General features: G+C 38.2%; 3 protein-coding genes across 6 annotated transcripts; all 3 read left to right on the top strand.

Annotated features, from left to right (window-relative positions):
* Positions 1-10,448: 10,448 nt before the first annotated feature.
* On the top strand, positions 10,449-14,198 carry LOC110904151 (pentatricopeptide repeat-containing protein At3g26782, mitochondrial). Of its 2 annotated transcripts, none has more exons than XM_022149980.2 (4): positions 10,449-10,653; positions 10,743-10,837; positions 11,377-12,418; positions 12,911-14,198. In XM_022149980.2, the coding sequence occupies exons 3-4, from the start codon at positions 11,480-11,482 to the stop codon at positions 13,952-13,954; spliced, it is 1,983 nt and encodes a 660-aa protein (XP_022005672.1). In that variant the 5' UTR covers positions 10,449-10,653; positions 10,743-10,837; positions 11,377-11,479; the 3' UTR covers positions 13,955-14,198. The 2 variants fall into 2 exon arrangements, with proteins under 2 accessions (XP_022005672.1, XP_022005671.1); XM_022149979.2 differs by having other exon boundaries at positions 11,360-12,418.
* A 25,618-nt stretch (positions 14,199-39,816) lies between these two features.
* On the top strand, positions 39,817-49,021 carry LOC110904150 (histone-lysine N-methyltransferase SUVR4). Of its 3 annotated transcripts, none has more exons than XM_022149977.2 (8): positions 39,817-40,047; positions 41,439-41,710; positions 42,438-43,082; positions 44,531-44,793; positions 46,204-46,270; positions 47,483-47,533; positions 47,658-47,751; positions 48,771-49,021. In XM_022149977.2, the coding sequence occupies exons 2-8, from the start codon at positions 41,474-41,476 to the stop codon at positions 48,857-48,859; spliced, it is 1,446 nt and encodes a 481-aa protein (XP_022005669.1). In that variant the 5' UTR covers positions 39,817-40,047; positions 41,439-41,473; the 3' UTR covers positions 48,860-49,021. The 3 variants fall into 3 exon arrangements, with proteins under 3 accessions (XP_022005669.1, XP_022005667.1, XP_022005668.1); XM_022149975.2 differs by having other exon boundaries at positions 39,818-40,047; positions 48,768-49,021; XM_022149976.2 differs by lacking the exon at positions 39,817-40,047 and adding an exon at positions 40,199-40,309 and having other exon boundaries at positions 48,768-49,021.
* An 870-nt stretch (positions 49,022-49,891) lies between these two features.
* LOC110907522 (U-box domain-containing protein 4) lies at positions 49,892-50,887 on the top strand. The gene has a single exon (XM_022152492.2). The coding sequence runs from the start codon at positions 49,895-49,897 to the stop codon at positions 50,885-50,887; it is 993 nt and encodes a 330-aa protein (XP_022008184.2). The 5' UTR covers positions 49,892-49,894.
* Positions 50,888-72,089: the final 21,202 nt, after the last annotated feature.

Below are 72,089 nucleotides of genomic sequence, written 5' to 3'. Positions count from 1 at the left end.
AGTAGTTGACAGGGTATGAGTCGGGTTAGTTACTAGCAGTGGCGGACCCAGAAACTTTTTTCATGCGGAGCGAAAAATTTTAGTTATCATTTTTCTATCGCTATATGACAATTTTTTTTCAGTCAAGTTTGAGTCGGACCGGGTCGGGTCGGTTCATATATATAATATAACCAAACTAAATTTTATTTAATCAACAAAGTACATCAAACATAATTATAAATGCATAATGAAAACAATATTATATATTTAAAGTTGTTCGCTATGGATTCCCATTAATTAATTATTAATATTAATATTAATATTAATTGTCCTATATATTAAAAATACAAAGTTTTGAACAGTAAAAAAATTGTCCTATATATTAAAAATATAAAGTTTTGAACAGTAAAAAAAATAACAGTTCCAGACTAGAAAGAGTTAAAATAATATATATATATATGCTTTTTTTAGACTATGGAGTATAGGACGGGGGTTGAGACGTGGGTTGGAGAGAAATGCTCAAGTCACCATCCTGAGTGGGCTTGGGTTTGGGCGTGGCCCCTTGGGCGGGAGTTTAAGGCCGGGCGTGGGGCATGCTAGCGATCCTATGTTCGCCGGCTCTTATTGGTTTGTTTGCTAGGGCATAGCGGGCCATGTTTAACTTTTAAAATAGCCACGCCCCAAACCCCCGCCCCACCATACCGTCTTCAATGTGGGTCAGCCCAGCGAAGCCCACCCAAGCCACGTGTCAACCCATGCGCCAAACCACCGCCCCACCATACCCCACGGTCTTAATAGTTTTATTATCTTCTTTACTTTTTAAGTTAGATAAGCTTTTGTCAACCGGTACTGAGATTTCATAATTTTTCTTTAGCTTTTCAAGATTTATTCCTACATCATCTTTTCTTTTATATTAAAAGATGCATCTAGATTTTTATTTATTTTATGGGTTTATAGAAAACAGATCCCTTAAAAAAATCAAAATGGGTTCTTGCTTTTTGCTTTCTCCACACAACCATGACTTCTTAATTTCTCATTTTAACTTCTATTAAATTGTTTTTCACACCGTCATCCCACCATATATATAGAAGGGTGGAAATGAATAGTGAGTTTAGAACGTGTCTGGGCCTTAGAGGTTTCTAAGGGCGGTGTTTGACTTCCTTGGCATTTTGCTACGTGTTATCTCCCTCATAGCTCCACCCTATCTTTCTTCTTAAAACAGCACCGCGTGGTGAAGCCATCACCTCTGATCCTGATACTGAACACTTGCTTCCTTCTTCACTTTTCCTAACCTAAATCGATCTGTCAACTAAAGCAGGTGCCCTAATCGACCTCTCAGGAAAACCATGGAGCCCTGTATGACATAGCTTGGACCAATCCCGTCGTTGATCAAGACGCTAGATTCCGGTGATTTGGATTCTCAATTCGCCGGACTCTACTCGCTTCTTAATATTGGAATCGGCAACGACTGCGTAATCGATACATCAGTAAGAGTAAAATTTCCAACTATGAAACAAATCTTCTTTATAATGTTATCAGTTTGGCATATGTTTTATTGTTGTTCTTTGTAACTGTTCACGTATCACATTAAGCTGAATTTCTTCAAAACTTCCCCTAAACTGAAACTTCAAGTATCCACTTTGAGTTGTGCTGTGTAAAGTTGTTATCTTGATATGAAAATTAACTGTTTAGGCATGGATGTCTCTGCAGCATAATGACGAACACATGGTGTGCTTCAATATGTAACGTCAAAAACATTTATCAAAGCCACTTTTGAATCAAATCGTTTATAACTTGTAGTTCATTTATGTAATTATGGTTGTGAGATGGCCAGATGGGTTATCATAAATATATTTTGGTTTATCGAAATGGTTGTGAGATGGGTTATCAAAAATATATTTTGCTTGATCGAAAACTGTTTCAAGTTATGGAATCAATGCCAGTATTGAGCTAACAGAATATACTTTTGTTACTTGTAACCAGTTTGAGATTCAGAGTTTCATTTTGTTCTTATTGGATCAATGTTACAAATGAGGGATTTTTCTAAAAGAACAAGCTGATTGTTGTCAAAAACACTCATTCTCACAGATTATAGTGTCCTTTCAGCATTTTTGTTTGAACGTTGATTGGTTTTATTACGAAAATATGCCTTTTAGATTTGGATCATTGGTTAGTTAAGGGGTTCCATTTGAAGTGTTTATATACTTGGGATTGATTTGAAATGTTTGTACTTTATAAGGTTCAGATTGAGTTTATAAACTTTCATATTGATTTTTTTTTTGAATTACGTAAAAGACTCCAAATTCAATAGGCATGTTTCATTATTGTTGAAGCTTCTGAGATTTAGCTTCCTAAATTGTGTTCATATTTATGTTTTACAGGGGCAATTGATGGTGGCTGGGTATTTTGGAGATTTCACATGCTCAGCCTTTTGGTCGGTCGGATACGGTTTCTGATATAAGCTGATAAGGCTGGAGTTTAATAATCTGAGTAAAATACCGGATGAAGATGTCGCTTTGGCGTGGCGAGGTTAGAGGATGGTGGGTGTTGACCTGCAACCTCCCTTGCAGCCATTGTGGCGTTATCGTTTCACCATCTCTGAGCCTCAATGAAACTTTTGTACTTTTAAATACTGAAGTGGCAATGAAGAATAAACTTCTTGGGTAATAGAGTAATATTATCTAATAATAGACAAAGGGAATGAATTGCAACTTGAGGACGTGTCTGGGCTTTAGTGATTGCTAGGGGTGGTGTTTGGGCTTCCTAGGCGGTGAAGTCTTTTAGGAAATTGAGTAGACACAGTTGGGATTCGGGGATTCTTCCAAGTAAGTCTTTTGTTACTGTTAAATTGGTAAGGTCACGATGAACACACAAACTCACAAATACACACACTCAGAAAATAAAAGATTGCACACTTGTTTTTACTGCTCAATATTTCTGAATGAATAGAACTGAAACTTCAACTTACATAAATAGGGAAATAAACTTAAACGTGCATATGCACTACTTGCAGAAAAATAGCTAACAAACCATAAAACTAGCAAGAATAAGCCTACGTGACTGACTCATTCTATTGACTTATTAGAGTGAAAAACCAACGGTAAATAAGTTGCCAACTAGACTGCCAAGTGAATGTTGACATTGACTTTCAACACCCCCTCTCAATGTCATATTCCACAATTCCCATACTTGCACTGTGCTGCTTCAGCTTCACTTCAGACAAGCTCTTTGTCAAAGAATCTGCAACTTGTTCTTCTGTACCAACAATTTCCAGGCTGATGTCACCACTTAACACTTTCTCTCTAATAAAGTGATAGTGAACTTCAATGTGTTTCGTCCTAGCATGAAACACTGGATTTTGAGCCAATTTAATGGCAGAAATATTATCACACCATAGCTGCACCGGATACTCCACCTTCTGGTTTAAATTCTTTAACAGTTCGACAAGCCACACACACTCTTGGGCTGCCATAGCAGCAGCCCGATACTCAGCTTCCGTCGAAGATAATGAAACAGTTGGTTGACGCTTACTACACCATGAAACAGGACTTGACCCGAACAGAAAAACATATCCAGTTGTTGATCTTCGTTTATTCACATCACCTGCATAATCGGCATCACAAAAACCAGACAGCTTAGGTTCAACTTCTTTTCTGAATTGTATACCCTTTCCTGCAGTAGCCTTAATATACTTCAGAACTTCTTTCAAAGCTACCATATGTGGTTTCCTCGGATCTTGCATAAAACGACTAAGGACCCCAACTGCAAATGCAATGTCGGGGCGAGTCAACGTGAGATAAATCAAGCTACCGACCATCTTTCTATACCTTGTTGGATCATCCAATTTTTTTCCTTCAGTGGCATACAATTTAATATTCCTGTCCATAGGAATTTTTGCTGGCTTACATGAAGCTACTTGGAACTTGTGCAACAGATCACTGGTATACTTTCTCTGATGTAAAACCATTCCATCTGTAGTGTAGTCTAATTCTAGGCCCAGAAAATGTTTGAGCCTCCCAAGATCTTTCATCTTGAACCGAGTGGACAGATTAGACTTTAATAGCTCAATTTCTTCTTCAACATCCCCTGAAATGATTAGATCATCTACGTATACAAGAATAAACACAACTTTCTCACCAAGTTTCTTGACAAACAGACTAGAGTCGGCTGAAGTAAGTTGGTATCCATTTTGTTCTAAAAATTCTGCAATCTTACCATACCACGCCCTTGGTGATTGCTTCAATCCATAAATTGCCTTTTTCAACTTGCATACATATTCCGGATGCTCTAGACTTTCAAATCCCATTGGCTGAACCATATGAATAACGTGATCGAGTTCACCGTACAAGAATGCGTTATTAACGTCCATTTGCCAAAGTTTCCAGCCCTTGCAGGCTGCTAAGGCAAGAAGAACACGTACTGTTGTGATCTTGGCCACCGGACTAAACGTATCTTCGTAATCTAACCCGTATTCTTGAGAGAATCCACGAGCCACCAAACGAGCCTTAAATCTGTCAACCGTTCCATCTGTTTTCTGCTTTACCTTGTAAACCCACTTACACGAAACCAAATTGACATTGTGAGGTTTCGGGACCAATTCCCATGTTTGGTTTGAAACAAGAGCATCCATTTCTGTTTTCATTGCGTCTAGCCATTCTTGTTTCTGACTAGCTTCTTGAAAGCTTTCTGGTTCACAAAGTATGTCTTCAACTGTAGCAACATGGGAATACATGAACGCATACTTAGAGTTCGGTCTCTTTTCCCTTTGTGAACGTCTCAACCCAGCTTCTGATTCTGATGTTTGTGACTGAACAGGTTGCTGAATAGGCTGATCAGATGGACTTTCTTCAATGGTTTCATGATTCTCAGTGTCTTCTTCCACCATTGACCATTTTACTAGAGAAGACTCCAAGTCTTCAACCAGCTGTTTTGTGTCTCCTACTACCTGATTATCAGCCCCCCACCAAGAGGATGTTTCATCGAATACGACATTTCGAGAAACATGTATGTTTCCGGTGTTTGGATCACAACACCTCCAACCTTTCCTCTCCGGGTCGTAACCTACAAAAACACAGCGAACTGCCTTTTTCTCCATTTTATGACGGAGATGATTAGGCACAAACACATAACACACAGAACCAAACACTCGAAAATAATGAACTGTAGGTTTGGTTTTGAATAACCTTTCAAACGGTGAAGCATATTTCAAGGTTTGAGATGGAGTTCGATTGATTACATAATTGGCTGTTCGCATCGCCTCAGCCCAGAATCGACTTGGAAGATTCTTGTCATGAACCAAACATCGTGTTACTTCACCAAGATGCCGATTCTTTCGCTCGGACACACCGTTTTGTTGGGGTGTGTTCGGGCATGTGAGTTGTCTCCTTATTCTCCTCTGCTTTAAATAGTTATCGAATTCATAAGAGAGGTATTCTCCACCATTATCCGATCGCAAGCAACCCACCTTATGGCCTGTTTCTCGTTCAGCCTCTGCTTCAAACAACTTGAATTTTTCGAACACTTCTGCTTTGGTTTTCATGAAATACACCCAACAGTATCTTGAATAATCATCTATAAATGAGACCATATACCGCATACCTTTAATTGAAGTGTGCTTGGAAGGACCAAAGACATCAGAATGCACCAGGGCCAGAGGCGACTCGGCTCGAGAATCAGATGACGAAAACGGCTGCTGTTGCGCTTTACCATATTGACATCCAGCACACACAAGACTTTTATTGACTTCGACTTTTGGTAACCCAGCAACCAAACTCTGCTCCATCATCAGTTTCAGTTTGTCGTATCCAACGTGTCCTAACCGATGGTGCCACAAGTCAGCATTTTGTGTACCCTTTGTCTTCTCGACATATGCATGTTCAGCAGACAATACATACACTGTCTCATTTTTATGGCCTTTTAGAATTGGAATTGAGGGAGTCTCAAATTCCTTAAAAACCTGCACATCTTTTGGACCAAATAACACATAATTACCTTCTGAAGTTAATTGAGGAACTGACAGAAGGTTCTTCTTAACCCCGGGTACATGATACACGTCTGACAATTTCAATTCCCGCTTACGATCTTCCGAGGGAAAATTGACATTACCAATGTGGGCAATGGAATGTCTAGAATTATCTGCTATGACTACAACCCTGCTGCCACCATACTTCACTGGGTTGCTTAATTTGGCTTTGTCACCGGTGAGGTGATTCGAACATCCCGAATCAACGATCCACTCATCAAGTCGGTTAGGGCGTTGGTCTATAGTTGTTGCTATGTGTGCAGTGACTCCTTCTTCTACATGAGCGGCTAGGGCATGAACATCCCATGCTTCTTCGTTTTCAACTGTTGCTGTATTCCCTTGTTCAGTTGGTGCCGATCGACAATCCTTGGCCATATGGCCCTTACGACCACACGAATTGCACCGGTATGGAAATCTCCGGCGTTGATTATTGGATTTACGGTATCCATGACTACCAGAGGTGTCGTTCTTTTCCTTTTCAGATCCCTTCTCTATCCCCCTCTTGGACTGGGCCTCTTCATTGTTGTTATTGGGCCTATTATGTTTGTAAGATGAGCCCTTATACCGATCTCTACCTCTAGGCCTGTTATTTGCATACAAGGCTTCTGCATCTGGTTTCACTGTTGTATTAATAGACAGATCTGCAAATTGCTTACCTAGGTTTTCCTGGGATGCCAATAAATTCTCGAACTCTGCTAGAGTTGGCTGTGTAGGCCACCCTTGAACCGCCGCTACGAAGCTTCGGAACTCTTGTTTTAGACCGTGTATTATGATACGCTTCATTCGTGCCTCACCGATCTTGGATTCTGGATCAAGCTCTCCTATTTCTCTGCACAAAGTCTTGATCTTATGAAAATATTGGGGGATTGTTAAATCCCGTTGGGACACCGACAACAGCTCGTTCTCTAGAAGTTGCAACTTTGAATCATTCTTCTTAGAGTACAAGGTAACAAGTATATCCCAAGCCTCCTTTGGGGTCTTGGAGTCTCGAATATGCTCCAATATTTCATCTTCGACTGTGGTCTTCAAAACAAATAGGGCTTTACCGGCTTTCACTCTCCATTTCCTCAACACGCCATTCTGATCTTCACGTAATGGTGCTACAGTCTCCGAACCGTTCACTACCTCCCATAAATCTTGGCCTTGCAAGTATGACATCAAACATGTAGACCAAGAATTATAGTTGCTGTTGCTCAATTTCTTCACACCACCAACGAGTTGGATCTCTGACATGACGTAAGCTAGAACCGATTGGCTCTGATACCAATTGTTAAATTGGTAAGGTCACGATGAACACACAAACTCACAAATACACACACTCAGAAAATAAAAGATTGCACACTTGTTTTTACTGCTCAATATTTCTGAATGAATAGAACTGAAACTTCAACTTACATAAATAGGGAAATAAACTTAAACGTGCATATGCACTACTTGCAGAAAAATAGCTAACAAACCATAAAACTAGCAAGAATAAGCCTACGTGACTGACTCATTCTATTGACTTATTAGAGTGAAAAACCAACGGTAAATAAGTTGCCAACTAGACTGCCAAGTGAATGTTGACATTGACTTTCAACAGTTACGACTTTGATTTCTTATAGTGCGACTCTTTCAAGTGCATCTTATATATTAAATGGGAGTTTTTCTTATGGTCCAAAATAATATTTATGTTTGGTACAGATTACTAAATGGTACAATATTCTTTAGATATTCTGACAGGAAGTATGCAATAACATCAATGGTTCTAAGATAGAATTAGTTTTCTTTTATGTGAGCCTAATCTTTTTTCTTTATATGCTTATGTATAATGTAATTAGTTATTAATTTGTAGAGATAGTTGATTCATTTTGTTCTCTTTGCTATTTCTTGCTCACATGGATATGCTATCAAAAATGAATCCTTCCCGTTGTTTTCAGCTGTTAGCTGCTAACAAAAACGTTATTTGATGTTTCGATTCTTTTATATAGAAGATCTGACGAGATACCCGTGTAATGTTTCGATAGTTTTACATAAATGATTTTACTCGCAGTTTAATATTTTGTGTTCTGATGTTCGACATCTTATTTAAAATAGGGCAACTCACATGTGCTAATTTTATGGAATTGCATAGAAGTCTTCAATGGAACCATCGATTTTTAAGGCTGAAGACTTCAATTTAACTCGAGGTTACCATTTAACAATGAAAAGCATCATCATCTTGGTGTCACTTTTGTTATTTACTATTGTTTTTAAACAAGTTCAGATCTTTTTGTTAATATTGTAAAGAGTTAATTACTGTTTTCGTCCCTGAGGTTTGTCAAAAATAACGGTTTCAGTCCATTAGTTTAAAAATTGCGATTTCAGTCCATTAGTTTCATTTTCGTAACTATTTCAGTCCACTAACTTAACTCCATCCATTTATTTTGTTAACTTTGAGTTAACTAACTAATTCAGGGACGGTTTGCGTCAGTTTTAGAAACTCAGGGACTTAAGTGTAAACTCTAAAACATTAAAACAAAAAAATAGTAAATTCCAAAAAATCAAAAAAATTCCAAAAAACCAAACAAATTCCAAAAAATTCTAAAAAATAATAAAAATTCTAAAAAATTCTAAAAAATCCAAAAAATCCGTTTCGGCGCAAACTGTTTCGAACCCGAACCGTTTCGAGCTGAACCGTCCGTACTGTTTCGACCCGAACCGTTTCGAGCTGAACCGTTTCGACGCGAACCGTTTCGACCCGTACCGTTTCGAGCCGAACCGTTTCGATCCGTACTGTTTCGAAGCCGAACCGTTTCGAGCTGAACCGTTTCGAACCGAACCGTTTCGAACCGAACCGTTTCGACCCGTACCGTTTCGACCCGTACCGTTTCGAAGCCGAACCGTTTCAAGCCGTACCGTTTCGAACCGAACCGTTTCGAGCTGAACCGTTTCGAACCGAACCGTGCCGTATCGAACCGAACCGTTTCGAGCTGAACCGTATCGAACCGTACCGTTTCGACCCGAACCGTTTCGAAGCCGTACCGTTTCGAAGCCGAACCGTTTCGGTTCGATACGGCACGGTTCGATACGGAACGGTTCGCGTCGAAACGGTACAACTTGAAACGGTTCGGTTCGATACGGCACGGTTCGGTTCGAAACGGTTCAGCTCGAAACGGTTCGGTTCGAAACGGTACGGCTTGAAACGGTTCGGCTTCGAAACGGTACGGGTCGAAACGGTTCGGTTCGAAACGGTTCAGCTCGAAACGGTTCGGCTTCGAAACGGTACGGGTCGAAACGGTTCGGCTCGAAACGGTACGGGTCGAAACGGTTCGCGTCGAAACGGTTCAGCTCGAAACGGTTCCGGTCGAAACGGTACGGACGGTTCAGCTCGAAACGGTTCGCGTCGAAACGGTTAAGCTCGAAACGGTTCGGGTTCGAAACAGTTCGCGCCAAAACGGATTTTTTGGATTTTTTAGAATTTTTTAGAATTTTTATGATTTTTTAGAATTTTTATAATTTTTTAGAATTTTTTGGAATTTGTTTGGTTTTTTTGGAATTTTTTTGATTTTTTGGAATTTACTATTTTTTTTGTTTTAATGTTTTAGAGTTTACACTTAAGTCCCTGTGTTTTTAAAACTGACGCAAACCGTCCCTGAATTAGTTAGTTAACTCAAAGTTAACAAAATAAATGGATGGAGTTAAGTTAGTGGACTGAAATGGTTACGAAAATGAAACTAATGGACTGAAATCGCAATTTTTAAACTAATGGACTGAAACCGTTATTTTTGACAAACCTCAGGGACGAAAACAGTAATTAACTCTATTGTAAAATTACTTCACTATATGCCCTTTTGGCAGCTTATTCCTTTTTGCTGCAAAGAGGTTTAGGCGCACTACATGCAAAAATCATATAATTCCCCTAAACCCTGATGATATATCAAAAGGGAATGAAATCATGGCTTGCAACAACTCTATGAAGGTAAAAAGAGCAAGGGACGACATCTAATGGCATCTATACATTTATTGTCTACTACAAATCACATTGGACGCCGCAAAAGACCACTGAAAATCAACATCTTGCACACCCCCATACGTAAAGGCGTATTGTAATCGCACAACGTGCGTTGATGAACAACACTAGTTTAATTAAAATCTAGCCATAAAATGGTTGTACAACCGGACCGGACATTAAACAGTAAAACTTATTAAACAATAAATCAAATAAAAGAAATTTGATAAAAAAGTTAAAATATTTTATATCAAGTTAAATAAACTAATAGGTAAATAAATAGTAAACACAACACATTATTTTTTTACCATCTCTAACGCTGTCATTTTTTGTTTTTACTTTTGACATATAAAACTCATAGAGAAAGAAAGTTATGTTTATATTGAATATTGGGCTGATGACATTTATTTAGATTAAAATTGGGCTGCTAACTATTATGAAGCCCAAACACATAAAGGTTATCATCTTCATCACTCCGCTGTTACAACTCCAGAGCAAATATAGAGCCACTGCAGAGTAACACAATTGTTTCGCCGGACCCACCCTCAGAACCCTGCTGGTTCTGCTGATCCACAAAGATCTGACGAGTTCAAGGGGGCGATTGCAAAATTTCAACGGGGGCGCTCAGGATTTTTGCGTATCTATTACACTGGGGCGCCCGCACACCCAACACAAGCTTTAGGTCCGCCCCTTACTAGACTTTCAAGTCGACGTTATTTCCTTTAAAAATTATGATTATATATCCTCCTTAATCGTTGTTTTGCTTCTCAGTTTCTGGTGTTGGTATCGTTTGTCTGCCCTCAGTCAGTCAACGACGTAGGAGTACACATTCATGCTCTCACAGTCACTGATTGATGAAGTGACTGGTAAGTCACACTTAATGTACACTATTAAATATTGTGAACTACACTACCTGTATACATCATTGTTCTTATTGGACAATCTAATTTATGTTTTAAGAGAACTGAATCGTAGCTTGTATATGTTTACGATGTTTTACTAATTAAGGTTCTGTTTTTAATAAATTTGTTATCATATCTTCATGTCTGCAACCTGGCATGATACGTGGTGGAGCTTTAATAGTTTTTTCAATTCATGCATACCAAGTGTTTGATAAAATGCTTTAATGAGAAAAATAAAATTTATCACTCATAACAATTTGGGTTCAATATCTGTTCTTCAATGATTCATCACCGTTGATTAGAATTTAGGATTTGATTGTACTTTTAAGATGTTGAATTTTTGTTATCAAGTTTTAGTTATTACTATATTTCCGAGAATTTTCAATTTCTATACATATATATCAACAAATTTGCATCATAACTAAATGGGTGATTAGTTACCGGACAATTGCGTCATATTTTATACTTTTTTCTGGGTTCTAATAGGTATGATGTGATGACAGCTTAAAGAAATCTTATAACTGTGCGTTGCAAGACATTGGGGCCAAAACTATTAATCATAGTGATAAAAACAAAACGGCGTAGGAAGATAAAAAGGGGAAATGAATGAAGATCACCAAAGTAGCTCTGGTTGCTGCTAATTCTTCTTTGCAGCTTGCTGTCAATCACTCATCACGCAATCATCCTAACCTCGTTACCTTCTTCAACAAATACGTGGACACCACTAAAGTCTGGTCATGGAATTCGGTCATTGCCGACCTTGCTCGCGGTGGGGATTCGGTCGAATCCCTTCTTGCATTCTCCGCCATGAGAAAGCTCTCTCTTACACCAAACCGCTCCACTTTCCCTTGCGCTATTAAATCCTGCTCTGCCCTCTTTGATCTTCACTCGGGGAGGCAGATCCAGTCGCAAGCTTTTGTTTTCGGATTTCACGATGATGTTTTTGTCTCGTCTGCTCTCATTAACATGTATTCCAAATGTGGTCATTTGGACGATGCTCAGAACCTTTTCGATGAAACGCCTGTTCGAAATATGGTTTCTTGGACTTCAATGATCACAGGCTATGTCCAAAACGGACGTCCCTTTGACGCTTTATCACTTTTTAAAGACTTTCTGACCGAAGAGAGCGTAGCTGAGAATGAGAACGAAGTGTGTGTCGATGCAGTTGCTATGGTTTCTGTTCTTGCAGCTTGTTCGAGTATTTCAAACAAGAATGTCACAGAGGGGGTTCATGGGGTGGTTGTTAAAAAAGGGTTTGCAGAAAATACGAGAATCGGGAATACTCTGGTGGATGCTTATGCTAAATGCGGTCAGCTACGTTTCTCTAGGAAGGCGTTTAATGAAATAATCAACAAAGACGTAACAACTTGGAATTCAATGATTGCAGTTTGTGCTCAACATGGAATGTCTACAGAAGCGTTAGATCTGTTTTATGCCATGGTGCGAGATGCCGATGTTAATCACAACGCTGTCACGTTGTCTGCAGTTTTGCTGGCGTGTGCTCATTCGGGTGCTCTACAAATTGGAAAATGTATACATGATCAGGTAACTTGAAATGAAGTTGTTAACTTACAAAAGCTTGACTTTGTATCGAGTACAATGCCATTTTAGGTTTGGCCAGTTTTGCGACTTTCGTCCAAAGGTTTGTTTTTTCGCATCTGGATCCAAAAGGTTTGAAATCTTGTCATTTTCATCCGGCTCGTTAACTCCATCCATTTTTCTTCATTAAGTCATAGGTTTTTCCGTCTTTTTTGCTAACTTAAAGGGCAATTCGGTCTTTTTCACTGTATGTAAAAAGACCGAATATCCCGGAAAAAGACCGAAGTGCCCTTTAACACCGAGAAATATGATGGAGTTAACAAGCCGGATGAAAATGGCAAGATTTCAAAACTTTTGGATCTAGATGCGAAAAAACAAACCTTTGGACGAAAGTCGCAAAACTGGCCAAACCTCAGGGATGAAAATAGCATTTTACTCCTTTGTATTTAATAAAACACACGTATGTTAAATAATATCATGTGCTTGTTCATTGCATAGGTTATAAAAATGGGTCTAGAGGATGATGTAGTTGTGGGTACATCAATTGTAGACATGTATTGCAAATGTGGAAGAGTAACGATTGCAAGAACCGCCTTTGACCGTATGAAAAACAAGAACGTGAGGTCATGGACCGCCATGGTTGCCGGTTACGGCATGCATGGTTACGCACAAGAGGCTCTAGATGTCTTCTACGAGATGGTTCGGGTTAACATACTGCCAAATTACATAACGTTCGTATCCGTTCTATCAGCATGTAGCCATGCTGGTCTAGTTGATGAAGGATGGCACTGGTTCCAAACCATGACCCGTAAATATAGTATCGAGCCAGGAGTGGAACACTATAGTTGCATGGTTGATCTTTTCGGGCGAGCCGGTTTTCTTAACCGCGCGTATGATTTGATCAAAAAAATGAAGGTACGGCCCGATTTTGTCGTGTGGGGCTCTCTTCTTGCTGCTTGTAGAATGCACAAGAATGTGGATCTTGGAGAAATCGCTGCAAAAAAACTTTTCGAACTAGACCCGCAAAATTGTGGATATTATGTTTTACTTTCGAATATGTACGCTGATGCTGGAAGGTGGAACGATGTTGAAAAGATGAGAATTTATATGAAAAGTCACGCATTAAGCAAAACACCGGGGTTTAGTTTGGTTGAATTAAAGGGTCAAGTGCATGTGTTTTTGGTTGGGGATAAAGAGCATCCGGATCATGAGAAAATATATTTATATTTGGAAGAATTATGTATGAAGGTGCAAGAAGCTGGATATGTACCGAATATGACATCGGTTTTACATGATATTGATAATGAAGAGAAGGAAATGACATTGAAGATTCATAGTGAGAAGCTGGCTGTTGCGTATGCGGTTATGAACTCGGTTCCTGGTTCAACCATTCAAGTGATTAAAAATCTGAGGATTTGTGGTGATTGTCATGAAACGATTAAATTGATAGCCAAGATCGTGAATCGGGATATTGTGGTAAGAGATTCAAAGAGGTTTCATCATTTTAGTGATGGATTATGTTCTTGTGGAGATTACTGGTAAATGCCAAGGATTTGTGTTTTTGTAGGAAGAGATATAACGTTATTTGTATTTGAAAGTTTAACATTAATAGAAACATGATGTTCACCAACTATTTGAAGATCACATACAAAGCCCTACAAAACCAACAACGTAAGGTGACGTGTCAATATGGGTTCGGGTTGATATCGCCAAAATTTGTTGTTTGGTTTGTTTTACCAAGGTGTATAAGATACCATTAAATTTGCCTAGTTTTTTTGTACTTGAATTTCATTCTTTCCACTTATGTTTAATAATTCATGAAAGTAGCAATTTCCTTCGGTAACATAATAATGGGATGTGAGAATTATTATCTACTTAGATGATTTTATACACATAATAATGGGGTCTGAGAATTATTATCTACTTTTACTTTGTATTCCTAAAGAAAAATTTTCCTTTGACGGTAACATATGTCAAGATGTGCGAGTTTGATTCGACTATGTATTCGTGTGAAAAAACTATGGACAACAGCAACAGTCAAACTCACAGTCATTTGGTCAAATTCCGGGACCTGATGGTGTCTCTCAGCTGTCCGTGGCTTCATGGCATTTAGCCTTATTGGGTAGCTGTGCATCTGCCTCATGGCATTTAGCCTTATTGGGTAGCTGTGCATCTGCCGGAGCTCATTATGTTGGTCAATATACTTCAGTGTATGGTTCAACTACACAAGACAGCGTTCTACAGGCTTCAGTTACTAGTGTTAAAGGAAGCTGGATCATCCGTTCTAGAAGTCGTAGTGGTTATGGTTCAACCATGCAAGAACGGGCAACTGCATACTCATGGCGAGATTTGCAAAATGAGTCAACTGCTTGGTTTGCTGATTCAATTGCTTTTGGTCATCAACATCAGGTTTTGGATTTACCAATATTTGTTTGTTAATCTTTCTTGCCTTATGAGCTTAGCTTTGCAGTTAGGTTTGATGGCCTTTGCATGTTATCATTTGTTTGTGTGCCTAAATGGTGCTTCTTATGTCCATGCTATATGTTTTTACTATCAACTTGTTTGGTAGCTTACTAAGAACATGATAGTACATTATGGCTTTGTGTTTGTTTTGAGTAAAGACGTGTTTACTTGTCTCATATATGTGAAAATGTCTTTGTAGCCACTCACTAGAGGCAACCTCTATATCCTCAAAGTAGAGGCAAAGCTTGCCTACATCACACCCAATGTTTTCATGACCGGACCGGAGTCGACCCGGTCTCCTTACCGGGTCAAAGGTTGGACCGATCCAACCGGATTCAAGACCCGGATTACGTCATATATTATATAGAAATATATAAAAATACGTATGATTCGAAGATGTTGTGTTATTAGGTTTTGTTGCTTAGGGCAAATTTTTAAAGAAGATGGTGGTTGTGCATACTCAGTAAAGAAGATGGAGGCAGAAGATGGAGGCTGTGTGTTTTGATTTTGAGAGTTTGAGACATTAGGTTTTGTTGTTTAGGGTGAAAATGTTAAAAAAAATAAAGAGCCGGCCCGACCTTTTGTGAAGAACCATCGGCCCGACCGCCCGGATCCCGGCCCGACCCCCGGGTCAATGTTGAAATGGCCTAACTAGCTCTAGCTGAACCGGCCCGCTGCACCTTCCGGATCCTGGCCGGACCGGTCCGGGTTTAAAAACGATGATGGAAAGGAAGACATGCATGGGTACACGCTTGGGGTGGTGGTACTCGATGCGTATGGGACCCGGTATGGGTCCAAACGGGTCGGGGGTGGTCCGGTTCTTGTTGTACGCAAAACATGAGGTGGCAAGTAGTGGAGTTGGATGTCCAAGATATTTTTATGCGTTTATAACGCAAGGATCGTACGGATTTTGATCTTTGACCATATTTTCAACAGGTTTGGGTTTCGAGCACGGAAGACGTGCAGCCACGAGGACATTGTGAAGCTACGCAACCCGTGAGTTCTAACTCCCCTTTTAAGTGTTTATTTAGGAGCTAGCATACATGCGTAATGATGGGTTTTACGTTTGTTTTTATACGAGCTTTCTTGCTAAATTAATTAACGAGTTTGAAGTAAATATGTTTAAATAAATATTTTTTTTTATGGCTAGGTAGCTTTCATGATTTATGAGTGATAGGCTTTTTGGTAGCCTTGCTTAGGCGTGTGATGAGGGTATTGGCGATACTACAGGTGTAGTATATGTGATATTATAGTTGTCGGTGATGAGGTTATTCTATAATCTAGTATAACAACGATGTTTTATACATTGTGTGCGTCGATGTGCTTTTGTGTGATATGGCATCCTAGAGGTGCTCGATGCGGGATTTCTCGTGATGGGGTCGTTACCTTCGGGGTGGCGTCGGGTCACGGGAAGCACCCTTATGGTGCTTGATGCAGGATTTCTCCGGATGGGGTCGTTACCTTCGGGGTGGCGCCGGGTCACGAGAAGCACCCTTGTGGTGCTTAGTTGATGGTCACGGTTTGTGACAATGATGTAACCTTAGTGGCAACGACGGTTTATGCGGGAGACGATGATGGCTGCAGTTTAGTAACCTGACCCAAAGAGGAGGGTTACATGCGGCAAAATGAGACGAGCTATGGTCACTTCTTAGTGAATTGACCTAATTATGTGTTAGGTTCCCACCTTATGTGTTTTATGTGTTAGTGTTAGATGAACCGGTGGGTGTGTTGTATAGTTGTGGTATGATGATTATTTTGTGTAGCTGGGATTTGTACTATGGAGTCTCCTGGTACGATTTTGATGAGATGAGTATAGAGGAGTGGTCATAGGTGGTAAACCTAGTGTTATTGTGTTAGGTGTGAGATGTTATATTTAGGGTCATGAGGTTTGGGTTGTGAGTCGATGGACCACAGTTTTGGTAATGGACGAAGTGGTACAGGTGGTAAATTGTTTTGAAGAAGATGATGATATTTTATAAATACCGTGTTTTTAACAATAAACTAAAGTGATGTAATGTGTTTTGTATTTAAACAAATCTGTTAGAACTCACTCAATGTGGCTAACTTTTGCATGTATGTTAGTTGTTCGCAGGTATGTAGTTCGGGTCAGTAGCACTCTTGAAAAACGAATGACATAACTTGTGACTTGGTAGGCGGGCATTCGTGATACTTTAATTTAGTAATGTTTTTATTATTTTCAAAGAAACTGGTACTGTTTTTAATCTAATTTCCGCTGTGACTTTTTGAAAGAATTACATATTTTTAAATAGTACCCTGTGATGTGACCCGACTGTGGGGTGCCTTACAATTCTATTTCCACATGGTAACCAGACAAGATATGGAATGGTAATGATCAATTGCATTACCTTGTCCATTTCATTCTCTCATCTATTCTATTACCCCATACCATAAGGGATTGATTAATAATAAATATCTTTAAAATTCGTCAATTACTCTACACTTGTAGGTAATTATTACTCTCTAATAATTAAATGAACTTACACTCCACTTGTAGTATCATTACACACTCTCTTCAAATTAATGCATTTTCACTGTGTTTGTTACAACTAAAAGAATTAATTTCAATACACGTATTTAGACCCGTGTACTACACGAGTTTAAGGATATAAATTTATAAATTATTTAAATTTATGTTCTCTATAAAATTTACATAAGTGAAGTTTTTACCATAGATGACGCAACAGTTGGTCATGTGTAAAAACCGATTCTTTTAGAAACAAACCAACTTTACATAAAAATTGTCCTATACTTTTATTTATCGTCATGGCAAAACATAGGACGAGAGGAAACTGTCTTCTTTTCAATTTAAACGGAATCCTTCTATTTGGCGGTATTAAACGAAATCTAGGGATAAACGTTTAAGTGCCAATATTACTTCCGGATAATATGAATGGTTTGGCAAGCCTAAAAATATAACTTCATTTAGGACATCCGGTGAGTATAAACTTGCATCAAAATTATTATCAAGATATTTTATCCTTAAACCCGTTTATTACACGGGTCTAATAACATTAAAAGTGTTTTCAAAACATGGAAGTAAACCGATTTTCAAATATCGGATTAACCTATTCTTTACCATTTTTATTATTATAATATAAAATTGTAATTTATTTAATAGATGTTTTAACATATAGTAAAAATCCTTTTAAAGAATAAGAAGATGTTGTCACATTGACATTATTTGAAATTGTTTATTATAGAGAAAAATGCCCGGATAGTCCCTGTGGTTTCACCTTTTTTCACCTATAGTCCCTATCTTTCTAAAACTACTTAAATAGTCCCCAAGGTTTCAAGTTTTGTTCTCGGATAGTCCCTGGCTCTAACTTCAGTTACTTTTCTCTGTTAAGTGGTTGTTAAGAGGGTGTGAAATGACAAAAATACCCTTTCCTTCAAAGGCGAAACCACAGGGACTATCCAGGCATTTTTCTCTTTTTATTTATAAAACCCCACCACCACACTTCATCTTCAACCTCCACCCACCATCACTCTCCTCCACCCTCCACCATCACCGCCACAGTCAAGATATCACAAGATCTCTATAAAACCCTATCCTAAAATCCACGGCCACACATCATCTCTTCTCTCCTAATTCCCTTTTTTGCAACATATCAGTATACACACACAGAACCTCACTTTCTTCTTCAACATTAGAAAACCCTTAACTCTCCAACTCTTCTCTCAATCACAACACAGCACACCCTCACCTCCTCTCTCAAGCCAGCCGACAACTCAAGTACCCCCCCTGCTCCTTTCTGCTCCAGCGAATCAAGGCAGCGCCGCCGCAGGCGGCGGTGGTAGTATGTTCCGACGACACACCCCCCTTCTTGATGACTGCTGCGGCGGTGTGAGGTTCCGACGACGAGAAATGAGAGAGAGAGAAAGACGAGGTAGAGAAGGAGACGCTGAGAGAGAAAGTAGGGCGACGGCAGTGGACGACGGTGACGGCAAGCCGCGGTGGAGGTGCTGGTTGTTGTCGTTCAGTCTTGGTTCAACTCAGTCGGGTAATCCCTGTTCCGGTTCAGATTTGGTGAATGCTCGAATCAGATTCAAGGTATGCTTGGTTAAGATTCAAGATCATCATCTCCAATCAATGGCAAGCACGATCATCTTCAGTAATAATCATCATCATCATCATCTCCGACAGATAAACGGCCGGAGCCGAGAGAGATCGAGAGGGAGGATGAGGGTGTTGTGCGACTGGTGTGTTTGTAGGTAGGGTTTTAAGTGAGGGGTGGGGGTTTGCAGGTGGGTGTGTGTGACCGGAGCCACTGTGCAGCCATTGACTGAGCTTCAAGGAGGGTGTTGTATGAAACGGTTAATGCTGATTGGATGATTTGGATTGGGGTTTTGTTAGGGTATTGGGTTAGAAGATTCGCATAGTTGTTGGTACCTGGTGGCTTTGCAAGCTTGTTGGATTAGATCGGGAGTGGGTGGTGTGTCTGTTGTTGAGGGGCGGATGGTGGTGGTGGAGGGTGGAGGAGGGTGATGGTGGGTGGAGGTTGAAGATGAAGTGTGGTGGTGGGGTTTTATAAATAAAAAGATAAAAATGCCCGGATAGTCCCTGTGGTTTCGCCTTCTAAGGAAAGGGTATTTTTGTCATTTCACACCCTCTTAACAACCATTTAACAGAGAAAAGTAACTGAAGTTAGAGCCAGGGACTATCCGAGAACAAAACTTGAAACCTTGGGGACTATTCAAGTAGTTTTAGAAAAATAGGGACTATAGGTGAAAAAAGGTGAAACCACAAGGACTATCCGGGCATTTTTCTCTTTATTATAAGTAGAGTTGTTACTAATAACTAACTATATATTTTAGATAAGTTAAAAGTAAATAATCATTATCTAAGTAAACAATAAAATATTTATTAGTATTAAGTTGTTAAGGATTTTTATTGTTTTGTATTAATTAATTAATAATAATAAAAATAATATTAGTAAACTAAATAAGTGAATGCCATGTGGCATTAAGTAGGCTCTTGTTTTATTATGAGAATGCCATGTGGCATTAATCATACTTTTTTATTAGTATTAGATTAGATAATAAACTTGCCAACAAGCTTGTGGTGGAATGGAAAAGGAAAGACCTAATATTCCAAGTGACCAGGTTTGATTCTTGCCCCCACCATTTGGTTTCTGCGGCACTTGGTGTCTTGGTGATGATGGGAGACTAGGCGAGCAGGCGATAAATACTAGTTCGATCCTTGAACTGAGTGGCTTTTACCTCACCGCACTATCATGCCTTCTGGCGATTGTTTACGGGCTTCCGCCCTAGGTGAGAGTTTGCCTGTTTAGGAATCTTCAAATTAGTAAGTGGGTCCAATGGGTTATAGTTCAAGCTTTTGCTATAGCATGCTCGCCAAAACACGTTAAAACTTGTTACAACGAATTAATTAAAGAATGTATTTAGGTCAAGATTTACGATGCTAGAAGACAGGGTACATACGCTCACTTTTCTTCCACCATCATTACTTCACTTACCAGCATTAGAACATGCGGTATGGGGGTCGGCTTCCCCCCTCCCCACCCTACGTCCCAGCTCGTCCTCGGCGTCCTGCACTGCCCCCTGCATGGCGTCGCGTCTCCTCCGTCGGCTAGGAGACGTTGGAGACGGGTGAAGGAATTCAAAAGGTGGGCCCCCCTCAATGGTAACATGCCCATTTTATTAAAAAAAAAAATTCACCCCAACCACTATATATTCAACCTTTTCACCCCAATTTTTTTTACCCAAAACCTTCACTTTTCACCTCATTTTTATAATATAATCTCTCTTAACCTTAAAAAAATATGGATCCCTACAACCCAAATAATCCCAACTCAAGTTCACTCCCGTTTTCGTCACCTGGCTATACACCCGTCATGGAAAACTCTTTTTCGGATTACCAACAAATGCCCAACGCTTTCAACCAACGAGACCAATACCATATGCAACAACCCAATATTCCATTCAACCAAATGCAAATGCAACCAAACTCACAAACATTCAACATGTCGTATCAACAAATGCAAATGCAGCAACTAATGCAAAACCCGCTAAATATGCCATATCAACCACCTCCACAAGCACGTCCAACACAGATCGAGGAAGAAGATGATGACGTAGAGGTTGTGCTAGAAACGCAACCTCAACCTTCAAAAGAGAAATATACAAAGGGAAAGGGTAAAAAAAAGACGCAGCTGTCAAACAACAACAACGGCCATGGTCAAAAATTCAGGAAGAGGCGTTGGCGAAGGCATATATTGGGTCGTCAAGGAATCCTATACTCGGTAAAAATTAGCTTTTATTTTTTCATTATATTATTATTGTTATTAACTTTTATTTGTACATTATATTATTATTGTTATTAAATATTATTTGTACATTATATTTTTCTTATAAAATATTATTATTGTTATTAACTCTTATTTGTACATTATATTTTTCTTAGAAAATATTATTATTGTTACTAACATTTATTTGTACACTATATTTTTGTAACAAAATATTATTATTGTTACTAACTTGTAGGTAACAATCAATCAACCGATGGGTTTTGGCAAGAAATCCTTGATATATTCCACACTGTCACATCCCCCGATCTCTAGTTCCCGGGAACGGGCGGCCGTGAGCCAGTTTCGGTGGTATCACGTTTATTTATCCAATTTGGCAGCGGAAATTTTCATCAGGACCGTAGTTAGGAAATATTTAATCAGAGTAAACCACCTCGTTTAATAATATTAAACATATGGGAAAAACCCAAGTTTTCAATACACACGTTTCATAGGAATAAATCCTATTTATTTATTAAAAACATCCCTTTTATTCTTAGGTAACTTTATTGCCACTTTTCCAAGCCTCCAGTGCTGTCCAGCTGGCTTCTATTTGGCTTTCACATATTGTTACCTGAAACGCGTTTTAAAAACATTTTGTCAGTGGGAAATACTGGTGAGTGAATTCCAGTTTAATCAAGTTTATATAAAAACCATTTCACAGTGAACAGTATTGAGGGCGCATCCGCAATTACATTTGTTTCCAAGTTATATCAATTACCACCACACGGTAATGTCGTTCCGACTTATGGTCATGTTACTCCTTTACCAGGTGGTTACCGACTGTAATTGTATTCTTATAAATACTCAATAACTGTTATTCGCATGGAAATTTAAGGTTTTGTAAAAACAGTTTTCAAAAAGGAGATTACTCACATTGCTGTCTTAGGTTATTCTTTAGGGTTTCCTGGTGAATATCTATAAATTACACAAATGCACGTGTGTTAGTATAATAACCCATTTTAACATTAGTAATACCCTCCCCGAGACGGCATTCCAACGACTACGTCGGGCAGAACCACGACAGCCGTTACGGAACCCTAGATCAATCGGGCAGCGTATCTAATACGTCTCCAGGGGTTATAATACTTACATCGTAGCAGAACCTCGCTATTTTAGGGGTATAATACCCGCGTATAATTACTTCCTACAGAAATTGTGATTTGAGATTGAGAATGTGAGCGACGGAAAACGAACACTGATGCGATCTATTTATAGTTGTGAAATCAGACATCCAGGCGGCCCGCGTTCAATGAGCACAGGGCCTACGCGGCCCGCGTTGACTTCCGGTCAATGCGTAGCTCGTCCGGATCACCCTCTAGCCTTGACACGGTGATGACACGTGTCATCACCGGGCTGCGCCACATTCTAGGTCACGCGCGGCCCGCTTTAACTTAAGCGATCTTGTACGCGGCCCGCATCCACTAACGGTTTAAACGGAGTCCAATTACATCCTAATGCGGCCCGCATGAGCTTGAGGTGAGGCCCTACGCGGCCCGCCTCAGCTTAATAATTATTGTTTTTAATTTATTTAATATGTTATATTGTATTTTGGGCTCGGTTTTCACAAACGGGGCACATATAAAAACATATTGGGGTATTTTAAGATATATTAAGGTGTCAGAAATATTATGAGGGTGTCGGTTTTACCGAGGGTTGTTATATCCTCCCCACCTTGTTTCAGAGCTCGTCCTCGAGATCTATTGGAACAAGTGTGGATATTTCTTTTGCATTTCTGATTCAAGCTCCCATGTGTATTCAGGTCCTCTTTTGGAGTCCCACTTCACTTTGACCAGAACTAATCTCTTATGCTTGAGAATCTTAATTTTCCTATCTTCAATCTGTAGAGGCCTCTCTACAAATTTGAGTTGTTCATTAACCTCTATATCCTTGAGAGGTACTACGAGTGATTCATTAGCTAGACACTTTTTGAGATTAGATACATGAAATACATCATGTATTCCTGCCATTTCCTCTGGCAGTTGTAGCTGATAGGCTACAGGTCCTATTCTTTTAAGAATTTTGAAAGGTCCAATATACCTGGGACTAAGCTTTCCTCTTTTAATGAATCTTACCACTCCTTTCCAAGGAGAGACTTTTAATAATACTCTATCTCCTACTTGAAATTCTAATGGTTTGCGTCTGTTATCAGCGTAGCTCTTTTATCGATCACGTGCTGCTTTCAGTCGTTCCTTGACTTGAATGATTTTGTCAGTTGTTTCTTGTACTATCTCAGTTCCAGATAATTGTTTTTCCCCAATTTCTGCCCAACAGACTAGGGTTCTGCACTTTCGTCCATAAAGTGCTTCGAATGGTGCAGCATTGATACTTGTGTGATAACTGTTATTATAAGAAAATTCTATTAAAGGTAAGTGTTCGTCCCAATTACCTCCGAAATCAATTACACAAGCTCTAAGCATGTCTTCCATTGTCTGGATTGTCCTTTCGCTTTGGCCGTCCGTTTGAGGATGATAAGCTGTGCTTAGATTTAACTTGGTTCACATTGCTTTTTGGAAACTTAACCAAAAATGAGAGGTAAATCGGCTATCTCTATCAGAAACGATTGATAAAGGAATTCCATGTAATGAAACAATTTCATTTACATATAATTTGGCTAATTGTTCCATACTAAAGGTTTCCTTCATTGGTAAGAAATGAGCTGACTTGGTTAGCCTATCTACAATCACCCAGATTGTATCATTACCTTTTCTTGTTTTGGGTAATTTGGTAACAAAATCCATTGTTATCAATTCCCATTTCCAGACTGGCATTTCTAATTGTTGTAACAAATCTGAGGGTTTCTGATGTTCAGCTTTAACTTGTGAGCAAGTTAGACATTTAGAAACATAAGCTGCTATGTCCTTTTTCATTCCTATCCACCAGAAATTTTTCCTTAAATCCTGGTACATTTTATCACTTCCTGGATGCATCGTATATTTAGACTTATGGGCTTCTTCTAATATACGGTGACGTAAATTTCCTAATTTAGGTATCTATATTCTCTTTTTATGGAACCTCCAAATTCCATCTGTTCCTTGTTTTAATTATTTAATCATTCCTTTTAATTTTTCAGTATCTTCCTTGATTACTGATTCTTGAACTTTCTTAATCTGATCATTTAAATCTACTTGAAGATTTAATTTAAGAGAACGTACCCTTTTTGGTTTTTCATGATACTTTCGACTTAAAGCATCTGCCACTACATTTGCTTTTCCTGCATGATACTGGATATCACAATCATAATCACTAAGTAATTCCATCCAGCGTCTTTGTCTCATATTCAACTCTTTTTGCCCGAAGACATATCTTAAACTTTTATGATATGTGAAAATAGTAAACTTACTACCATACAGATAATGTCTCCAAATCTTAAGGGCAAAAATTATAGCTCCTAGTTCCAAATCATGGGTTGAATAATTTTCTTCATGACTCTTAAGTTGTCTAGAGGCATAAGCTATAACCTTTTGACGTTGCATTAATACACATCCATAACCTAACTTTGAAGCGTCACAAAAGACTACAAAGTCTTCAGTTCCTTCTGGTAACGCTAGTATGGGTGTATGGGTTAATCTTTGCTTAAGGATTCTAAAGGCTTCTTCTTGTTTTGGTCCCCATTCAAATTTAACAGATTTACAAGTTAAGTTAGTTCAAGGAATGGCTATTCTAGAAAAATCTCGGATAAATCTTCTATAATAACCGGCCAATCCTAAGAAACTTCTAACCTCAGTTGGTGACTCTGGGGTTTTCCATTTGGTAATTGCCTCGATCTTTGTTGGATCGACATGAATTCCTTCATGGTTAACTAAATGTCCGAGGAATTGCACCTGTTTTAACCAAAATTCGCACTTTGAAAATTTAGCATAAAGCTTTTCTTTTCTCAATAAACTTAAAAGTAAGTGCAAGTGCTTTGCATGCTCCTCTTTACTTTTAGAGTAAATTAGAATATCATCTATGAAGACAATTATGAATTTATCCAAATATGGCTTACATATTCGGTTCATCATGTCCATAAATGCGGCTGGGGCATTGGTTAAACCAAATGGCATGACAGTAAATTCATAATGACCATACCTGGTTCTGAATGCGGTTTTAGGAATATCCTCTTCCTGTACCTTTAATTGATGATATCCTGATCTTAAATCAATTTTAGAGAAAAATCGAGCTCCTTGAAGTTGATCAAACAAATCATCGATTCTTGGTAATGGATACCGATTCTTAATCGTGACTTTGTTCAATTCACGGTAGTCAATGCACATACGCATTGATCCGTCCTTCTTTTTAACGAATAAAATCGGCGCTCCCCATGGCGATGAGCTTGGCTCTATGAATCCTTTCTCCAACAATTCGTCTAGTTGTTTCTTCAGTTCTTGCATTTCTGCGGGTGCCAAACGGTAAGGTGCTTTGGCAATCGGTGTTGTCCCTGGTAACAGGTGAATTCTGAATTCAACTTCCCTGTCGGGTGGTAGTCCTGGCAATTCTTCTGGAAAGACATCTGGAAATTAGGACACTACTGGAATATCTTTTAACTCTTTTCCTTTAGTGTTAGTGATTATAGAAATCAAATACACTATAGATCCTTTCCTTATATAACTTGCAGTTTTCATCACAGAGATGAATTTAGTGGATCTAGATGGTTTATCTCCTTTAATTGTGATCTTTTCACCTCTTGGTGATTTTACCTGAATTGACTTTTGATCACATAAGATATTGGCTTTATTGGCTATTAACCAATCCATTCCTAACACGATATCAAATCCTACTAGATTCATTGGGTAAAGGTTTGCAATAAACTTTTGATTAAAAATTTCTATTCTTGCTCCTTGCAAGATTTCAGAAATCTTAACGGTTTCTCCATTTGCTGTCTCTACTAGACATTCTTGTGGTAGTTTAGTTAATGATTGATTTAGGAGTTTGCAAAATGAAGTATTAATAAAACTTTGGTTGGCACCAGAGTCAAATAATACTTTAGCAAAAATATCATTAACTAAAAACGTACCAGCAATGACGTCCGGAATTAGTCTAGCTTCGTTTGCACTTAGAACGAATGCTCTAGCATTTTTAGTGTTATTGTTGTTTGCAGTTAGAGCTAACTTTGGACAGTTGGGCTTGATATGACCTTTTTCTCCACAATTGAAGCACATTCCATTAGTTGGTTTTCTTCTGCATGTCTCCTCCTTATGTCCTGGTGCTTTGCAGAAATTGCAGTAAGTAGAGCATCTTCTAGAATGCTTCTTTTTGCAGGCTTTGCAGTATGGTGCAGAGGTAGAACCTATATTCCTACGGTTGGAATTCCCAGAACGGAATTCTTGAGTAAGCCTTTGGGTTAGGGTTCTCCTCTGATCTTCTTCTCTAGTTCTCACTAGTTCATCAGTCAAGGTATTGGCTAGTTCTACAGTTTCTTCTATAGTTTAGGGTCTAGCTGCCTTGACTACATGTCTAATCTCTCTAATTAATCCCCAGATGTAACGGGAGATTAACACTGGTTCAGGTGATGCAAGGGTAGGTACTATGCTAGCATATTCAAAGAATGTGGTAGTGTAACCCTTACTGTCTACCCCGACCATTCTAAGATTCAGAAATTTATTTGCTATCTGTTCCTTTTCATTAAGAGGGCATAATTTCCTTTCTACCATATTTTTGAATTCCTCCCATTCCATGCTATAAATTTTATCACTTCCTCTTGACTGGAGGATAGCGTTCCACCATTCTAAGGCTGCGTTTTTAAACAGGTTTGAAGCAAACATTATCTTATCTTCTTCAGCACACTTGCTTATTTTCAGAACGGCCTCAGTTTTCTCTATCCAGCGTAGGGCTGCAATGGGTCCTTCATTTCCCGAGAATTCTATTGGTTTACAGGACCAGAATTCTTTGTAAGAACAACCATATGGCGTGGTTCTTCTTCTTTTGGGAATGGGCGCTTGAAGTACGGGTCCATTGTTCACGCTGTTTTCCAGTTCACTGGGTCGTTTACTGCTATGCTTACTTTTATTATTTGCTTCTTGAACTGTTTGAATAATAAATGACATTGCATCTATAATTCCTTGTGCCACTATGTGTTGAACGACACTATTATCCAATTGGTTTCCATTGTTATTGTTGTCCGGATTCTCATTAACCACGTTATTGTTACTCTGGTTATCGTTATTCAGATTATCTTGATTTTCCTCGTCGGCCATCTGAATTTTAAACAATTACCAAATATTAATATCACAATTAATATTTGAATATAGCCAATCACATGACACGCACTTTTAACCAAAAGCGTCGAGCATTGCGACTTTTACTCTATTTATATAGTATGCATCATTACACACAAGTACTAAAAATTACAATATCGACTGAAATGTAAAGCTACAATACTAATAGTAGGCATCCGTATTTTTTTTTCTAACACATATACACATATATTATTTTATTATTATTATTATTACTACTACCGTTCCTGTCATCATATTCACTGATATGGATTCATCCAAAAATCCATATGATGCTCATCGTATTTCCATACAAGGCGTTCTCCCACCTGTCGCATTCTATCACTGCTTTCTAAAATTTCCTCCCCAAAAGTCCTAAGTTCTTGGACATTTTCTGCACTCATTGGGGGTGCATGTTCTAGAATGGGTTTGGAAACTGGGGTACGGGTTCCTGATACGGAGGCATAGGGGCCTGGTACGGGTATGGATTCTCTAAAATTTCCCTAACATATGCATCACTAATGTTGTAGGGATCTTGAGGATCTAACCCTGGATAAGCTCCTAAGTTGGGCATTGGCACATTTTCCTGTATTGGGTTTTGTTGCACGTAGTCCCTAACATCGTCCCACCAGGGGTCGTAGTTGTTTGGGTCTAGGGGATCTGGTGCAGGTACCTTAGGTATCTCTTCCGGGTTGTAATCAGGCATTTCTTTCTGGTTTTCTACTTCCATGGGTTGGTCAGGATTTTGTGGTTGGGGTGCTAGCATTTGTTCCAGGTTTGGGTCAGCAGCAGTGGTTGCTAAAATATGGATATTAGCGATACCCCTATTGAGCATATCCTGATTATAAGCATCAGTCTCTCTTTTTGCTGCGGCTAACACTCGCTGCTCCTGCAACTTTTTCATTCTTTTCCTACGCTCGTGCGCTCCCCTACTGAACCATCCCCTCTTTTTCTGAGGAAATGGCTCTTCAGACTGAGCCTTAAACACAAAGATTCCTTCTTCTGTGTCAGCAGAATACCCCGAGAGGGCAGGCTGAGAAGAGGAGGTGCCTTCGCTCCTACGTGAACCAGACAGTTGACGATAGGCGTCAGAAGGTCCTTGGTCGCTCATACTGTAAACTAACAAATAGTCAGATAACACATAGCAAGAAATACAATTATACACGTATTTCCATAATTTATTTCCTAACACTTTGAATTTTGATGTCAGCAGAACACTTCTGTGGCTGAATCAGTGGCATAGCTCTGATACCACCTTCTGTCACATCCCCCGATCCCTAGTTCCCGGGAACGGGCGGCCGTGAGCCAGTTTCGGTGGTATCACGTTTATTTATCCAATTTGGCAGCGGAAATTTTCATCAGGACCGTAGTTAGGAAATATTTAATCAGAGTAAACCACCTCGTTTAATAATATTAAACATATGGGAAAAACCCAAGTTTTCAATACACACGTTTCATAAGAATAAATCCTATTTATTTATTAAAAACATCTCTTTTATTCTTATGTAACTTTATTGCCACTTTTCCAAGCCTTTAGTGCTGTCCAGCTGGCTTCTATTTGGCTTTCACATATTGTTACCTGAAACGCGTTTTAAAAACATTTTGTCAGTGGGAAATACTGGTGAGTGAATTCCAGTTTAATCAAGTTTATATAAAAACCATTTCACAGTGAACAGTATTGAGGGCGCATCCGCAATTACATTTGTTTCCAAGTTATATCAATTACCACCACACGGTAATGTCGTTCCGACTTATGGTCATGTTACTCCTTTACCAGGTGGTAACAATTTTTGTATACAAAACCCCAAATTTACCGACTGTAATTGTATTCATACAAATACTCAATAACTGTTATTCGCATGGAAATTTAAGGTTTTGTAAAAACAGTTTTCAAAAAGGAGATTACTCACATTGCTGTCTTAGGTTATTCTTTAGGGTTTCCTGGTGAATATCTATAAATTACACAAATGCACGTGTGTTAATATAATAACCCATTTTAACATTAGTAATACCCTCCCCGAGACGGCATTCCAACGACTACGTCGGGCAGAACCACGACAGCCGTTACGGAACCCTAGATCAATCGGGCAGCGTATCTAATACGTCTCAAGGGGTTATAATACTTACATCGTAGCAGAACCTCGCTATTTTAGGGGTATAATACCCGCGTATAATTACTTCCTACAGAAATTGTGATTTGAGATTGAGAATGTGAGCGACGGAAAACGAAGACTGATGCGATCTATTTATAGTTGTGAAATCAGACATCCAGGCGGCCCGCGTTCAATGAGCACAGGGCCTACGCGGCCCGCGTTGACTTCCGGTCAATGCGTAGCTCGTCCGGATCACCCTCTAGCCTTGACACGGTGATGACACGTGTCATCACCGGGCTGCGCCACATTCTAGGTCACGCGCGGCCCGCTTTAACTTAAGCGATCTTGTACGCGGCCCGCATCCACTAACGGTTTAAACGGAGTCCAATTACATCCTAATGCGGCCCGCATGAGCTTGAGGTGAGGCCCTACGCGGCCCGCCTCAGCTTAATAATTATTGTTTTTAATTTATTTAATATGTTATATTGTATTTTGGGCTCGGTTTTCACAAACGGGGCACATATAAAAACATATTGGGGTATTTTAAGATATATTAAGGTGTCAGAAATATTATGAGGGTGTCGGTTTTACCGAGGGTTGTTATATCCTCCCCACCTTGTTTCAGAGCTCGTCCTCGAGATCTATTGGAACAAGTGTGGATATTTCTTTTGCATTTCTGATTCAAGCTCCCATGTGTATTCAGGTCCTCTTTTGGAGTCCCACTTCACTTTGACCAGAACTAATCTCTTATGCTTGAGATTCTTAATTTTCCTATCTTCAATCTGTAGAGGCCTCTCTACAAATTTGAGTTGTTCATTAACCTCTATATCCTTGAGAGGTACTACGAGTGATTCATTAGCTAGACACTTTTTGAGATTAGATACATGAAATACATCATGTATTCCTGCCATTTCCTCTGGCAGTTGTAGCTGATAGGCTACAGGTCCTATTCTTTTAAGAATTTTGAAAGGTCCAATATACCTGGGACTAAGCTTTCCTCTTTTAATGAATCTTACCACTCCTTTCCAAGGAGAGACTTTTAATAATACTCTATCTCCTACTTGAAATTCTAATGGTTTGCGTCTGTTATCAGCGTAGCTCTTTTATCGATCACGTGCTGCTTTCAGTCGTTCCTTGACTTGAATGATTTTGTCAGTTGTTTCTTGTACTATCTCAGTTCCAGATAATTGTTTTTCCCCAATTTCTGCCCAACAGACTAGGGTTCTGCACTTTCGTCCATAAAGTGCTTCGAATGGTGCAGCATTGATACTTGTGTGATAACTGTTATTATAAGAAAATTCTATTAAAGGTAAGTGTTCGTCCCAATTACCTCCGAAATCAATTACACAAGCTCTAAGCATGTCTTCCATTGTCTGGATTGTCCTTTCGCTTTGGCCGTCCGTTTGAGGATGATAAGCTGTGCTTAGATTTAACTTGGTTCACATTGCTTTTTGGAAACTTAACCAAAAATGAGAGGTAAATCGGCTATCTCTATCAGAAACGATTGATAAAGGAATTCCATGTAATGAAACAATTTCATTTACATATAATTTGGCTAATTGTTCCATACTAAAGGTTTCCTTCATTGGTAAGAAATGAGCTGACTTGGTTAGCCTATCTACAATCACCCAGATTGTATCATTACCTTTTCTTGTTTTGGGTAATTTGGTAACAAAATCCATTGTTATCAATTCCCATTTCCAGACTGGCATTTCTAATTGTTGTAACAAACCTGAGGGTTTCTGATGTTCAGCTTTAACTTGTGAGCAAGTTAGACATTTAGAAACATAAGCTGCTATGTCCTTTTTCATTCCTATCCACCAGAAATTTTTCCTTAAATCCTGGTACATTTTATCACTTCCTGGATGCATCGTATATTTAGACTTATGGGCTTCTTCTAATATACGGTGACGTAAATTTCCTAATTTAGGTATCTATATTCTCTTTTTATGGAACCTCCAAATTCCATCTGTTCCTTGTTTTAATTCTTTAATCATTCCTTTTAATTTTTCAGTATCTTCCTTGATTACTGATTCTTGAACTTTCTTAATCTGATCATTTAAATCTACTTGAAGATTTAATTTAAGAGAACGTACCCTTTTTGGTTTTTCATGATACTTTCGACTTAAAGCATCTGCCACTACATTTGCTTTTCCTGCATGATACTGGATATCACAATCATAATCACTAAGTAATTCCATCCAGCGTCTTTGTCTCATATTCAACTCTTTTTGCCCGAAGACATATCTTAAACTTTTATAATCTGTGAAAATAGTAAACTTACTACCATACAGATAATGTCTCCAAATCTTAAGGGCAAAAATTATAGCTCATAGTTCCAAATCATGGGTTGAATAATTTTCTTCATGACTCTTAAGTTGTCTAGAGGCATAAGCTATAACCTTTTGACGTTGCATTAATACACATCCATAACCTAACTTTGAAGCGTCACAAAAGACTACAAAGTCTTCAGTTCCTTCTGGTAACGCTAGTATGGGTGTATGGGTTAATCTTTGCTTAAGGATTCTAAAGGCTTCTTCTTGTTTTGGTCCCCATTCAAATTTAATAGATTTACAAGTTAAGTTAGTTAAAGGAATGGCTATTCTAGAAAAATCTCGGATAAATCTTCTATAATAACCGGCCAATCCTAAGAAACTTCTAACATCAGTTGGTGACTCTGGGGTTTTCCATTTGGTAACCTCAGTCGCTGAACGTTCGGTTCGTTTACAGTCCTATTGGTGGCTAATATGTCAATAGTTGGGACTGGTAGTTGTTATTTTTAAAGTTAGAATGTTAGCGGCCAACAACGAATAGTTGAGATTATTGAAATCCAACATTCCACAAATAGATGGAAAAGTAAAAAAAAGGAGGGTAAACATTTGGTTTTTCTACTACAATAAGTGAAGAAGTTTAGCATACGATTATTGCAACACCAATAATGGACAATGCTATATGCAATTTGCTAATGAAAAAGATGTCATTGTGTTTAAACCTTATTCGTAGTGTTTGAGGGTTTCGTCCTTACAAATAATAAAAAATAAACTTTAATTGGTCTCACACTTTTACCTACCCATAATATACAATTTAATAAAGTGTTGTAACTTGTAAGTATCTATACTATATTATAATGCATGAGAGAGGGGTATTTTAAGATACTCAAAAAATAAGAATTTTTCACCCCCTTTGTTTATAGAAAGACCCCTAAAATGAGGGTAGTTTGGTCTTTTAAACGCAATTTATTTTTTAGCCCCTAAACTTATTACACTTAGATCCCTGAGCTTTTAACAAAATTATAGATAATTAGTTACAATTCACCCCTCTACAACAAACTTATAATTTTTTTACGTATTCTTGACATATCTTATAAACTATATTATTTAAAAAAAATTAAAGATTGCATGGCGACCTACGCATTTTTGTCGAAGTTTCGGTAGTTATCTTGTTCAATATTGACGCACGGATTAAAAGGTACAAGTCGATAATGCTTTAATGTACAACTAATTAATACTTGTGATCTAATGCGCCTAATCTACAAAGATGGGTTCCATCTATGCAAACAAAAACAAAAAGAATTAAAAGTACTGTAACAAAAAATAAAGATATTATGTGTCACATTTAATTTTATTAAAATTGCCTAATATCTATACTTAGATATATCTTATAAAAATTTGAAACTAACCACAACAAACTTCCTAAAAAAGTGGTGGCAAATCTAAAATTAAACTCTAATGTACTTTTATAGTTACTACTATAAATACATAGCATGACACCCCTATATGTATTGCTACACAAAGTTTAAAAAAAATGGATCCAGTTCTGAATTCAATTGTTGTGAAAAACCAAGTATGCGAGATTGAAAATTCTAAGGTCAGTTCTGTTATATCGCAGCAGTGAACAATTGTTTTCTTTTATTTACTTTTATGTGAATGTTAATTTATTTAATTTTTCAGATTCAGTTGCATGATGAACATGCCAATTTAAACAACCAAGTTGTCGAACAAGCTTCTAAGATATTGATTTTTAAGTATTATTTTTGTGTATATCTTTCATATTAACATGTTCGTTATGTTATTATATGTGTGTTTTATTGCAGGATGATGGTGATAAAAGTGTTGATATTATTTCTTATGGTGCAATGTTTAGTCTATACAAGTCTAATATTCAACGTGAATTTAGTGAAGAGGTAATTTTAATGTTTATTTAATTTGTATTCAATTTTTGTTCTTTTTAAGGATCAGAAGTTTAAGACTCAAATGAAGAGATCCAGGAGACTCTCTGAATGGAAATGGAGTGGGGTTATTAATTTAGACGATTCTGAGGACAATGACAATAAAGAGGAATTAGAAGATACAGCCGATTCAAGCACAACCAGAAAACCCGATTAAAAATACCTCAAGTGTCAATTCAGAAGTGGAACAAACTTCATGCAGTCTAATATGAATAAAGTTATTTTATATTTGAACTTTATTTTTGGTGTTAATATAATGCAGTGTTATTGACCATATTAATAAAATTCAAAATAAAGTTAGTATCATAAATTTACAAGTCAACTGAACTTATATAAGTTAATATTCCTAAAGTTGCAATAAATAGATATTGCAATTAGATATAGTCAAGCTGAAATTATAAAATATTGCAATTATTCTTGGATATTAATCTACTAATTTGTATTTCTTAATTAAAAAATAATAAAGTAATAAACTTTAAAGCTAAACTAAAAAAGTGAACTTATTATGATATAAAGTTAATAAAGATATAAACTCTTAACATCCTATTTGTTTATAAACACTGTTTTTAAAATTTTATAAAAATATAAAATTTTTATATATGTAAAAACAAAATTTAACAATTAAAGTTAAAAGTGTAAAACGTACTTACGAGTCAACTACTATTTTTTATTTTTATAGAAACAAAAATTTTAAAGTTAAAGTTTATTGGATATTTAAAAAAAGTTATGAACTTTAAAGAATAAAATTATAAACTTTATCATTTAACCAACAAAATAAACTTACTTTACAACTATAACCACTTGTCTTTTATTTTTTTGTCATTTGGTTGTTATTTTTTTATTAAAAAACGAAACTTTATATATGTAAAACAATTTTTTTACTTTATTTATAAACAAAACATTTTGTTTTTATAAAAAAATAATTCTTTTATAAATATCTTTTGTAACAAGTAATATAAATAAAATACTTAGGAAATTTACAATCTTTACTAGATGAATACTAAATGTGTTGCAAATTTTTAGGAATTGTAAGTTAACTATATTGTTATAGATAATATTAGTAAGTTTCAAAAGAATTCTTTACCAACTTGACTAAATACATAGTAGATTGTGTTGCATATTTTTAGGGATTGTTAGTTAAAAGTAGACTCATATAGATAAGATTAGTTAGGAACTAAAAATCTGAACTTAGTATGATATAAAGTTAATAAATATATAAACTCTTAACATCATTTTTTTTATTATAACAGTTCTTGAAATTTTATTAAAATATAATTTTTATATGTGTAAAAAAACAAAATTTAACGATTTAAGTTAAAGGTCTAAAACGTACTTACGAGTCAAATACTCCCTCCGTCCCATATTAATTGTCCAATTTTGAATTACCAAGTCTTTTTCTTTCAACTTTGACCGTAGATTTTTTTTGTGTGTGTTACGTAACACTTGATATAAAATATATGAATGAATTGGATTTACGGTGGTAAGATTGTATTCCTTTAAAGGAAAGGGATTATTACATTTATCTCTAAGATATTTACGGTCAAAATTGAAAGAAAAAGACTTGAAAAGTCAAAATTGGACACTTAATATGGGACGGAGGGAGTACTATTTTTTATTTTTATAAAAACGAAAATTTTAAACTTAAAGTTTATTGGATGAGTACTATGTGGATATTTAAAAAAAGTTATGAACTTTAAAGAATAAAATTATACTTTATAATTTAACCAACAAAAGAAACATACTTTACAATTATAACAACTTATCTTTTATTTTTTGTCTTTTGATTATTAATTTTTATAAAATAACAATATTTTTTGTCTTTTAATTATTAAGTTTTATAAAAAAAAAACAAAACTTTACATATGTGTAACACTTATGACATATATTCACCACAATAATATTATATATTATACGAATAAGAAAACAACCAGAAACAAGTGCCGCAATGCAAAGTGTCGCCCCCACCGCATCACGCGGGCACCCTACTAGTTTCACTTAAATGAAAAAATACGAAACTTGGTTACTAAGTAGTCTCACACGGTTGCCGTTCAAAAAAAAAAAAAAAAAGTAGTTTCACACGGTCACACTTTTACCTACCCATAGTATACAATTTAATATAATAAAGTGTTATAACTTGTAAGTATATCACTTAAATGAAAATATATAAAACTTGGTTACTGTTACCATATTAAAATTAGGAACATGTTAGTATTTTATAAAGTTGTACAATAAGCATGGAGAGGTTTAAAAAAAAAAAAAAAACAAATTTGAGTTTTCATAATCCAAAGGTTTTCATTTTTTTTTTTACACTTTAACCTTTTTTTTTTTTTTTTTTTTTTTTTTTTCTTTTAACCTAAAAATTTTCATTTTTTTGCAATTTAACTCAACACATTTTTATTTTAAACTTTGATCCCCATATTTTTCATCTTTTGTAAATTTTTCGTTTTATGTTTCGTTTTAATTTTGCGATTGAACACGCCACAATGTGCGTGTGGGTTTCAACATTTTTCGTCTATTTTTTTTCCTGTTTGACAGGACCGTCACAACGCGTCTATTTTTTTCCTGTTTGACAGGTTTGTCGCAACGCGTATGGTCTTATATCGACTTAGTTTTTCTTTTCTATTTTTACGTTTCAGTCTAATTTTCTTCGCATTAAAATGCCGCAACAGGCATGCATGGTTCAACAATTTACATATGCTTTTCGTTCGTTATTATTTTTTCCTTTTGGTTTATTTTGTTTTTATAAGCTTTTCCGGTTTTACCGGTCGCTGGTAGTTGTGTAGCATTAGTGCTACGTGACAAGGTTTATGCCCCCGCCGCAACACGGGAGGACTTAATACTAGTTTAGTAGTAAAATATAGATGTTTTAGATTCTAGCTTTATGATTATATTTATACAATTCAAATTGGATTCATATGATCAAACTATGATCCATTGCTAGATAATAATTCATTTTGGTTGTTTCTAACTTTAATTTTTATTGTCAAGGGAAATCCCATACTAACAAAGAAGTAACCGTCTTTGCCCATAACTTTCATTTTTGTCATTTATATAATATTTATATACTATTATTTTGAAATATTTGTATGCATCTTTGGTTATAATTTGTGTTTAAGTAGTTGTACCTTAATTAAATAATAGCTTTATTACCTTACCATGTATGCATGTTTGGTTGTAATTTATGCTTAAGTAGTTGTACTTAATCAAATAATTCTACTATTATTTTGGAACATTTGTATGCATCTTTGGTTGTAATTTGTGCTTAAGTAGTTATATCTTAATCAAATAATAGTTTCATTACCTTACCATGTATGCATGTTTGGTTGTAACTTATGCTTAAGTAGTATACCTTAATCAAATAATAGTTTCATTAGCTTACCAAATTCTATCTGTTTTGTATGCATGTACCGTAAATTGTGTTTAAGTGGTTGTAACCTAATCAAATAATAGTTTCATTATCTTACCATATTCAATCGGTTTGATCCATTCAAAGTTGTGTTGTTTTGTTTGTAAATTATTATTATTTATAACAATCTAATTAATTTTACCAAAATCTTGTATAAATATAATTTGCAACATATTGATGCAATTGTTGTTGTAATGTATGCATTATGGTTTGTATAGTGGTAATGATATACATTATATATATATGAATCTGTCAAACGAGAAAAAATAGACGCGGTTTCATCGTAACGCACGAGTCCTAGATCAACTTAGTTATTTTATTCTATGTTTTGGTTTCATTTCTTCGCATTAACACGCCGCAACTTCAGTGTCGGCGGTCATTGGCGGTAGTGTTGCATTAGTGCTCGCCCCCGCCGCAACACGAAGGGTGCTTAATACTAGTTGATAATTGTTTTCTAAGTTAACCTAAAGGAGGAGCGGATCTACATGTGTGTTATGAAAAATCATAACCTTGAAAAAAATCTAAATAAATTATAAAAGGCCCTTTTATATGTGTTTGATAGGGCCCTTTATGAATGGAAGAAGAATATACAAAGAAGAAATAAATTGTAGAGAAGAAGAAATGCAATGAAGAACAAGAAGAGAATGAAAGGGAGAGCAAGCAATGCAATGAAGACTTATTGCAGGTGTAAAAGAAGACCATTAAAAAAAGATGTAGGAGATGAATTGCAAAAAAGAAAACTTAAGGAGTTCTACAGTTGGTGTACTTTTGTTTAGGAAATTGAAAAATATTTTACTTACATGGGAAAACTAAATTTCAAAATTGATATTCACCCATTAATATTTGAAAACTAATTATTGTTCATATTTATGACTTCTTTTGAACGGCTTATAGCATTTATTTTTAAGTTAGTTAGACCATCTTCAATATCAGATGAAAATTTTTGTAATTTTTTTTTTTTGCCATATCATCTTCCTATTTACTCTTTTTCATCTTTCTCTTTTTTCATTAAGACCTAAACTCACAAACTTTATTTTCTCTCTACAAATGCATGCACTTAGCCAATAACATTTTTATCCTCTTTGTACTCTCCCTTTCCTCAAACTCATCATCCATGTCACAAATACACTTCAAATGCATTGCATTGGGTTTGGTCTTATTATTATGAGAAAATTACATTAATTAGAATTTCTTTTGTACTGATTAGACTATGGGGTGTGGTTCCTCTTCCCCCACCTCCACCTCACCAACTTCTTCTTCCCCGTCGGGGTCACCTGCCACCTCATCTCCTCCACTGCCTTTCCCAACCCACATCCATTAGTCTTATGACAAAATAGTCTTTAAAACTCAAGACCATTCTTATTTTTATTGTAATTTGTTTCTTTTTCATATCAACACATGACTCAACTTTGAACGCAATCCCTCACTAATAACTATTTATGGATCAACCCCTGACCTAGAGCATGAGGTCACTGTGAAGAAAAAAAATGATAAATGAAGTTTCACATTTTTTATCTATATAATTAATTTAAAACAGTTATTTAGAGAGCATGAGGTCACTGTGAAGAAAAAAAATGATAAATGAAGTTTCACATTTTTTTATCTATATAATTAATTTAAAACAGTTATTTAGAATTTGAAAATAACATGAAAATATTAAAATTTCTATCATATTTATAGTTAGCGAATTAAAAGAATTTTGAGTTTGTTAGCGGTCCACAACTTTGATTGGAAATAGGGCCAAAGGGCATGTGTATACTGTATAGTGATACTAAGTTGTGTATGAAAATCTTTATTCTCAAGTAAGTGGTTGAGAGTTCAAGTTCAATGTTTGATAAATGTGTAGATTTAGGTGTATGATTAGAGAGTGTACTAAAGGGCTTTGTAGTCTTATGATACCAATGAGTGTAAAAAGGTGTTCCCATCCCTCCCAAGTGGTAAGGGTTTCTCGTGATGTACATTGATGTAAAATTTAGACTAGGTGTGAGCCAATGATCTTTAGAGTATTTCTATTGAGAGATGCAAGTTCAATTTTCACTTGGTGCAGAGTAAGACATTGGTTGACAATGATAGGAGACGTAGAAAAATTTGGGTTTGATCTTTGAGTCAAACGGGTTTTACCGGTAATTTCACCATCGTGCCTACAAGCGGGTGGGTTACCGGGTTTTCCCCGAAATTAGTGGTGGACTCGGGTTATTCTTGGAGTATTCCGTTTGGTCTAGTGGGTGCCCCGAGAATGCTCGGGATTGATTCCGTTGGCTGTTCAAAAAAAGGATGCTTGAGTAAGGGGCTGTTTGTTTACCTCTTAATGATGCTCTTAATGGTTCAGACCTTTTACTGGTTCAGACTGTTTGTTACGCGAGCTGATGTCTGAATGGTTCAGACATTTGCCTCTGAATGATTAAGCATCATACTTAGTCTGAATGGTTAAGACCTCTAATATGAATTGGTCAGACATTTGCCTTTGAACGGTTAAGTATTATAATGACTTTTAATGGTTCAGACATCTTACTGGTTCAACACTTAATAGTTCAGACTTCTTATTGGTTTAACACTTAACCATTCAGAAGTTTCCAAACAACCCCTAATTGTAGGTAAAATAAAATTAAATAAAAGGAAACACAGAGTCCAAAAATAAAATATACACAAAGCTTGGGGCCAACTTAATTAAATAATAGATTGGCAATCATATGCCCCCTATTTGCATTGCATTGCTTACATGCATAGCTATTAGTCAGCAGCGATCAGTGATTTCCAGATCTTCTGGAAAATAAATAAACTGCTCATTCACACTCCCCCTTTATCGCTAGTTGTTAAACCCTCCTTCAAAAACCCTACGTCTTGTGGCCACATTATCATCGAGTTCTAAAGGCGACGCATTTGATCATCCATCTCTGTTACTATTCCGTTTTTCCTAAAATTAGGGTATTTCCATTTATGTCTTGCTTATTTAGTTTAGATCTTTGTGTATTTGATTACGTTTTTACCATAATGATTACCATGTTTTATGCATTTTTGTGTTGAAAAACCCTAAACCTTAAACTCTAATTCTTTACGCACCAACTAATACTTTTAAATCTACACATTTGTCCGCCGTGTGACCAGAACCCTTTGACGGCTAGGGCTGGGACACCTTTTCTACACGCCTTGGTATACTGCTAGCCCCATTTTTCTTAAGCCCTAAATGGTACTGGTTTTTCTAGATTCTATCATTTTTACTCCGATTTGTTATATGTTATGGTGTAGGGTATAATCAATGGTATGTATTAATGGTAGAAATACTCAGAATTTTTTTTGTTCTACTCTGCTTTCATTCGCTTGCAATTTAGGTTGGAAGAGAATAGAATAGAATGTATATGGCTATACCAAGCTCTAGAAGCTTGCTTTAGGCAATATAAAGCCTTCTCTAATTTGTGTGCTTATGTTTATGGCCACGGCATTGGGGCACCCTCGGGTACCCCATTCGGGTTGTTTGGGTATCACGGCTACACCGCTCAATGCATGCGGGTAGGTAGTGGCGGACCAATGATTTATTTTGTGAGTGACAGTCGGGAGGCTTAACCAAACTTTTAGGGGGGGGGGGACAGGATTTTTGTTTAAAAATACACTTTCTTTTTTTTTTTTTTTTTTGGAAGGGGGGGGGGACTAATGAGTACGACACTACGGGTAGGTTGATCGGGTAGCGGGCTCGGGTAGATGTAACCGCATCGGGTTGTTGTGTCGAACGTTGGTGAATTGAGCTGTTAAACAAATCGGGTAATGTATTGAACTTTGGGTTGTGCCCCGACTTATTTGGGTACTTTCGGTTGGATTTGGTAAAATATGAGGTGGCTGTTCCTCATTGGTTGGTGCCATTTGGGTACTTATTGTAATCACCATGTTGATCAACAAATACCTTATCTTTCAAGCTTCCATGCGGAAAGCCTACTTTACATCTAACTAAACTTGTTTGAAGCTATTGTTGTAGACCTTTTGTTGCTGCTGTAGCAAAAGATAATGGGCTAGAAAAGGCCTTTTTGTTGATTGTTATTGCTGCTATACTTGCAGGACAAAAATACCAAAAATTTTGCTCCTTATTTTCACTCAGTCTCACATGTTTTACTCTGTTTTTCTGGACCTGATTGCTCTGTTTGGGAAACTCGAACAGAAGGAGAGATACTGAATACTTTCTACTGCTTTTATTCATAATGGATACGCCAATATATAGGCTAATACAAAGCATACTAACAACGCTGAAATGCAAACTCATTTCGGTTGATAGAACATTACTTGTAAACTCATTATGAGATGCATGATAATATTTGTCCTTTTTACAGGTTGATAGGACATTACTTGTAAACTCATTTCGGTAATGACAACTCATAAAAAAGATTCAAAAACATCCGCTCCAAGAGCTCCAGATTTAAATGAGCAAAAACAAAAAGTAGAAAAGGCCTATAGTGCCATGGCTGACTTGGGGATTTCTACTGAAGTTGTCAAACCCGTCCTCAAAAACCTTTTGAACTTGTACGATGGGAACTGGGAACTAATTGAGGAAGATAAATACCGAACGCTTGCAGATGCTATTTTTGAATCATCAGATGACAAGGTATATCTTTCATTAAAGCTCCACGGTATTATTAATGAACTTCTGTTTTCGTTTTTCATCACATGGGTCACTATTTTGTCATAATTGCATTTGATATTCTTTGTAGTAAGAGTATAACTAGGGCTGCAAATGAACCGAATGAAGTGTTCGTTTGTTAAGAAATATATGTGTTCACGAATTGTTCATGAACACTTACCGAACGGGATTTTTGTTTGTGTTCGTTTGTTAATGAAATGAACTTGTTCGTGTTTGTTTGTTATTTTAGGCAACTGACATCAGTGAACACAAATAGAAACAAACGAACACAAATATTCATTCATGAACAAAATATATAATACATATACACTTATTAAATGTTTGATTTGTCGGAATCCTGAAGTACTTAAATAAAATATAAAAACTAAAAACACTAATGAACTATCGAACATAAACGAAAACGTTACCGAACGTTCACGAACATAAATGAACGAACATTTCCTCTGTTCATGTTTGTTCATTTAACTAAACAAACAGAATTTCTTGTTTGTGTTCGTTTGTCTAATAAACGAACGAACACACAGGAGCTTCCCGTCGAATGGTTCACGAACTATTCACTGAACGTTTGGTTTGTTTGCAGCCCTAAGTATTAACTGATTTCAGTTGCTTATTTTATAATTCAGGGGGGTGTTTAAGGTAAGGTTTCCCATTTAAGTTCTTATATCTGCTTAATTGTCTTCTTTTGATGCAGAAAAGCATTGCAGAAGGCTCTACGTCCTCTAACATGAACACCGTTACACACAAAAAGAGGCGTAAAATTATCCAGGTGGAAGATGACATGGAGCCAATAGCCAAACCAACATGTCCAGCTGTACAATCCGATAATTCTAATTCGTTAGTAAAGAGGAACTCAAAGTTTCACAATGATAATGACATAACCAGAGGTACAGAGAAAATCAAGATTCCATTAATCGACGAAATTGGCTTAGAACCACCAAAGTTTCTCTACATACCGCAAAACATATCGTATCAGGATGCATATGTACCTTTTTCAACAGCCAGGATTTCCGATGGCGATTGCTGTTTAAAATGTACCGGTGATTGTCTTTCTAGGCGGGTCCCGTGTGCTTGCTCTCGTGAAACAGGAGGAGAATTTGCCTACACGTCAAAAGGCCTGTTAAGGGAGGAGTTTTTAGATGCTTGTATCGAACCGAAAAAGCATGATCTTTTTTATTGCCAAGATTGCCCTTTGGAGAAGGCCAAGAATGACGATAATCCCGAACCGTGTAAGGGTCACGTGTTGCGAAAATTTATAAAAGAATGTTGGCGAAAATGCGGTTGCACAATGAATTGCGGGAACCGTGTGGTACAAAGAGGCCCTACTTGCAAGTTGCAGGTAAGTTGGTGAATCTGTAGGTTTTGATTAAGCTACTGTTGTGTGATAAACATCTACATTGCTAGGACTCTAAATGAACTGAGGTAGCGTTCGTTTCATGGAATGGAATGGAATGGAATTAGGAAGTTTTTCTTTGTAAAATTGATCTTGGTTGGGGGAGGGAGGAATTTGAAATCCCATGAATTTCTTTAATCAATGAAATTTGTGACTATTTCAACATTCCATTCCATTCCTTCATTAAAGTGAAGGATTTCTAAGGAATGTTGAAATAGTCACAAATTTCATTGATTAAAGAAATTCATGGGATTTCAAATTCCTCCCTCCTCCAACCAAGATCAATTTTACAAAGAAAAACTTCTTAATTCCATTCCATTCCATTCCATGAAACGAACGCTACCTGAGTGAACTTGTTCGGCGGAAAGTTCGTTAACATGAACACAATTATTTGTTCGTTTGATTAAACGAACGAACATGAACACATGTTTTGTTCGTTCATTTATGTTCGTGAACGTCCATTTATGTTCGTTTATTTACATTTGTTTATGTTTGTTCGTTCATGTTCGTTTCAATTTAAATACATAAGTAGTTATATTTATATAGTGTGAGTTTCATTGAGGAACACTAAAAAAGTGGGGAACAGTGGGGAACCGACTCAAACGAACTCCGATTCGACTCATTCCAGCGGCGTTGGAACCGACTCGTCGAACCCTAACTAGGATATCTTAACCCTAAAGCCTAAATCATAACACCTAAACCCTAAATATTTTAGGGTTTGGCTTTTAGGGTTTAGCTTTAGGGTTTAGGGTTTACCTTTAGGGTTTAACTTTTAGGGTTTATAGTTTAGATTTTACGGTTTAGCTTAGGTTTTAGCCTTATTTTTTAGCTTTAGGGTTTAGAGTTTAGGAGTTAGGATTTAGGGTTTAGGGTTAAGATATCTTAGTTAGGGTTCGACGAGCCGGTTCCAACGCCGCTGGAATGAGTCCAATCGGAGTTCGTTTGAGTCTGTTCCCCGCTGTTCCCCACTCTTTTAGTGTTCCCCAATGAACCTTCCCCTATTTATATAAACTATTAAACATAAAAGGAACTTTCTAACTACTTATATAAATATAACTAATGGGAAATTAATCACTAATTTATATGAAAAATTACTTTATATTTGTTTATGTTTAGTCATCTATCTTCATTTGTGTTGTTCATTGTTTGTTAACTTATGTTCGTTTAAGTGTGTTTGTTTATGTTCGTTTATTGTTCATTTAGGTTTTAAATGAACACAAACACGCCCATTTTCTTAATAAACAAACATGAACAAAAAATGTGTTCGATTATATGTTCGTGTTCGGTTAAAGTTAAATGAACAAACACGAGCATGCCTTTGTTCATGTTCGTTCAGTTCATTTACAGGCCTAACATTGTCTATCGAAAACTAATTATGCGCAATCAAAATTTAGGTGTTTTCTACAGAGGATAAAGGCTGGGCTGTTAGGTCAACTCAATATTTGCCCAAAGGTTCGTTTATATGTGAATATGTTGGAGAAATATTAACAAACACAGAGTTATATGAAAGAAACAAGCAAAGTCAAGTAAATGAGAGGCATACGTATCCAGTATTACTAGATGCTGATTGGGGGTCTGAACAAGGACTAGAAGATGAAGAAGCTTTGTGTTTGGATGCAACTCGTTTTGGGAATGTTGCAAGGTTTATAAATCACAGGTATTGTACATGTACAATATGTGATTTCCACATACTTTTTTCTATGCAACTTCAGAAAATAAGAAAGTTTAAAATACAAAAGGCTCTTAATGTGCGACAGTACGCGACCACCTATATAACGTGCGTAATTATGCAAATCACGTGCATAATTAGGGTTTAACCCAACCCATGCGTAATTATGCAAATTGAGGAGTAGATTGGTTCAGATGTGTGTAGGGGTGCAAACGAGCCGAGCCCGAGCTCGACCAAGCTCGAGCTCGTTTAACATATGAAAGCTCAAGCTCGAGCTCGGCTCGATTCGAGCTTTATTTCTAAAGCTCGAGCTCGGCTAGAAGGTAATTTTTCAAGCTCGAGCTCGGCTCGGGCTTGACTCGTTTAGTATTTATTAATTAATTTATATTAATTATAATTATTATTATTATACATGTAATTTATGGTCTGTTTGGTATGGGGGAATGGAATGGACGAAGAGTGGTGGTGGCGACAAGGTGGCCGTTGGTGTTGGGTGGCAGCAAAGGTGGCGGTTGGTGGTGGCGGCAGCGGTTGGTGGTGGCGGTGGTGGTGGCGTCGACGATGGTGGTGGGCGGCGGCAGCGAGTGGTGTTGGCGGTTGGTCGCAGTTGTGGGTGATAACGGTGGCGAGTGGGTGGCGGTGACAGCGGTGGCTGTCGGGGTGAGGTGGTGGCGGGTGGCGGCGATGGCGTCGGTGGTGGGTTGTGGTGTTGTTGATGAATGGTGCAAGAGGGGATGGAATGGGAAAAAAACATGAGGGGTGGAAGGAATGATTTTGAGGGAATTGAATGCCTTTTGGAATGGGTGATTCCATTCCATTGACCAACCAAACACTCTTTTCTTCATTCCCTCGTAATCACTCATTCCATTCTACCTCTAATTCCTGCATACCAAACACTACCTTAGTTATTTTTTTATATTTATATAAATAGTAATTAATATTAATTTAAATATATGTTTAATATATTAATAAAAATATATAAACAAAAAGCTCGTTTAGGCTCGCGAGCCGGCTCAAGCTCGACAAGCGAAGCTCGGGCTCGTTTACTAAATGAGCTTGTTTTTAGGCTCGGGCTCGAGCTCGTTTAAGCTTGGCTCGTTCGAGTTTTTTTTTCGAGCCGAGCTCGAGTAGCTCGGCTCGTTTGCACCCGTAGATGTGTGACTATGTATGACTGAGATTGTCGCGTGATGCAACGCATAAATAAGGAGGTCTTGTACGTTAACCGGCCTCAACTTTTGTAGCTTTCTTTACACTAATAAACATCTAAAAGCTCCATAAATACGTATTTTCGTAAGCCATACAGAAATAAGTGCGCAAATCACATATTTGTTGTGCGCAAATCAATATGGAATTCGAGACTATAACGTTCTATATCCTTTTTTTTTTCTATAAATTCAGATGCTCTGACTCAAATTTGATCGAGATTCCTGTTGAAATTGAAACGCCTCATCATCACTACTATCATGTACGTATTGACTTTCTATATCTTGTATATATAAATATATAAATGTTATATATTCAGACAGGATATATAGGGTAGCGTTATTGTAAAAAGGGTGTGTTTTGTGAGAAGTATAGGATAGAATCTACACTATTTGATCTATAATCTAATGGTTGAGATTATAATGACAAAATTGTAAATAGTGTTTACTATTAAAATAATTAATTTTCTAGATTAAGGGTATAAAGTTAAATTTAACATTTTTAAATTTAGAAACCCACATGCAATGCACATGTAAGTTCCCCCGTCTTTTTTAAACGTCAATAACTTTTTATACGTAACTCTTTTTTTTTTTTAAATTACACCATAATAACGAGTGTCTTTTTATTTTTACTATGAGTACCATATTGTTATACGTATATAGAGAAACAAAAATTACGTTTCGATCGGATGTTTTAGTCTGGTATTTTTTCTATGTTCATACAATGATGTTTTAATTGTATTGTGATTCAAGACGTTGTGTTTTACAGTAAAACACCATGAACGTATATAAGACACCATAACATTGCAAATAATGAATTAGGATTCAAGTCATGGTGTTTTAACATCTAGAGTCTGTAACATTGTATTGTGATTACAGTCATGGTGTTTTAACAACTGGAATAGCAATAGAATCATTCTAGATGTTAAAACACCATGACTGCATTATGATTCAATTCATGGTGTTTTTGGAATTTGTATGGTGTTTTATACCTGCAAAAATAACAAAAATCATTCCAGATATTAGAACACCATGGCTGTATTATGATTTAAGTTGTAGTGTTTTCTGGAATTTGTATGGTGTTTTATACGAACTGATGATTCAAAAATATAAGAACTGATGATTCAAAAAAATACAAACCGTAATTTCCTTCAATCTCTATGAATCAAACGATAATGATTTATAAAATCTCTGAGTTTTTAAGTCTTTGTAAAAAATAAAATTATATCACTAACCTAAAATAACTCACTGGAGGTTACAAAGATTATTTTATCAATTAATTAAACTTTGAAGTAAATTACATTATTGCCCTTTTTAATTAATTAAATTGAAGGACACATGTCAACACCATATTATTTCCTATACTTCTCACATTATTAACTCTTTTTAGAGGATCGTAAATCTATTCAGACATTTCCTTTGTTTTTTTTAATGCAGTTATATATTCAGACATTTCCTTTGTTTTTTTAATGCAGATTGCTTTTTTCACTAAAAGGGATATTGATCCATTTGAAGAATTAACATGGGTAACTGCAGCTCTCTTTTTGTTGTAGTTTGATCCTGTGATTTGATTTTTTAATTGTTGATTTACTTAAGGGAAAGGTGATACTCCTTTCAATAACTGTTTAAATGGTGTGTAAATAATTTCAGGATTATGGGATTGACTTTGCGGACGTTGAACACCCTATAAAAGCATTTAAATGCCAGTGTGCAAGTCCACACTGTCGAGATGTGAGAAGAAAAGGTTGGTAAAACCTCTACATTTGTTAAGGCATTACTAAAGAGTAACTATAGGAATTGGATTTGGAACTTAAACGTTCAATATGAATTGGATTTGATGGAATTGGAATGTTAATTCTATTCTTGATGTGTTCGTTTGGCAAATGAATTGGAATCTACCGATCTCTTCCGCTGATCGGGTGAGTCAGTTCGGGTTGTTAACGGGCCGATTCGGGTCGCGACGTTTCGGTTCCTTAATGGGCCGGGTTGGGTAAATCGTTAATGAGCCGCATTGGGTCGAGACGTTTCGGGGCCTCAACAGGGGGTCAAGTTCATAAGTTTCGGCCGTTAATAGGTTAATTCTGGTCGGGACGTTTCAGGTCGTTAATGGGGGCCAGGTCGGGTTGAGATGTTTCGAGTAGTTAACAGGCCGGGTTGGTTTGATACGTTTTGGGTCGTTAACGGGCCGGGTCGAAACATTTCGGATTGTTAACGGGTCGGGTCTAGACGTATCCGGTTGATGCTAGGTCGGGTCGCATCGAGCTGTTGCGGGTCGGCACAGGTTGATCGGATCAAATTTATGCGAGGGGTTGCGTGTGTTAGCGACAAACGAGTTCGGCGTTTTAGACATCAGTGGTGATTGGTCGAGACTTTACTTGAAATTCTTCAAAATTTGGAAGGATTTTGAATTCCTTTAGTTTAAGGAATTTGAAGGAGTTGATTTCCAATTCCAATTTCAATTCCTTTGCTAACCGAACACGATCAAGAATAGAATTGAGATTCCAATTTCTTCCTTTGTTGAAACGAACAACAAAAGGAATTACATTATGTGAAACGAACACTACCTAAGAGTTTCAGAAACTGAACATCTTATCTTTGAAATTGGATTCCAATTCCATTGAATTCGTGACATCCACACTAACATTCAACTTACATACGCTGATGTGGCTTTTTAGTTGTGTAAAATTGATGACGTGACAATTGTCAAATTTTATTACCTTCTATTTCACGAAAAAAAACCAACAATGTTTATGTTTGCAGCAGTAGCAGAAATAAAAAAGAAAGACTCACGGGGCAAGAAAACTGCATCTGGCTCCACTAGCAGAGGACTAAACCGTAAACAGGTTCATTAATTGTTTAGGGGTTCTGAACCTTGTTGTTGACATTACTATTTTGCGTTAAAAATATTTACATTTCTCAGTTGACTTATGCCAGCATTATAATTGCTTTTTCACGCCTATATTTTTTGGCAAGGATGACAAGGATGATATCTAGGTTTTTTGGGGTTTTAGACACATGCTTTATGTGCTACTTTTAAAGTGTTTTGATTTTTTTTCCATTATTTAAAGTTTATGCATTTAAGGCTTTAAACTATTAGGCTGATGGTGTGGTTCACTAATAAACACTCATCATTATCCCTTGCCTTTATATCATGTCAGCATCCCCTTCCACTATCTCTCTTCTTCACTATTCACAGGTTTGATTAGGGGTGTTCAAAAAAATCCGTATCCGAAATCGAATCCGAAATATCTGAAAATCCGTATCCGAAATATCCGAAATTTTGGATATCCGAAAACCGGATAATCCGAATTTTCAGATTTGGATATTAATTTCAAAAATTCCGGATAATCCGATTATTCGATATCCGAAAACTAATTTTTTTTATAAATATATATAGTATATGAGCATTATATTTAGTTTGAAATATAGTAAATAATCGGATTCAGATGTGGATTTATGAATGTTTTTAGTTTTCAATGTTGGAAATTTGGAAAATCGAAGATAAGTTTAGTTTTAATCTAGAGTAAATTACGTTTTTGGCCCCTGTGGTTATATCGGTTTTACTATATTGGCCCAAAATAAGATTTTTTTAACAAATTTGCCCTCATGGTCCCTATAAGTAACCTTTTTGGCCCCTAAATCTAACCAAACCTCAACTCAGGTTAACTGATTGGTCATATGTTTAGCACATGATGTCTAATTTGGTCATTTTACCTCCCTCTATAAATAAAACCCTAAACCCCTCTTCATCTTCTTCAATAAATCATTTTCTTCTCCACCACCACCCCATGAAAATCAAAATATAATATATTCATCTCTCTCACTCATAGTTTCTTCATCATAAATTAAATTAAATTATGCCCATTTCATCCCGAATCATTCTTCAAATGGTTTCTCTTCAACAATCCGACTCTTCTAGTCCGGGTCGGTTTCAAATAACCCGACCCTACTACACTCCTCCTCCATCCTCAGCTGCTTCTTCTTCATCCAGCTTCCAGAAACATCTTGGCCGTTCAATGCGTACCGTGCGTTCCAGTTTCTCACACTCAGGATACACAAACAACAGCTGTTCCTCCTTCGCCGCCTCTGCAGAACAGGAACAAACCCTCCCACCCTCTGTCGAATTAGACAACGTCACTGATTCCTTCATAGATACGCATTTGCAACAGCTTGCCACCGCTAAGTTATCCAACTCATCCTCTTCTGTGACGTCATCAGATGGATATTACGGACTCTCGCAAATGTTCAGTGATTTCTCCGCCTGTAGTAGTGACATATCTGGAGAGCTACAGCGTCTGGCTTCAACATCAGAGGAGGTAAAGAAATTGACTGAAACTGATCGAAAGAATTTACAGGAGCCGGAGCCCTGCTTAGGGTTTCTCCAGCGCGAGAATTTCTCTACTGAGATAATTGAAAACATTCCACCTGAAGATTTACAACCCACGGTTAAGATCTGTGTGGATAGTCTAAGTTCGAGTTCGATTGCTGTCAAGAGATCAGCAGCTGCCAAAATTCGGTTGTTACCGAAAAACCGAGTGGATAATCGAGCGTTAATCGGTGAATCGGGTGCTGTACCCGCGTTGATTCCGCTGCTTCGTTGTGTTGATCCTTGCACTCAAGAACACGTTGTCACTGCGTTATTGAATTTATCTTTGTTAGATGATAATAAACCGTTAATTGCTGGTGCTGGTTTAGTGAAATCTTTAATATATGTGTTGAAAACTGGCACAGAGGTGTCGAAACAGAACGCAGCATGTGCGTTATTAAGTTTAGCAATGGTGGAGAGAGTATTTATTGAAGAAGATGAAGTGAAAAAACAGGGGTTTAGGGTTTTATTTATAGAGGGAGGTAAAATGACCAAATTAGACATCATGTGCTAGACATGTGACCAATAAATTAACCTGAGTTGGGGTTTGGTTAGATTTAGGGGCCAAAAAGGTTAGTTATAGGGACCATAAGGGCAAATCTGTTAAAAAATCTTATTTTGGGCCAATATAGTAAAACTGATATAACCACAGGGGCTAAAAACGTAATTTACTCTTTAATCTATGTACAAAACATTTTTTTTATTTTTTTATAAATTCGGATATCCGTTTGGATATTCGAATCCGTATCCGAAATTTTGGATATACAAAAACCGGATATCCGAAATTTCCTCACTATCCGAAATTTTCAGATATCCGATTTTCGGATATCCGAAAACCGGATAATCTGATCTTGAACACCCCTAGGTGTGATCATCATCCCCTTTATTATCCTCTTCTTTTATTCTTTTTATGTTTTCTCCAATTTATTTAAAATTTTAAACAAAAAATAAAATTAAACTTTGCACCCCAAGCCATATTTAATCTTTGTCAACACCGCCTGTTCTTTAGATGGAAGTTTCTCAATGTCGGTAGTCATGATTTTAAACTCTTCCAATTCTTGTCTTTGACTATCCAACCGAAGCCTCTCCATTTCCATTTCAGTTGCCTGTTGTTTTTCTTGTTGTTTCATCCGAAGTCTCTCCATTTACCTCTCCGACACTTCTTGTTTTTCTTGTTGCTATCTGAATCCTCTCCGCTTGTAATTCATGAAATGCGGAGAACCTTCTCATTAACTTTCTAATTTCGGTTCACCGCATGATTGATCTTTTGAAGATGATTCCTTTTTTGCTTTGATCATCCTGGTGGGCGTTGTGGTTCCGGAGTTGGAATATCATAGTCGAACTCAGGGTCAATATTAACATTAATGTTGCAACGTGCATCCGTACTACCGGCATTGTAATCCCTCGACTCTGTCGTCGTAGACCTTTTTGCTCGTGCCACCTTGTTCGGCTCATCGGCACCTGAGCCCATTTCAAACCACATTTATAAATTTTCCACAACCTAAGAAATTGAAAAGCCCCATGTTTTGTGTTTTACGTTTTAGGAGCTGCCTTCAATATAGATCATTACTTGCACCACTTGGGCGATGGACACAAACATTGTTGTAGTAACCGACAAACCATCCTATTTTTTGTTTATGATGCTAAACTTCGAGCTAATAGAATTAAACTTTCGGTATGGCTTTCGTTGCATCAACACATGAAACTGGTCCATAACCTTATTCCAAAAACCATCACTTGTTTGCGCGTTACCTACATTTCCAAAGAAAAAAAAATTATTATTACTTAGAAATTTTAGGGTTATTGGATTTTATCACCCCCAACTATTGGCAATTGGCCGATGCCACCCCAAACTAACATTTTGACGCCCGATACCCCCCCAACTTAACACTTACGTTGTTAACTTTACACTAACTTGGTTGGGTTTTTTTGCTGACATGACCAGTTTTTAATGACGTAGTTTGTTTTTTATGAGGTGTCATGATGAGGTGGCCAATTATATATAACAATATGTGTATGTATATGTACATAAGGCAATAAATCATCCCCAAATCAAACAACCCTTATCAATATACAAAATCAAATCATCATCTTCTTCATCGGTTCTTCATCTTCAACCCCTTATCAATATACAAAGGGGGTGTTTGGGATTCCTTCTCAAAAACAACTTATTAACTTATATAAGTCATAAGTTATAAGTTACAAATACTAACTTCTCAACACATAAAAACAATTTAAATAAGCTAACCCAAACACTATGAAAACAACATATTAACTTTTATAAGTCAATAAGTTATAAGTTGCTCTAAAATAAGCTAACCCAAACACCCTCAAAATCAAAGGGGTGTTTGGGTTAGCTTATTTTGGAGCAACTTATGACTTATTGATTTATAAAAGTTAGGGGCTGTTTGTTTACCTCTTAATGATGCTCTTAATGGTTCAGACTGTTTGTTTCATGAACAGATGTCTGAATGGTTCAGACATTTACCTCTGAATGGTTAAGATTTATACAGAGTCTGAATGGTTAAGACCTCTAATCTGAATTGGTCAAACATCGGTCTCTGAACGGTTAAGCATTATACAGACTCTTAATGGTTCAGATCTCTTACTGGTTCAACATTTAATGGTTCAGACCTCTTACTGGTTCAACACTTAACCATTCAGATGTTGCCAAACAGCCCCTTAATAAGTTGTTTTTTGAGTGTTTGGGTTAGCTTATTTTGGAGGGTTTTGTGTGTTGAGAAGTCAGAATTTCTAACTTCTCACTTATGACTTGTATAAGTTAATAAGTCATTTTTGAGAAGGAATCCCAAACACCCACCAAATCATCATCATCTTCATCAGTTCTTCATCTTCAACGGTTCATCATCAAATTCCCAAACACCACATAATAATACCCACAACGTCGATTCCTGTTACAGATCGAATGCCACCACCGCCGCCACCGACGTTGCTAGCACCTAGGTTCCGGTTCGCCGCACTAGCCTCCAATCTTGAACGCAAAGACCACAGATCTTGTCACTGTAACACCTCGAAATTTTGTGTCCAATGATGTGTTAACACGTGTCATGAATTTACACGTGTCATTAAATAATAAATAAAGGACTAAAGTTGACAAACCTTGAAAGTATGTAAATTTGAGGGTTATAAATGTCAACAAAGGGTAAATATACTGTATAGTAACCCTAAACGATGCTCGTACCTTCAAGCGAAACGCGGAAGAAAGTGAGAGATTACAAAGCTACAGGGGTTAACTGTGTCAACATGTTTAATTATACCTCTGAGTGACCCTTTGACGAACCCGAGGCTTTGTAACAGTAAAATACGCTCACTAGAATGTACTGTATAAATTCCGCGAAGTTCCGTTTTAAAACGAGAAAGTTATGATCAAATTCGTACGAGAAGGGTTAAAAGCGTCAACAATGAAAGTCAAGACTTTCCGGATAGTAATTAAATTAACCGGGGACTTGACAGTACGGGTAAATGGCACGAGGCCCTTAATTGTAATTAACCGAGGGCCAAATCGCAAAGTTACCCCTTCAAACCCGAAAGGTCAGGTTATTAATTACAAAGATTCGGTTAATCATTACAAAAGATTTAAAAATCTTTGAAAACAGGCCTCAGGCGGCCCGCCTGAGTGAAACATATAAGTTGATGCGGGCCGCGAGCCTCCTGCATATACGCGTGCTGACATGAAGATTCAGGCAGCCCGCGTACAAGGTGCCTGATCTCTCATGCGGGCCGCGTGACAGACACAGATGCAGAAACTTTGGACAGACTTGTTGTTTGAAGTTGTGAAGGATCAAAAGTGCAATAAATGAAGCATGGGCGCCCTCTACTTGCCTCCTAGCACCAAGGGCCACCTGCTGAACATCCATGCTCCATTATAGGTTGATGTGTAATGATCTAGAGGCCATTCTTTCACTATAAAAAGGCATACATTGTGCATAAGTGAAAACACACCTCAAAACTTACCTTCTGATCATTCCTGGAGCTCTCAAGCTTTCCTCTATCATTCTAAGTCGTGCACTAAGCTTCTCTAAGTTGCCTAACCCTTTGTGGTTTCATTTTTCAATAGTTTTAGCCTAAAAGTCAATCCGTCGTAATTAACAATTGACTTTGCGATAAATCACGAATGGTCCAGTGATTTGTCGAATCAAAGATAGTTATATGATGGTAATCATGTGGGCATTAAACCCCTAAAAGGGCACCCTCTGATTCCCACTCTAACTAGTTCAAATGTCGAGTCAAACGCGCTTAGAAAAAGACCAAAATACCCCTACGGGGCATAATATGAACTTAAACTCGTTACGGGCATTACGGAAGGTATCCTACTGATACCACAACCTCTTTAAGGCATGTTGACTTAGGAAAACAGTGTAGGACTCTTACGGTTACCCGTTGCGCCTATTGCGCGCACGGTTCGGCTTATGTAACTAGTTTACATAAATTAGCCGAAACGGGTCAAACCATATCGTTTGGACCCCAAAATCCAGAGTATGATTATTATACCCGTATAAAACAAGTCTTCAAACTTGTTGGGTCAGAATCACACTCCATTCACGGTTTTCGCCTTTCACGCGATTAAACCGTAACTATACTTTGAAACTGACCGGTCTAAGCTACGGCAAATATAAAGACCCGTTAGGATTCTAATAGGTTATTTTAAAACCTTCGTTCCAGAATAGGAGACCAGTAAAAGCTACCTGTGATTTATTCAATTAAGGATTATACTTGCAAAGGTAAATACTTTTAACTTATTTTCCGTTATACGGGCTTGGGTTATGGTATCTAAAATACCGCTTGGTCGGGCAATTGACCCCATCTCATTTGTAGTTGGGTATTATCAATGTGACCCGTTTAAAAACTTGTTTTGTTGGCTTAACGCCTTTGAGGGCTTAATGACCATGTCCCAGATGTCCTTGGTAGCATTTACGAATGGCCACGACCTTGACATCCCGGTGTAGGCGTACACCCGGCATTATGTCTATCATTATAAAAGTGTAGCCGTTGGTTACCCGCCACGGTTTTATACTATGTGGTGTGTCTATTAAACTTTAACCCGACACGACTCGGGCGACTAAACGCATAGTAACATGTAGTTCTTTACAAGATTAGATTATAAATTATCCCAAGTTATAAAGAGTTTGTGCCTTGAGCATTTAAACCAATTTTATCAAACATTTTACAAAAGTGTCAGTTGAATGTATTTACCAGTGTAAACTGACGTATTTTCCCCAAAAAGACTAAATGCAGGTACTAGGCGTAATTGGCTGGGATTTCTCCTTAGCATCATTAGAAGTCTCGCAAGCTTAAGATGCCTGAAGTCTGTTGAACGATACTTTTGATATTATTATTTGATCCCCTGTGGATTATTATTTCAACAATGGTGATACATTGATATTACACTTAAGTTGAAATATATTATCTTATTGCTTCCGCTGTGCATTCATTTATATTGTATGGTTTGACTATAATGTTGCCAACTACGTCACGGTAATCCCCCACCAGGCCCACCGGTGAGACACGTGGAAATCGGGGTGTGACAGGTTGGTATCAGAGCCAACACTGAGTGAATTAAACACTAGCCTTTGTGTTTAATCTCAGTTACACAATTGCACATACTTGAGTCTAGACAAGAACATAGGACAAATTCGAATTTGTTATTCCAGTTTGTCTTTTATTGTTTATTGTTATTTAAAGTTTTAAAAGCAGGAAAAATGCCACCTGCAATCAGACAAGGAAGAGGAGGAAGAGGCAGAGGAACGATCATTACTCACCATGATCACGAAGCTGAACCTTCGAACACGCGAGCTCCTTCCAGTACAAGGAGTGAACCATAGAGACGAAGAAACCTTTTTGAACCTGCGAGACATTCTACCTCGCATAGCTCAACACCCTCATACCGCCATTCATTTGGACCAGACTCGGAAAATAATCCCAATAACCCTCAACCATCTTTTTTACAGCGATCTGCATCGCACCGTGCTTTTGATGATCCCACTCCTTACTTCAGAGGTCAGTTTAACCCAGCAGATTACATTCAGGAACCTGCAGGCTTTGTCCCGTTAGGACCATAGGATCACTTCTCAGAAGACCATATGGATGAAGACACAGATCCCATAGAACCTGCTCGTGGTACGCCCACACATCCTATCGAGATCTCTGATAGATATTCTTTTCATGGCACACCTTATCAAGGGCCAGATAGTTTTCAAGCGCTGTTCAACCAGCACGAGTGGTACTTCACACCCTCCTATCAGACATCGCAACACGAGCAGCAACAACAACAAGATCCCTCCGAGGATCCACGTTTCGTGGCAGTTACGCCACCACCGGTTCAACCAGTAGTTCCAGATCCGCCAAGGCGTAGAAGATCAGGCGCACGGATGTCTATCCGAGGAGGGGAATTCCATTTCAGCACCCCTCGCCACTCGAGTGCTAGTCACTATCCGTCAGTACCTGAAGAAAGACCTTCAAGTCCAGTACAGGAGACGAACTCCGCACCAGTTGCACCATCTTCGCCACCATTTGGGTATGACCACCCAATACCTGCATACACGGGTCCAACGGCATACAACCCGTTCGTCGTCGCACGCGCATTACAATTACAACTATGATCGCGACCCATATGTGATAGCGGCTAGGTATAATGCCCGCTATCCCGACGGAGCTTTTAGAAACCTAGGGATACCGGACTACTCAGCTCATGGGTTGTAACGCCCGGCTCTTTTGTACTTTCCATTTATAGAAGGTTTTGTTCGTATTTCTATTTTTGGAAACTTTGTATTCTTGTAATCGTTCCCTTCTTTGTAATCATTGTCAAACCGAGACTTGGATCATTAATGAAGCTTGTATTTTGTTACATTTATGTTATACGCATTCTATATATGCTCGTATGTTCGACTTCGTGAATCAATCACTGTTTAAACGTGATTCTTGGAAACTATGTGTGAAACTTGCAATTAATCTAAACTTATGCATTGAATGTATTTTGAACGAGAACGACACTTGATTTGATACTTATACGATTGATTATACTTAGTTTATACTCCTCATACTAAATCATAACCTAATCCATGCTTTTGTGACAAGAATGGCCCTTAAAACACCTTAAAAGCATCAATTACACAACTTCAGGGGCCAAATTGTAAAAAAAGAAACTTACCCAGAACCACAAATGGCTCACGGCCCGCGTGAACTTAGCCTGAAACCTCAGGCGGGCCGCGTGGGGATGCCAGATCGGGAAAAAAACACAACAGCTGATTATCTACGCGAATTAGCACGAAATCCTAAGTTCTAACACTCCCCAATCACCATTAAGCCACCTCTAAACACCTCCAATCATACTCAAACTCTTCCACTATAAATATACACATTCTCCAAGCATTTCTACACTTTCAACACTCACAAATCACTCCAAATTCACTCTCAATTCTGCTGTAAATCTGCATTTTCGAACAGATTCATACTCTTGCACAAAAGTGAGTATAACTTGCTCATTTCTTAACGAAATCACTCGATTCTTCTTCCTACTTGCTTGGATAATCATGGGGTTTGATTCCTTGACTTCTCCTTGGAGAAATCAGACCTGGAATTGCTCCGAAATTGTCCACAAACTTTCTGTTTTGTTTCAAGTTCTTCAAAAGTTTGTTTAAACTCATCCAACTTGTGTCTAACACATCTCAAGCCTATGTCCTAATGCTTACAACCTCTCTTATGGTTGGTTAAGCTTAAAAACAAGGTTGAGACACTATAAATCAGAGGTTAAAACCTCAAATACTTTCTGTTTTATTAGGGTATTTCACCCACAAGTCGTGTTCAAGCTTGGTTCTTGATGAGAAGTGATTATGGAACAACTTGGGTTGTTCCAACATAAAATCCTCACATGATTTGATGATTTCTCTTTAGTTAGGTTGTTTGTATTATTGTATTAACCCTAGTTTGTGACCCTCCTTGGTTGTCTTTACATCAAGTGAAGTGGTGAACATTCAAGGGGTCCCTAAACGGAAGCATGTTCTTCCTACCCCATACATAACATTCATGAATGACTCGAGGTGCCTAAACGAAGATCTTAATCTTCTACCTCCTACTTGAAATATTAAACTTAGTAATATGTAATACTTAAATATATATACACACATTCAAACCTTTAATATTAAACTTGTGTTTATATGTTAAAGTAGTAGAATGACATCTAAGACTTAACACTCCAAGTATGATTCTAATGGGCTTACTACCCATGAAATACAATATAACCCTAGTGGTTACGTAGTGTCATATAAGAGTATAAGTCAAGGATGATTATTTTGATATCCTACTTTATGCTATGTTAAACTCCAAATTATAATCTTCCATTATACGCCGAACTCACACACCTACGTTTCCTTGCGTAGAAGGACTAGGTGCTCCAACTTAATCCATCCACCAAACTCGCTCGCGGGATTTCAAGTAGGAAAGCTTGCAACTACCGTGAGTATACTCGATCCCTTTTTGCTTTAAACACTTTTGGGATGCAACATGTATTCTATATTCAAACACGTGACACTTGAAACTTATTTGAAACATGCTCTATCCATTTAAACATGAAACGTGAAACTTGTGATACTTGAGACTATTTTGTGCTATGTGAACGTTTAATCCCTGTGTGTAGTTCCGCCTTAACAATAGTAGCGCTATAGGGGTAATGCACCTCCTCCATTTGTAGTCGAGGGGTATTGTTAGGATGAGACATGTTAACCTCCCGTGAAACTTTGGGACAGGTACTTTAACGCATTGGAAACTTGGGGCTATCACTTGGACTGCGTAAAACTAGCATGGTTGAAACTATTTTAATATGTTCATGTTGGATACGAGTTTTTATTCTATATGCTATGTAAACAAACTTGTATACTCGCTCTTTGCTTTTGCATTGAAACTCTATTTTAATACATGTTGCAGGTTGATTATTGAAGTATGGATGATTGATGAAACAAGTTAGGGTGGCTAGATACACACCTAAATTTATCTATCTTTTGTTGTTATGATTTTTGTTGAAACAATGTTGTTATCTCCTTTTGAAATGGTATGACATTTAGTATTGCAATGAAATTTGAATTAAATTAAATATTGTCACATAGTGTTATGACGTCTCTAGCAATCTATACACACTTCGTCTCATCCCGATGTTTCCGCCATCGGTTGGGGTGTGACAGATTGGTATCAGAGCCATAACTATAGAGAATTAGGAAAAATTGCCATGCTTTTGCCCTAATCTATAGTTCTAGGAATTTTGCCTCTTATTTGTTGTTTAAAACTTTTGTGCTCTACCATGCATGCTTCCTAGCTATACTTTCTATTAAAATTATATGCCTTTCCTAAGGCTAACACTAATACACTTATGCTATTTTTATGCTCTTGTAACACTAACGAGAAGAATTTACCAAAATAGGTGTGAAACCCACAATTTGGTAAACGATTCTCATTCTACCTTTAATCTATTTTGCACGAAATTTCACCATTAAGCTAGGAGTGACATCCACAACTTAATGGTAATTTCCATTTCAACTCTAGTGGACCCTCGTCAAAGTGTCAAAATTTTATTTTGATCGACGAGTACCAACCACATTTAGGGTACGAAATCGTCAAGTTAGGGGTGAAACCCACATCTCGTCGATTATGTCCCATTCCTCGATTTTTATTCTCGCCAAAGTCCTGAATGTTTCAATCATTTAGAGATGTGTAGTAACCGGAAGGGTAAGATACCGTTAATCGCTTCTCGACGAGAGTATCTTACTTATAGGCCAAAGCACAATATCTCTAATTCGAAAGAACTTTCGACCCACTTTGGAATAGTCGACGTTTCTCTACCCGAAACAATCCAATGTTTTATTGAGCCTCTCTTTTATGTATCTCAATTTATATGTGATTTTTATACTTGAACGTTCATTCATTCCAAATGTCGTTTTAATCATTTCGCACGTTATCGCAATCACAAACAATAATAATCCCTCGTGAACAAACTACATTTACGATGCTTTCGTTTATTCATGTTATGCTATGTGGAATTCATGACTATGCTATATGAAACACTTTTATGCTATGTAAATCAAATTGAACCTTTTATGCTATGTAAATCAAATTGAACCTTTTATGCAATGTGAATCAAATTGAACCTTTTATGCTATGTGAACCTTTATGCTATGTGATCAATTTCGTTTTCTTAAACAAACATTATGACCAAGTCTCACCTATTTGTTCTTTTAAATCTTAGATGTCTTCTCGTCACTCCAACGCGTCTAAGAAGTCAAAGTCTCGCTCCACAAAGAAGATGATGGCTTTCATGGCCGATCAATTTGCTCGCGTCGTCCCAAAGGTCATTTCCGAGATTCGAGCCTCTGAAACTCCTCACTCTTCCGTCGACTCTAAGGTTGAAGCAAGCAAGCCCGTCTCGTTCAACTTTAAGCACTTTTCATCGTGCAATCCAAAGCCATTCACTGGCAATGATGGGGTGACCGCCATGCTTGAGTGGTTTGACAGCATAGAGGTCACATTCATCAATAGCGAGTGCCCCGATGAGCTCAAAACGCGCAGCGCGACTGGGGTATTCCAAGCCCGAGCTCTCGAGTGGTGGACGAATGAAAGAAACATCCGTTCGAACGAGCTGGCATATGCATTGACATGGGAAGAGACTAAGGCCCTGATGATGGATGAGTTTTGTCCTCCGCATGAGCAATGAAAGTTGGAGGAAGAATTTTGGGTATTAAAACAGATTGGTGATGACAACCTAGCCTACATCACCCGTTTCAAACAACTCTGTTTCATTGTCCCTCACCTTGTCTCGACCCCTGATCGCAAGAAAAGCAAGTATATCAATGGCTTACCCCCTAATATGCGTGACACAATCGAGGCAGCCAAACTCGATAGCATCGAAGACATTTACCGTTTGGCCGCGTCCTTGAACAACAACCGTATTCGCGATAAGCAAGCCGCAAACCTCGTTCCTTCGAAGCCAGCCAATCAAATCACCCAACAATCGAATAACAATAGGGGAAAGAAGCGAAAGCAATCCAACCCCGTTTGTAACGCGATTGTGCCGCCTGTTAACCCTGACCCTGTTGCTCCTGATAACACCCAAAGGCCGTACACTGGGATTCACCCCAAGTGTGCCACTTGTAATTTCCATCATCCCGTCAATGCTAGGTGCCGTCGTTGTGGCAATTGCAACCGTTATGGTCATACTACCAATTTTTGTCGCCAACAACCACAACAAGCACCACCCGCTCAGCAAGCTCAGCAAGCTCAGCAAGCCCAACAAGCACAACAAGCCCTACCTGCTCCTCAAAACGCAAGACCCGCTAGAGCTTGTTTCAAATGTGGGGATGTTAATCATCTTCGTCCTCAATGCCCACAATGGAATCAAGAGCAGCAACAACCTCCTCGTGGACGCGCCTTCAACCTAAACGCGAATCAAGCGCGCAACGACAATGATGTCGTTAACGGTACGTTTTTTGTTAACCATCTTTATGCTTCGATACTATTTGATACTGGTGCGGACAAAAGCTTCGTGTCCTTAGAATTCGAATCATTGTTAAATTGCACACGCTCTAAGCTACCTAAGTCGTTTTCCGTTGAAGTCGCCAATGGCAAGTCTATCTTAGTCGATTCCATTCTCCTCGATTGTCGTCTTACTCTTAACGAGCATGCTTTCTCTATTGATCTTATACCCATGCAATTGGGTAGTTTCAACGTCATCATAGGCATGGATTGGCTTCAAAAGAATCATGCTGAAATCGCTTGCCACGAGAAATTCGTTCGTTTGCCTCTTCCATCCGGTGACGTTTTGCACGTTTATGGAGACCGACCTTCAAGGGGACTAAAGTTGATGTCCTGCACACAAGCGAACAAGTACTTACGCAAACAGTACTTTGCCTTTTTAGCCCACGTTGTGGAAGAAAAGGGCAAGGGAAAAAGTTTAAGTGATGTTCCAGTGGTGCGCGACTTCCCTGACGTTTTTCCTGAAGATCTACCCGGTCCTCCTCCTCCTCGATCTGTTGATTTTCGTATTGACCTCGTACCTGGTGCGACTCCTGTTGCCAAGGCTCCTTATCGTCTTGCACCTTCCGAAATGCAAGAATTGTCTTCTCAGCTTCAAGAACTCCTCGATAAGGGTTTTATCCGTCCAAGTACCTCTCCTTGGGGTGCTCTTGTGCTTTTCGTTAAAAAGAAAGATGGTTCTTTCCGCATGTGTATCGACTATCGTGAGCTCAACAAACTCACCGTTAAGAATCGTTATCCCCTTCCGCGTATCGACGACCTCTTTGATCAACTTCAAGGCGCTACCTGTTTCTCCAAAATCGATCTTCGTTCTGGTTATCACCAACTTCGAGTCCTCGAAGAGGACGTTCCCAAAACCGCTTTTCGCACGCGCTATGGACATTACGAGTTCGTGGTTATGCCTTTTGGCTTGACCAACGCACCCGCTGTGTTCATGGATCTCATGAATCGTATTTGTAAACCTTACTTGGATCGCTTTGTGATCGCCTTCATTGATGATATTCTCATTTATTCTAAATCTCGAGCCGATCATGAGCGTCATCTCCGCCTTATACTTGAACTTTTGCGTGTTGAACGTTTATATGCTAAGTTTTCTAAATGCGAGTTTTGGATCAAAAAAGTTCAATTCCTTGGGCACGTTGTTAGTGAAAAAGGAATCCATGTCGACCCTTCAAAAATCGAAGCCGTGAAGAACTGGACCGCGCCTAAATCTCCTTCTGAAATCCGTTCTTTCTTAGGATTGGCGGGTTAGTACCGTCGATTCATCTCGAATTTTTTCAAAAATCGCCGTTCCTCTCACTTCGTTGACTCAAAAAGAGAAATCTTTTGCTTGGGGTCCTGAGCAAGAGGAATCTTTTCAAACTCTCAAGAACTTGCTTTGCAACGCTCCTATCCTCGCTCTCCCTGATGGGAATGATGATTTCGTGGTGTATTGTGATGCATCAAATCGTGGTCTTGGTTGTGTGCTCATGCAACGAGACAAAGTCATCGCTTACGCCTCTCGCCAACTCAAAATACATGAGAAAAATTATACTACCCACGACCTCGAGCTTGGCGCAGTTGTTTTTGCGTTAAAGATTTGGCGACACTACCTATATGGTACTAAGTGTGTGGTTTTCACTGACCATAAGAGCCTACAACACATCTTTGACCAAAAAGAACTCAATATGCGACAACGACGTTTGGTGGAATTGCTCAACGACTACGACTGCGAGATTCGCTACCACCCTGATAAGGCGAATGTCGTGGCCGATGCACTTAGTCGTAAGGCTCATGTAGATGTCATTCGTTGTTTTCATATCTCGAGCGATCTTCACAATCGTATTCGTGAAGCGCAGTACTCATCTATCAATGAAGGTTCCATGGCTATAGAAATACGTGGAGCATCTGAAAGTCAACTCGTTTCAAAACCTGATGGTCTCCTCTATTGTTGTGATCGCGTCTGGATTCCGGAACGTGACAATCTTCGTGACCTTATCATGAACGAAGCACACAAATCTAAGTACTCAATTCATCCTGGCGCTGACAAGATGTACCATAATCTACGTACATCCTATTGGTGGCCCAGTATGAAGAAAGACATTGCTGTGTACGTTTCCAAGTGTCTCACCTGTTCGAAAGTCAAAGCCGAGCACCAACGACCTTCTGGTCTACTCGAACAACCTGAAATCCCCGTGTGGAAATGGGATAGCATTGCGATGGACTTCATAACTAAACTCCCGCGTACACCTTCTGGTTACGACAGCATTTGGGTAGTCATTGATCGTTTAACTAAGTCCGCACAATTCATTCCCATTCGCGAAGATTTCAAGGTTGAACGACTTGCTCGTGTCTATACCAATGAAGTCATACGCCATCATGGTGTTCCTCTCGACATCATTTCTGATCGTGATGGTCGATTCACTTCGCGTCTCTGGCAAACTTTTCAGTCCGCTATGGGTACTTGTTTGAATCTCAGTACGGCTTTTCATCCTCAAACGGATGGACAGACCGAACGTACTATCCAAACCCTAGAGGACATGCTCCGTTCTTGTGTCATCGACTTTGGTGGTAGTTGGGATGTGCATTTACCTTTGATCGAGTTCTCGTACAACAATAGCTACCACTCCAGTATTCAAATGGCTCCTTTCGAGGCATTGTATGGTCGCAAATGCCGATCTCCTTTAAGCTGGCACGAGATTGGTGACAAACATTTTACTGGCCCTGAGATCATACAAGAAGCAACGGATAAGATTCTTCAAATCCGTGACAATCTACTCAAGGCTCGAAGTCGTCAAAAGAGCTACGCTGACAAGGGACGCAAACCTATGGAATTCAACGTTGGTGACCATGTTCTTCTCAAGGTGTCTCCTTGGAAAGGAGTGGTTCGTTTTGGTAAAAAGGGAAAACTTGCCCCTCGCTATGTTGGTCCTTTCAAGATACTCGAAAGGATTGGTAAGGTGGCTTATCGACTCGATTTACCTCAAGAGCTCACCTCAAGAGCTCAACAACGTTCATCCAACGTTCCACGTCTCTAACCTAAAGAAATGTCTCGCTGATGAAGGACTTCAAGTTCCTCTCGAAGATCTTCAAATCAACGATACTATGCATTTCGTGGAGAAACCTGTAGAAATCGTGGATCAGCAAGTCAAGTTACTAAGGCGCAGTAAGATTCCTATCGTCAAGGTCAGATGGGAAGGAAAACGTGGCGCCGAATTTACTTGGGAACTCAAAAAGGATATGAAGTCAAAGTATCCTCATCTTTTCCCTGCGTCTTCCTAAATTTCGGGACGAAATTTCCTAAAGGAGGGGAGACTGTAACGCCCGGCTCTTTTGTACTTTCCATTTATAGAAGGTTTTGTTCGTATTTCTATTTTTGGAAACTTTGTATTCGTGTAATCGTTCCCTTCTTTGTAATCATTGTCAAACCGAGACTTGGATCATTAATGAAGCTTGTATTTTGTTACATTTATGTTATACGCATTCTATATATGCTCGTATGTTCGACTTCGTGAATCAATCACTGTTTACACGTGATTCTTGGAAACTATGTGTGAAACTTGCAATTAATCTAAACTTATGCATTGAACGTATTTTGAACGAGAACGACACTTGATTTGATACTTATACGATTGATTATACTTAGTTTATACTCCTCATACTAAATCATAACCTAATCCATGCTTTTGTGACAAGAATGGCCCTTAAAACACCTTAAAAGCATCAATTACACAACTTCAGGGGCCAAATTGTAAAAAAATGAAACTTACCCAGAACCACAAATGGCTCACGGCCCGCGTGAACTTAGCCTGAAACCTCAGGCAGGCTGCGTGGGGATGCCAGATCGGGAAAAAAACACAACAGCTGATTATCTACGCGAATTAGCACGAAATCCTAAGTTCTAACACTCCCCAATCACCACTAAGCCACCTCTAAACACCTCCAATCATGCTCAAACTCTTCCACTATAAATATACACCTTCTCCAAGCATTTCTACACTTTCAACACTCACAAATCACTCCAAATTCACTATCAATTCTGCTGTAAATCTGCATTTTCGGACAGATTCATACTCTTGCACAAAAGTGAGTATAACTTGCTCATTTCTTAATGAAATCACTCGATTCTTCTTCCTAGTTGCTTGGATAATCATGGGGTTTGATTCCTTGACTTCTCCTTGGAGAAATCAGACCTGGAATTGCTCCGAAATTGTCCATAAACTTTCTGTTTTGTTTCAAGTTCTTCAAAAGTTTGTTTAAACTCATCCAACTTGTGTCTAACACATCTCAAGCCTATGTCCTAATGCTTACAACCTCTCTTATGGTTGGTTAAGCTTAAAAACAAGGTTCAGACACTATAAATCAGAGGTTAAAACCTCAAATACTTTCTGTTTTATTAGGGTATTTCACCCACAAGTCGTGTTCAAGCTTGGTTCTTAATGAGAAGTGATTATGGAACAACTTGGGTTGTTCCAACATAAAATCCTCACATGATTTGATGATTTCTCTTTAGTTAGGTTGTTTGTATTATTGTATTAACCCTAGTTCGTGACCCTCCTTGGTTGTCTTTACATCAAGTGAAGTGGTGAACATTCAAGGGGTCCCTAAACGGAAGCATGTTCTTCCTACCCCATACATGACATTCATGAATGACTCGAGGTGCCTAAACGAAGATCTTAATCTTCTACCTCCTACTTGAAATATTAAACTTAGTAATATGTAATACTTAAATATATATACACACACATTCGAACCTTTAATATAAAACTTGTGTTTATATGTTAAAGTAGTAGAATGACATCTAAGACTTAACACTCCAAGTATGATTCTAATGGGCTTACTACCCATGAAATACAATATAACCCTAGTGGTTACGTAGTGTCATATAAGAGTATAAGTCAAGGATGATTATTTTGATATCCTACTTTATGCTATGTTAAACTCCAAATTATAATCTTCCATTATACGCCGAACTCACACACCTACGTTTCCTTGCGTAGAAGGACTAGGTGCTCCAACTTAATCCATCCACCAAACTCGCTCGCGGGATTTCAAGTAGGAAAGCTTGCAACTACCGTGAGTATACTCGATCCCTTTTTGCTTTAAACACTTTTGGGATGCAACATGTATTCTATATTCAAACACGTGACACTTGAAACTTATTTGAAACATGCTCTATCCATTTAAACATGAAACGTGAAACTTGTGATACTTGAGACTATTTTGTGCTATGTGAACGTTTAATCCCTGTGTGTAGTTCCGCCTTAACAATAGTAGCGCTATAGGGGTAATGCACCTCCTCCATTTGTAGTCAAGGGGTATTGTTAGGATGAGACATGTTAACCTCCCGTGAAACTTTGGGACAGGTACTTTAACGCATTGGAAACTTGGGCTATCACTTGGACTGCGTAAAACTAGCATGGTTGAAACTATTTTAATATGTTCATGTTGGATACGAGTTTTTATTCTATATGCTATGTAAACAAACTTGTATACTCGCTCTTTGCTTTTGCATTGAAACTCTATTTTAATACATGTTGCAGGTTGATTATTGAAGTATGGATGATTGATGAAACAAGTTAGGGTGGCTAGATACACACCTAAATTTATCTATCTTTTGTTGTTATGATTTTTGTTGAAACAATGTTGTTATCTCCTTTTGAAATTGTATGACATTTAGTATTGCAATGAAATTTGAATTAAATTAAATATTGTCACATAGTGTTATGACGTCTCTAGCAATCTATACACACTTCGTCTCATCCCGATGTTTCCGCCATCGGTTGGGGTGTGACATGGGTATCCAGCACCTCCTAGACCTCCAGTTCCGCAACCGGCGCCATAACCACGTTTCTCTCCTCCTGAACAAGAAGAAATCCTACATCGGTTAAGTCAGGTGGAACGAGATTTCGAGGAAGAACGAAAGAACAACAGGGGATTCCTTTAGGGCCTGGCAAACCTGTTGAAGGGCAAGAAGAAGAAACGTGACCATTAGTCCTTATATATGTTCTAATGTAATGTCTATTTTTAAATAAGTCCCTGCGTGGACATTTATCGTATTTTAGTCCCTACGTGGACTTATCCTTTAGTCCCTACGTGGACACCTATCTTGTATTGGTCCCTGCGTGGACTTGTCTCTTTATTAACCTCTATGTAGGTATGTACTTGTTTAAAAGTCCCGTTTAGGGCAGTGTGTAATCGTATTTGAAGTATGGAATGTTATGTTATAAATTTCATTTTGTTATTACTATATATGAAATAAATCGAAATCATTCCTTTTAAATTTAAATCTGCCTAAATAAAGAATCTTAAGAGTGAAACCTAGCCAGGTGTCTTTTAGACCCGGCCAAGATGGTAAGACCTGATTAAAAGATTCAGAATTCCAGTTAACCTCTGTAATCATGTTAACGTTCATGGCAGATGTGATTCGTTAAAATCGCACGCGTCATTCCTATATAAGAATCCTTCTAAGGATTCCAAAGCCCAAATTAATGATATAATAAATCATGGGTTAAATCGTCAATAAAGATGATCAATTATTTAACATCCATTAGCGATGTAGTGCCTACGGGCCGAATTATTAAGCATCCATTAGTGATGTAGTGCCTATGGGCCATAATTGTTGTCATAATAAGACAAAAGACAGTGGTGGTCTATGACTCCCTGTCAGAAAGGGTAAGAGGACTACGGTTCAAACCTTCATACCTTGATTCTCTGTAATCTCGGCTAATATTATAATAACGTCCTCGTGACTAGGCCTTGTGCCAATAACAATATTATTTGTAATTAGGATAGGTATGTTCAAATCCTAAATAAAAGTGAGTAACAAATTAACCAGATATGGTCTCTGTTACCATGGTTAATGAATTGCCATAAAAGACAATTCCATAATAAACTCCTAAATAAAATTTTCGTTATCTTCTGTAACAGATACAAGTTACCATGGCTGATTCTAGAGGAGAAAATAGCCACACGAAGGAAGACGAATATGATAACGCCCAAGTTCATCTGACGGGCGCAGAGTTGAAAGCTCTTGTCGATAACGCTGTCAAGGCAGCTCTGGATCGACAATATGAGGAATATACTGAATCTCGGAGCCGAACCATATCCAAACCACACTCAAAGCCGAAGACCCACACCAAATCTCACAGCAAACCGCTGTCCAAGCCTAAAAAGGACGATGATAATTATTCGTCTAACGAGCTTCAACACGATGTCTCGGTTGGTTCCATATTTGGTAACCCCGGAGCCAAAGAGAATCGCTCGTTTCATCGGCGGGTTAGCCCCCGAAATAAAGGCAAGCGTGAAGGCCTCTCGGCCAGCGACCTTTCGATCTGTAGCAGACATATCTTTGTCCCTTACTCTGGATGCGGTCCGACAAAGATCGCTAAGGAATAAAGAAGCTGAAAAGAGAAAGCGTGAAGATGAAACTTCACGGAGGTCGAGCAAGAAACACCGTGGAAACGGTGATAACAAGAGGGGGTCGGAGTCAAGGAAGGATGAGCAACAGACTGGTGAGAAGCCCAAGTGCAAGACTTGCAAGAGACATCACTTTGGAAAGTGTAGGCTCGACTCAAACTCGCAGACTCAGTCGAAGTCATATGCATGCGGGTTGTGCAAGTCCAAAGACCACAAGACCGTGGACTGCAAGAAGATAAAAGATGCTACCTGCTATAACTGCAATGAGAAGGGGTACATTAAAAGCAACTGCCCTAAATATGCCAAGAAGCCTGAAGAGGCCAAGAAGAACAATGCTAGAGTCTTCAGGATGGAGGCAAAAGAAGCAGTGCTGGATGACAACGTAATCACAGGTACTTTTCTCGTAAATGGTATCTTTGCAAGGGTACTTTTTGATTTGGGCGCTGATAAGTCTTTCGTAGATCATAAATTTTGTAAATTGCTGAATATGCCTGTCAAAACCTTAAATGTGAATTACGAGGTAGAGCTAGCAGACAGCACCATAGAAACCGTCTCCACTGTGTTAGATGGATGTGTGATATCCATTAAGAACCACTCTTTTCCTCTATCTCTACTTCCCTTTAAATTGGCCGGTTTCGACCTAGTATTGGGTATGGACTGGTTATCTCACAACCAGGCCCAAATCGTCTGCAACAGAAAGCAGATAGTGATAAAGACTCCGACTGGTGAATCACTTACCATTCGGGGAGATACCCAGTACGGATTGCCTGAGCAAGTGACTATGCTCAAAGCTTCTAAATGTCTAAAGAAGGGTTGTGTCATCTATATGGCACAAGTGATTATTGAAGAACCCAAACCGAAGATTGAAGACATTCCCGTCATTTCGGAGTATCCAGAAGTTTTCCCTGAAGATCTACCTGGGTTGCCACCAGATAGACAAGTGGAATTCAGGATTGATATCATCCCTGGAGCAGCACCTATTGCTAGAGCGCCTTACAGGCTAGCACCGACCGAAATGAAGGAGTTAAGGACCCAGCTGGATGAACTGCTAGCTAAAGGTTTCATCAAACCTAGTTCGCCTCCCTGGGGAGCACCTGTCCTGTTTGTGAAAAAGAAGGACGGATCGATGCGTCTGTGCATCGACTATCGCGAACTTAATAAAGTCACGATAAAGAATAGATATCCCTTGCCGAGGATCGACGATTTGTTCGATCAGTTACAAGGGGCAAGTTACTTTTCAAAGATTGACTTGAGGTCAGGCTACCATCAACTGAAAGTCAGAGATGAGGACGTACATAAAACAGCATTTAGGACTCGCTACGGTCACTACGAGTTCCTAGTGATGCCTTTTGGGCTCACTAATGCACCGGCTGCGTTCATGGATCTCATGAATCGCGTCTGCAAGCCCTACTTAGATAAGTTCGTCATCGTTTTCATCGACGACATTCTTATATACTCGAAGAACCAAGCTGACCATGAGAAACACCTTCGCTGTATTCTCAAGCTGCTACATCAGGAGAAACTCTATGCCAAATTCTCCAAGTGCGAATTCTGGCTACGAGCAGTCCAATTTCTAGGACACGTCGTCAGCGAGCGTGGTATCCAGGTGGATCCCGCTAAAGTAGAGGCTGTCATGAATTGGCAAGAGCCAAAGACGCCTACTGAGATTCGTAGTTTCCTGGGGTTAGCAGGATACTACAGGCGATTCATTGAAAATTTTTCAAGGATTGCTGCACCCTTAACTTCCTTGACCAAGAAGAAGGAAAAGTTTGTTTGGGGCCCTAAGCAGCAAGAGTCCTTTGATATTTTAAAGCAAAAGCTGAGCAACGCCCCTGTGCTGACACTACCGGAAGGTACCGAGGAGTTCGTAGTTTACTGCGACGCTTCACACACTGGTATGGGATGTGTGCTCATGCAGAAAGGCAAGGTCGTTGCCTATGCTTCGAGACAGTTAAAGGTGCACGAGAAGAATTACACCACCCATGACTTGGAGCTGGGTGCCGTTGTGTTCGCACTAAAACTGTGGAGGCATTACCTGTATGGTATCAAGTTTGTGATCTATTCGGATCACAAGAGCCTTCAACATTTGTTTAATCAGAAGGAGCTAAATATGAGGCAACGCCGTTGGATGGAGACTTTAAATGATTATGATTGTGAGATCAGATATCATCCCAGCAAAGCGAATGTAGTCGCTGATGCCCTGAGTAGAAAGGAAAGGGTGAACCCATCCGAATCAATGCCAAGAGCATTGAAGTCAAGAATAATTTGATTGAAAGGGTGTTAGCCGCACAGAGAGAAGCTGTGTTGGAAGCTAACTATCCTAAGGAGAAGTTAGGAGTAACTGAGGAGCAGTTAACTCTTAGCAAGGACAGAATTTTACGTTTGAATGGACGAATATGGGTTCCGATTTATGGAGGACTACGAGATGTTATCCTCCAGGAAGCCCATAGTTCCAAATATTTTGTTCACCCGGGAGCTGATAAAATGTATCAGGATCTAAAGGCGAATTATTGGTGGATAGGCTTGAAAAAGTCTGTAGCCGCTTATGTAGCCAAATGCTTAACTTGTGCGCAAGTCAAGGCTGAGCATCAAAAGCCATCTGGCTTGCTACAACAGCCTGAACTTCCCGAATGGAAGTGGGAATGTGTAACTATGGATTTTATTACCAAGTTACCCAAGACAAGGAAAGGAAATGACACGATATGGGTTATAGTCGACAGACTGACTAAGTCAGCTCATTTCTTACCCATCAAGGAGACTTATAGCTCCGACATGTTAGCCCA

This window comes from Helianthus annuus, chromosome 14 (genome assembly GCF_002127325.2).
Source record: "Helianthus annuus cultivar XRQ/B chromosome 14, HanXRQr2.0-SUNRISE, whole genome shotgun sequence".
NCBI lineage: Eukaryota > Viridiplantae > Streptophyta > Magnoliopsida > Asterales > Asteraceae > Helianthus > Helianthus annuus.
The sequence above is the reverse complement of the archived record's forward strand: the minus strand, read 5'-3'. Positions and strand labels throughout refer to the sequence as shown.

Coding starts and splice junctions, on each gene's coding strand:
- LOC110904151 (XM_022149980.2), top strand. CDS start 11,480: ATGAAGATCACCAAAGTAGCTCTGGTTGCTGCTAATTCTTCTTTGCAG. Junction 12,419..12,910: donor GAAAATGTATACATGATCAG/GTAACTTGAAAT, acceptor TTCATTGCATAG/GTTATAAAAATGGGTCTAGA.
- LOC110904150 (XM_022149975.2), top strand. CDS start 41,474: ATGACAACTCATAAAAAAGATTCAAAAACATCCGCTCCAAGAGCTCCA. Junction 46,271..47,482: donor CTCATCATCACTACTATCAT/GTACGTATTGAC, acceptor TTTTTAATGCAG/ATTGCTTTTTTCACTAAAAG. Junction 47,534..47,657: donor CATTTGAAGAATTAACATGG/GTAACTGCAGCT, acceptor AAATAATTTCAG/GATTATGGGATTGACTTTGC.
- LOC110907522 (XM_022152492.2), top strand. CDS start 49,895: ATGGTTTCTCTTCAACAATCCGACTCTTCTAGTCCGGGTCGGTTTCAA.